This window comes from Cupressus sempervirens, chromosome 9, assembly GCF_028749045.1.
Source record: "Cupressus sempervirens isolate cs-2001-9-10 chromosome 9, ASM2874904v1, whole genome shotgun sequence".
Taxonomy (NCBI): domain Eukaryota; kingdom Viridiplantae; phylum Streptophyta; class Pinopsida; order Cupressales; family Cupressaceae; genus Cupressus; species Cupressus sempervirens.
Window position 1 is genome coordinate 190,839,835 of NC_143126.1, and position 72,089 is coordinate 190,911,923.

The following is a 72,089-nucleotide window of genomic DNA, read 5'->3' on the forward strand; positions in this document are numbered from 1 at the left end:
ATCTTATCTTCCTCATCATTATCAGATTCATCTTTCACAACAATGTAAATAATTTCATCTTCACTATAAAAAGAATCATTAGAATCTTTAGCCATGAAACATGTTTTCTTACCTTTGTCCTTGAATGATTTGAAATCTTTCTTTCCATTGCACTTGTAACCTTTCTTCTCATCCTTTTTTTTCTTGTTTGAACACCTAACAACAATATGACCAATTTCCTCACATGAAAAATAGATTAGAGGAACTTTGCCTTTGTATTTTCCTTTGCCTCTAGAATATTTTCTTTCTAGTAGAGCTTCAACCACCTCAAGATCACTGTCAGAACTCTGTTTTGATTCTTCTTCACTTTTTGAATGAGAATCCTTTATCTTCTTGCCCTTTTCTTTTAGTGAAAGCTTGGCTTCAAATTTTGATTCAATGTTCTTAGAAGCTGAAACATAGTTGTCATAGTTATCTAGCTCAAATGCAGTCAATCTTCATACTATGGCCTCTAAATTTATCTTATGATTTGCTTCATATCTTCTTTCTTGAATTGTAGAAACTCTAATTGCATATATGGGAAGTAATGTTCTAAGCACTTTACTTACAATTGGTTCCTCCTTGATATCTCCTCCAGAAGCCTTGATTGTATTGACGCTTGTTTTGACTCTTTCAACATACTTAGCAATGTTCGCATCCTCTCTCATCCTCATTTGATCAAACTATCCTCTTAAAAAAATTTCTTTGGCTCTCCTCACACTATCATCACCTCCATAGATATCTTTCAGCTTGTTCCACATAGAAAAGGTAGTTTTGTAGTCCTTGATATCATCAAATTCTTCATAGCTTAGGGCTAATGCAATGTCTATCATAATGGTGTTATGAGTCTTCTTCTCAGCAATGTCATTGATAGATAACGTACCAGTAGGAGCTGTATATTCTTCATCAAGATATTTCAATCCTGTATGTCCAATGGAAGCTAGATGGAGTCTCATAAGACCTTGCTATGCTGAAAAAATATCCCTATTAAGCCTTGGAATTTCCCTCTTGTAAGACATCCTGATCTTTAGCTTAGATCCTTGAAATCCTTCCTGCAAGCACCAAATGCTCTAATACCAATTGTTGGAAATATAGATGGAGTGATGAATGGGGGGGGGGGTGAATCAGTTACCACAAAAACAAATCTACAAATCCCTTAGATGTCTTATAAACTAGTTACTATTGTCACTCGGTAGCTATACAGAAAAATGTTGTAACTATGTAGATGCAATGTATGTTATCTTTAACAGAACTTAAACATTCACAATGATTAACATGCAACCATAAAGAAAATAACATGAACACATGAGACACCAAATTTAACGTGGAAGCTCAATATGGAAAAAACCACCAAGTAACTAGCTACTGATTTTCACTCTTTTGAAGTGAGCCCTATTAGGAGCCAACCTTGTTAAAGTTTACAAAACACACTATTAGGTGTGACCTTGTTAAAGGATTTAATCACCCTGCTAGGAATGGCCTTGCTAGAGGACTTTAGAATAATTCAATAGAGTTATCACCTTGTTAGAGGATTTACAAAATGGTTGTTAAACTAACTCTGTTAAGAGATTTAGGAATCACTGCTACAATGGTGAGAAAGTAACAATGAAGTGACCTGAATGAGATGCAACTGAATTGCTGATATAGATCTCTATTCTGCTTCACTAGATCCTCTCTAATTGAATAAGTCTTTGCTACTCCTCAAGGATATCTGATCCTTCTTCAAAATTTTCTCACACTTTCCTCTTCACATAATCAACACACTTGCATGCTCGCTCATTACCATTTAGAATTCAAAACTTGACCTTTTATTTATACCTTACAAGTTGTCAAGTTGGCTCATTTGCAAGTTACATTTACCAATAAATATTACATCAATCGGCTACAATCATTACATAAAATAATTAAACTTTATTTCCCAAAACAATGAAATCCTTCATTGGCCAACCCAGCTTAGTAAACACTACTCTAGAAATGATTTCCAATGTTAACCAACTGATGCTCGGTGAACACTATGAACTCTACAAAATCCTTTGGAGACTGAGTGAACTCGGTAAACACTAATTTTCCTTTGTTAACCTTGTGAGCTCGATAGAAACTAACTTCTGCCACAGAAACCTTCGACACCCAAGTGAGCTCAGTAGATACTGGAATTCTCTTTTTTGACCAACTGAGCTCAGTAGACTGTAATTTGCTTTGCTGACCAATTGAGCTTGGTAGACTCTATCTGATAACTACTATGGCATTTGTGTAACATCAAAGAAAACACATAATTGAACAATTGTATCCAACAATATTTTCCTTTCTTAATCATGCCTTCCACCCATTCATCCACGACTATCGCTATGACCTAGCTAAACTGAAGTTGGCTCAACAACTTCTTGATGTCAAGTGAAGAGGGATCAAAGTTTTAAGGAGCTTGAACTAGGGTTAGAGCACCACAAACAACCAAAGAGTTAATGTACTCTACCATCATGTTGATTTATTTTTTCAACTCCCTTTTGTCATTTGCATCTTTTTGGGATTGAGCCAACATACGTTGAGAAGATTGTTCCAACCAAGGATCTTTGGTTTCTTCATTCAATATGCTAGGCCCATCTTTTTGATTCCAAAGTCCTCAACACTCAAATCTGTGGAACCATCTTTGAGCTTATATAAAGAAACCTTAGCGATGGCCTCCCCTACTTTGGTATCCACAATTAACCAAGTTTCACACTTTATCCTTTTAGGCTTTGGGGTTTTAGAAATATACTTGCCATATCCTTCAAAGGTTTAAAAAAAAAAAAAAACTAGCACAAGGTTCCTCTTCTTTCTTATTGAGTTCGGGAGCCAATTTGGTAGCATGGAAGGAGAGTCAACCTTTCTTGTGTCCTTTATTAGTATATTCAAGGAGTCCATAACCTATGAAATGTTGTCTAGGGTCGAATGTAGGTGTTACTAATTATCCATTGAACCTGTGTTATGTTCCTTTCTAACATCAAGGTCTACTTGAACCTGTCCCTGAGATGCCATTTTGTTTTGTTTCTTGAACTTGGTTCTTGACCTTTTCCTCTACACAATAGGATGATTTTTAGTTGTTTTAGTGACCAATGCTTTTGAATTCTTCCTATTAGCTCCAGGACTAGAGGAAAAGACAATGTTAGCATTATAGGAGGAAGGAACTTCCTAAACTATGTCTTGAGATTGAACCTAAGGCATGTGTTCCTTCTTTTTATGGTGAAGCCACATTTTGGTGCGTTCAATAACATTTCTAGTTCTTCATACTATGTTATCTTGTTTTGGTTTTGACTAGTCAATGAGAGGTTGTGGTGCTTCTTGTTGTTTCAGGTACTCAAGTTCAACCACCTCCACATTTTCCTCTTAAACTACTATATGTTCAATTTGAACTAGAAAGTAGAGACTTGTGATAATAACATTCTAGAGTTGTCTCTCCATTGAACCTCTCTTTTGCTTAAGCAGTCTTCCAGTAATCTTCTAGGTGAGGCAAGGGTGTTAATTGATATTGGGCCTTCTATTGGTGTTTTAAAACATCATAGGTTTTAAATTACCCTGATGAGAATATGGTACATCTAGGGACAGCTAACTCCCATCTTTAACATATCAATTCGAACACTAGGCCAACTATAAGGCTTGACCCCTCTTCTACTTCAGGCTCTACAAAACCTAGGCGGGTGGGCCTCATATTCAATTCATATGGTACCAGTGCAAAAGATATTCCTAAATCTCACAAAGTAGATAAAAACCCCTATTTCTCCTAATGACCTATGTAGTAACAAATAAGTGTAGTAGCAAATTACAACTCTATGAAATGCACTAGCTAAGTGAGGGTTAGATTGTTCTAGCTCTTCAACATAAAATGTAAAGATGATTTGAATTTGATTTGATTTTATGTGGGTGGGGAAAGTGGATGAAAACTAGGTATGAACAACAAACTTATGATCCTGTAACAGATCAGTGACTCATCCATTGGGAAATTCATGAATCTCCCTCATGCATTTTGGATATCTAGAACACATATCTTATGCCAAGACTCCAAATTTATCCATTTACATTGTAAATTGGATATCAATGTTTGATCTAAATCTCATTCTTACCTGATATTCTCCTAAATAAACTTGCAACCCTATTGATTTCCCTTAAGCATTTACATAATTCCTTGAATTATAAGCAAAAATGAAGCAACATACAACCTTAAGGGACTACAACTATGATCTAGGCTCTTTGTTCAAAGATCATAAAACATCACAACTCACTGAGAAAGGAGACAAGATTTAAACTAAAACTCAACATTTGATGTTCTTTGTATTGATTTCCTTGAAATAATACATAAAAATGCATGAAATTAACTCATAAACAACCTAATAAACTAGACTATACAATGAACGAATGTTGTCATACAAGAGAGAAAATGGCAAGAATGAGAAACTACTAGTATGGGAAGGGGGTGTCACATCCAAAGCAAAAGCTTCATGGTTTGGAACCAGCACATCCCAGATCTTCCATTCAAACTTCATCAATTCCAAGGCCAATTCTACTAAATGTCTTCATTCTAGAGAAACTTTCCAATATTTTCCAACCCTTACCAAAAGAGAAGAAGAAAGCATAAATAGAAAGGAAGCAATTCGTGGATCTGCTATGCAATTGACAAGTGGCCACTCAAAATTCTTTCCCAAGAAGTTAAAAAGCCTCTCTCTACGTTCTCTCTGTAACTGCATATCAAATCCTCATCATTTTTTCTCTTAAAGGCATAAATAATCTTAGATATTTGGTAGAAAAGATAACTAATTTTGATGCCGAATTTGAAACTAAAGGCCAAAACAAAAATTAGTTATATGACCTCAATAGGCAAAATAAAATTTTTGGAATCGTTTTCCTCCATACCTAGGATTCAACAAGCTCTCAAATGTGCCTTCTAACCAATTTTGATACTCCATGATGAAAAACACCCATTTTGTTGAGAATCCCCTAGAATTTACAAATTCATTTATAGCATGAACTGGTGAATACCTATGCAAAAACTAACCTTAGAAATGGAAAATTCAGCTCGTTCCAATTCCAACGATATAATGGAGTGCCTATTTTGAATAAAAATTTCCCTTGTTATGCCCATTTGAAAATTGGGCTTCCACTCCATGGCCAAAGCAAATAAAAGAATAAAACTTAAAAATTTAAAATATTCTATAGTTTAAACTATAGAAATTTATTATTTGAAATCAAGTTTTTCAATTGCAAATTGAACGTGGGGGGGGGATATTATTTTATTTTTTAAAATCTCCTTATATCCTCTCACCCAATTGAGTAATGCCACTTGTCACACCTGGTAGGTCCTTTGGGCAAGCACCACTTGTCACATTCAGATTGGCTCTAATCTCAAGTGGGACCCACATGCACTCTGCCAATTTTTTGATTTTTCCAGCAAGTCACCATGTCGCTTGCCAAAAATTCTCCCACTTTCTGATGGTGACATGGCAACCACCAAATTTTGACAACTTTTTTGGCATCTCATCTATCCATGTCATTGCCACCTCATTGTGCCTGCTCATTGCCATGTCACTACCACTTCAATGGTCGCTATGTCGCTTTGCTTAACTGGTGAACAACTTTTCTTGGTGACATAGTGACAACCACACGATTGTCCACATGTCATAATCTGGGTGCTTGAATTCCATGTCAGCATCTTGCATCCACGTGGGTGCCTCAATCCGCATGCTTGTTCAAAATTTTACCTTGCCTCTAGCTGATTGGGACCCTCCACCATGCATTACATGCCTTCCTTGGCTTGTAAAAGCCAATTTCTTTAAGACATCATATTAGGTGTGTTGATTAGTATTTAAAAACATAAAATTCCCTCCACACGACAAATGTGGGATAAGTCCCTTAACTATCTCCTACATGGGCTTTCTTGCATCGTCTTTCCTTCTACGCGCAAGTTGCTCGAATCTTCTACTTCCAAGCTGTGGGATAGTTCTTGGACGTGGGGTGCTCAAAAATTTTATGTGGAGGTCTGCATTTGAATGCCATGTGGAGCTTCTTTGTTCCTATCCAGCACTTGCGTGGAGCTTGCTTTCTTTGGTTTGGAAACTTCAAAAGCTTCCCCCTTCATTGCATGTTCTCTTAACTTTCCAATTTCCTTGGGACTTACGAGGCTTTTGAATGATTTTGAAAAACACTATCATGTTCAACATGTGGAAGATTTTGAAAGGCAATGCCAGACAAATGAAGGTTTTGAAATCAGTAGAGAAAATGCTCATATCATTGGTACTTTTGGCATGGGCAGAGTAGGAAAAACAACTCTCGCTAAAGAGTTGTTCAACCGTAAGCACTCTCAATACAGGCGAGCCTATTTCCTATTCAATGTGAGGAAAGCCTGTGTAAATAATAGTTTCCCTTCTTTACAAATGAGATTCATCAGAGATCTTTCAAAACAAGATCATCTCAATTTCCAATGTGTAGAGGAAGGAAAAGTTCATATAGCAGATTACATTAAACAGAGCAACCAGTTGAGTTTTCTCATTGTTCTAGATGATATTGATCACATGCAAGAGACTTGTTCCTCTTTATGCTTGCTAGACTACCTGCCTTCTAGGATGACTCCCTCCTAATTCATGTGAAATTCCTTTTTCTTAAGATTTGCTCCTCTCAGTGGGTTTGCTTTGTAATATGCGCAGCTTTCTCCCTTATATAAAACATGTGCTTCTTGGCTTGATGTCATGGGTGTATTTGGCTCCCCTGTTCTATTTAAAAGACTATGAATTCTCATTTTTGCTTTTGGTAGCTCCCTTTGGATGCATGGGCTACCTTGGTATTTGGGCAGCCCAATTGTCAAAAATATGCAGATAATCCATGACTCAAAGAAGAACTTCACTCTCACTAGATGATAGTACTCCCTTTCTCATTGTATCCAAATAGTATATGCATTCCATTACATATGTGGAATGATCACAATTGAGGCAGATAGATTTAAACACCAGAAGGCTCTGCTGACACAAAGCATTGCTACATGTAGGAAATGGATCTCTTAGTCAATTTCTAGTAGGAATAAAGTGTTTCATAAATGTTCCATAAAACTTTGGCTTCTTAACCATGAGAAGATGTGTAATCTCATTCTTTATTATCTATTAAAAATTGTACACACTCATGACAAGATTGACTAATGAAGAACTCATCCCCATAATCCCTAAGCAATCTCATATGCACCTTTAGTCTTGAGTAATGATCTGCATGCTAAATGTTCAAATAACATAACCATTGTGTCCTATCAGGATATTTTCTTTTACTCTGTGAGTATTACTTCACCCTTTGATGAAATCAGTAGGGCCCCAAAGTGGGTCTGGCTAAAAAAAATTTCATTTCTGAACAATTGATATGCAAACTGATCCCTCGACCTTCTCAAACTGACTGGAATCAAAATTGAGCAATGAATTATCATTTAAAACTCATTTTTACCTTTTACTACCCACAATCATTTCAATGCTAGATGGTCCTTTGACTGGCCTTAAAAACTGATCAAATCACCTGATCGAGCTTTAGAATCTAACACAGTGATTCTTTGTTTTGCACACTTGCACCATGTCAAATCTCGTCTCATAACGAATTCTCAGTCAAAAGATATTCATTGTCAAAGTTGCGTTCTTAGAATTACCTGCAAGTAAACATTTCAGAAAACATAAATCATGTTTAGATCAGGCTTTGAAAGCTAGGCAAACTGACACTTGGGGAAATGAAAATTGGGGCATTGATTCACTGTCACAAGGAGAATATGGATCTATGATTTAGGCTCATGACAAATAAAAGAACACATTTGCTAAGTGGTCAAAGTAGGCTACTTAGATTTTGCATATTGGAAACAATGGCAGAAAACATTTTTGCAAATGAAATGGACTTGGGAAAGTGTGCAAACAAATTCATCAAAACTTGAAAATTGACACACTTAAAGTATTTTTGGAAAAGAACACAGTGGTACAATCCATTCAATCTTACTAGTCACGAGATCAAAGATATGACATCACGAACAAGGGTTCTGACAAATTTGCAAATGCTGACACCAGTAAAAAGCTAGAAATTGCATTTGGAATCGTGTTTGAAAACTGAACAAACAAATTCATCATAAGCTCAAACTTGAAACATAATAAGTCTCTAACCTCTAAAATACAATGGAAAAGGAAATTTAGCATTTTGGTCAACTGGGTCAAAGTTATAACATGTCAAATAGGGCTTCCCAGAATTCAAAATAAATTGCATTAGCATGATATTGATAAACAACCAACTTTGAGGGATTCAAAACCTAGTCGAACGGATTTGAAACGACTCAAAATCTGAAACATAGGCTCTCAGGTATGGACACTAGACACTCCCAAACCAAAAAATCATGAAACATTACTAGGTGCAAGATATTCACTTCCAAACACAACCTCCTATCGTTGTTTGACACCTAAGCAAAAAATGCAGATTTGACAATTGCTCAAAATAGGACTTCACAAAACAACTCGGAATGATAGTTTAACTTCATGGAACACACAAACGCATTAAATGAAAGGTTTTAGAAACATTAAACACCTCATAGGACTCAAAGGTATAGCCAGGTACATGTGCATTTAAAAGCTTTTATAGGGCTTGACATCTCGAAATTTTCAATGTGACTAAAAATTGACCATGCAATTTTTAGTCCCAACACCTTCAAAACTTTTTAAGTGAATTCTTTATCATCAAAACCATTTCTCGCATGATAAAAAATAAAATCAAAACCACACAATTCACTCCCAATATTAATGGAATCTTCTAAAAAAATTCATGAAAGTTTACCAAGTTTCATGGGAAATAAACTATCATACTTTATCTTTAGGTAGAAACTTCTTTGTTACAACAACAATTTGTTGACAAATCTCAGCTAACATAAAGTAGTCAATGGAAAATATCAGTAATCTTAGGGGTTCTTCATTGAAACCACCTATCCTAAGGTATGTGAACCTAGGAAATTGAATGAACAAACTACCATAAATTTGGGTCAATTGTAAGGCTTCCAATGAAACTCTTTGTTCTATTATTCTAGCCAGTTTGAAACATAACTTACCCAAGAAAAAATCATCAACCTTCCAATAGTTAGATAAGAATTGGTTCCTTTATAGTGAGAGGCAATAATTATATATAATGATATCCTGATCCCAAGGTGCATGGGGTAGAGGAGAGAGATCTTGAGTACAAGTCAGACAATAGATATGATAGGAAGACACAAAGAAATCCTTTTTGATGGTCTCGGTTGATTTCAATTATTCCCTCATTGAACTAGCTATGATCTCATCCCAGTCTAAATATTGCTTTCCTTATAATATAATCTCAATGAAATGAAACATCTAGTCTACAAATAGAAACACCTCTAGCAAACTCCTTACTCTGTGTAACAATACTACTAGATCATGGATGTAAGATTTCATGAGGTCTTTATTCAAACTCTTTGGGAGTTGTAAACCAACCTTATTGAACTTTTTAGTGTAGTGTCAAGCTATGATAGAGTGGTGTTTATCAAGGGTTTCACTAAATTTGGCATAGGACCGAGTTGGAGTAAAATCAATGAATATCTCATTGGGTATTTTAAACACAAACATCATTGTGTCCCTTGTAACTGAGAGTAAGATGCTTCTATCATTCTTTCTTATACATTAGGACCTGATATCATAATGGTTTATACATTCCTAAACTAATCCAAGGCTTAGGGTGACTTGGGGAAATGATGCGACTGTATGCGTGAAAATGCGGCCTATGCTAACACACACACTTCAACACGGTCATTGCATGCGGATTCATCTCGGAATGAACATTGGATTGTTCATCCAAAAATTGACCTGCAAAGCAACCTGTTGCCTTCTATCTAAAGGGATTTTGCCTATTAATATCCTCAAAATCAAGGTGCAGGCAACTAGACCCTCTAAGAACAAAGCATTTGACAATGAAATTAAGCTAAGAATGAGTATGCAGATTAATCTAAAATGAAAGATGCAATGTAATCTAAGAACAAATAAAGCAAACTAGATTAAGCATATGCATGATTAAACTAAAATAAGATTAAAATGAGAATGATAATATGTGTAAGAAATGTAAGCAAACGTGAGTATGAATTCCAGTAGCAATTCGATGCAAATTCTCAAAAATTCATCCTCCAAAATGAAGAGATGAGGGTCTCTTAAATAGACTTTCCTGGAATCCATCAACGGTTGAGATCGATTTGGATCAACGGTCAGGATTGAAGATGAGGTTTAGTCATAAAGGGAGATTCCCAAATTAAAGGGAGTTAACAGATTTGATTTTGAGTAAAATAAGGAGTTAACTATTTTAATTTGAGTAGAAAAAGGAGTTAACTCATTTAACTCATTTTTGATCAATAGTGAACTAGAAATTTCCCTTTTTGAACTGAAGAGAGATTTTATTGAGATATTTAATTTAATAAAATGAGATATGCTCTCATAATTACTTTTTCTATTTAATTAAATAATCTTTAATTAATTAGAGACACTTTTCTTATTTAATTAAATAACTTTATTTAATTAATTAGGAATGGCTTCCCGTTTAATTAAATAACTTTGTTTAATTAATTAGAAGTAAGTACTCCATTTAATTAAATAATTTCTTTTAATTAATTAGAAATACTTTTCCCATTTAATTAAATAATTACATTTAATTAATTAAGATAGGCATATTTATTAAATTAAATAAATTTAATTCCATAGTACACTAGCCTTAGGATATAATTTAATTTAATTAAAGTATAAATACTTAATAATTAAATTATAATTAAATCTAGTAGGTTTAATGCAACTAATATGAGTATGTACTATAGGAATTAAGTAAGAAATATGATGAATGCAGATTAGGGTTTTCTGCATCTGACAATTAAGTCAAGTAGCGAATAGCAGAATGAGAATTTCCTATTATAATAGGACTTTGAAATTATCAGAAATAGATCAAAATTGGTATAATGGCAATGAGCCAATTTTGGGGTATTACATTTTGCCCCTCTTTGAATGAATGTGCGAGCAGCACATTCAATTCAAAGATAATCAGAAAGCATGATGCGAACATGAGATTGGTTCCGAAGGTGATGATACGGAGACCAATTGATAAGCTTTTTAAGGACCATCTCTAGAATAGAGCTTAATCCTAAGGAATCCAAACAGAGCACTTAGATACCTAAGATCAATAGCATTTAAAAGACTACCTCCAGAACGAAGCGTAATCTTTAAGGATCCAGACAGAACATCTAGATACCTAAAATTGATAAGCATTTAAAAGATTTCTTCAGAATGAAGTTTAACCTTTAAGGATCCAGATAGAACACCTGGATACCCGAGAGTGATAAAGCATTTAGAAGACTATCTCCAGAATAGAGCTTAACCTTCAAGGATCCAGATAGAACACCTAGATACCAGAGATTGATAGCATTTAGAAGACTATCTCCAGAATGGAGCTTAACCTTCAAGGATCCAGATAGAACACCTAGATACCTAAGATTGATCAAAGATAACAAGGTCCAATCATGAGTCATAGAATCATCCCCAGAAGGAGGCTTGATCCTCAGGAGTCAGGGTTTATATTATCCCAATACCTGTCTATCGAACTCTGAGAAGAGTTGTTATAAAGTTGATCAATTGATGAAAATATAAGATAGATGGAAAAGATGCCAGATAGAAGGGAGCAAGATGCCCCAAGTGATAAGGACATAAGATGGGAACCAGATGCCCCAAGTAATAGGTATTCAATGATGTAATCATCCTGCCCCCTCGGGAGCAAAATCGAAAGATGACATACCAGAAATATGATTTGAAGCAATATATCATGTCAGCAAAATCTAGAAGAGATCAGAACGATCTAAAGATTGGGTTGATTTGAAATGATTGTGAAGTCGCAAAAAAAATGAGTTTGACCAAAAGTTGACCAGATTCGGCCACAATTGACTTAAGTTGACTATTTTCAAAATGAATTTTGAAAACATGAAGAATGTAAAGTTGAAAGGATTCCAAGAATCATAAAGTATCAGAAAGATTTGGGCTGCACAAGCATTCGATCATGTCGGTCCCCAAAATTTTAAAATGCATTTTTAAGGCTCTTAGGTGTGTCAGATTTCAAATTTGATCTCAAAAATGGATTCAAAATGGTCTAATTAGCTAGGGGTACGATTTTTGCGCAAATTCAAGCATTTTGAAAATTTTTGGTCAACACCTATATAAGGGCTCGAAGGATCATTTTCAATTCATTTGTGCTTTTGTCTTGAGTGATTTTGAGCTCTGATAGAGACATGGCGGTGAACATGAGATATCATCATTTTGAGTGCTCCAGACGACACAGCCGGCCAGAAGACTACGGACCATCGGTGAGTCATCGATTTCCCATCTTCGTACTTTCATTTTCACGCATTTCGAGTTCATTTACACACATTTTTAGCATGTTTTAGGTTTGTGAAATCTTTCTTCACGCGAGACCGATCTCTTCTCGTGCGAAGATCTTCTTTCTTCACGCAAAGAAACAACACAGAGCAATTTTGGTTTCGCACGAAAGTGGAGATTCTTCGCGTGAGGCAATTCGTGTTTTGCGCGAGAACCTCTTTTCTCGCGCGAGAAGATCTATCTTCACGCGAGGAGATCTTTTTTCGTGCAAATGCTAGATTCTTTGCGCGAAGAAAGAACTATTTCGCGCGAAGCTGTATGTCTTCGCACGAGATTTCACGAATCTCACACAAAATTCTGTGACAATTTTGTGATTTCGCATTTAGAAATTGCACTTCATTTCGTTTTGATGCATCATTTTGACTTGATACTGATCGTTTGTTTGTCATCTTTTTGTTGTGCGTGCAGGAGGTCTTTGGAGACGTGTCATTTAGATCTCATTATCCACTGTATGGAGAGTTATTGCAGAGTTTGGATGACGCAGATCGGGCACACATTGCTCGATTGGGTTTGTCTTCACTATGTCGGATTCCAGCCGTGATGGTGAATCACAGCTTACTGACTGCTTTGGTAGAGCATTTCCATTCAAAGACAAACACATTTCATTTTTTGATGGGTGAGATGATGATTACCCCAAAGGATATATGGAGGATACTGAGGATCCCATTTCACGATGCCCGAGCCATCTATAATACAGTGCCTCGATTAGGGACAGAGGCACTTTCCATTGTATTCGGGAGAGAGCTACCGAGAGGCAGAGCCATCAGCTGGGATGAGCTGATGCATACTTATGGACCCACACACAGGTTGGCATCTGTGCTGGGTATTTTCTTGAGCTGCTTCCTATGTCCTGATAGGGGACAGCATGGATTGGAGTGTGGATGGGGTGTCATGCTTTGTAGGATGGTTGAGGCACCCGAGATCTTTGGGTGGGGTCAGTGCATGTTGGCCCATCTTTTTCACGAGATGCATGAGGTCGTCTTCCACGAGAAGAAGACCATGGCAATGGGTGTTTATGTTCTACAGATCTGGGCCTGGGAGCATCTCCCTGTATGTAGGCCAATTTTTGAGGATTCTCGAGAGCCCATGGAGCCCTACATCTGCAGATATCGAGGGCATATTACCCAAGCCCACCTGGGTAAGACTGAGCACTGGTAGACACATCTCGATGACCTGGTGTCTGTTATATGGCAACCCTGGATAGAGATAGAGGACTGGGATGATGCCCCGAGAGAGCTACCTTGGATGTTTAGTTCTCGACTGCTGGTAGGCAGGACAACATCAGTCATAGAGAGATTTGTGATCTCACGAGTGTGGCAGCAGTACGGCTAACCACAGGACATTTTAGCTAAGTACTGTGCCTATGCCAGGGTGCAGAGGGATATTGAGTGGGGATGGCCTCCATGAATGGATCCAGGACGATCCATGATAGATATCCACAGTTTGGATGTTGTTCAGTGGGACTACCTACCAAAGGTAGTAGATGCAGGGATGACGCCTGTATATCAAACATTTTTGATGAGCCATCCATTCCCACGCTTCACAGATCCACTAGGGATGGCAGGGCAGGTACAGGGGCAACGACAGGTGCCCCAGCAGCAGTAGGCATAGCCATAGGTGCCACCATAGGTCCAGCACCGAGTATAGCAGATACCTATTCCTCCACGTCAGATGGGATCAGACCCAGGTGCTGGGGGTAGTGGGGCAGGACATAGTCGGCGGAGGAGGCAGAGGATAGAGGAGCAAGCCCCTCAGCAGGAGGTCCCACAGCAGCAGGTGCCTCTACATCCACAAGTACCTCCACTAGAGATGGTTGATGAGGATATGCCAAATCTTCTGGCAAGTGGGGTACAGAATGCGGTACGATGGTACCGAGAGTGGGTTTGTGTAGCCTCCCGACAGCTGGGAGAGTTGCAGATTGCATTGGCAGTCAGGGATGCGCAGTTGGTAGAGCGACAGTGAGAGACAGACTGTCAGAGAGAGCGTGTAGAGACTGCAAAGCGGAGGCTGGAGCTGGCACAGGATGAGATCCGCTTCCAGTCTGCTTGGGCTGCATATTATTATGCTGCATACACTAGTGCAGTACCTGATGAGACATCGTAGGTGTAGCGATTCTCTCAGTATGCATGAGAGTCTGGAGGTGCATGACCTCCTATCAGGCCGGATATACCACCACCGCCTCCACCACCTACTGCCCCTACTCCTCTTGCTCCTCCTAGAGGCGAGAGTTCGAGACAGAGTTAGACGCTTTGTGCCTAATTTTTTATTTTGATCCCTGGCTATGTATTGATTGGTGTGCCAGCACCACATGTATCATTTTTTATCGATTGCGCTCGAGTAGCGCCCATTTTTGTACTGACCCATTCTTTGATATATATATATACGAGATTTTGAGCTGAGTATTCCTGTGTACATGTCATTGTCTATTTTTGTTTTGCTTTGATGTACATGAGATGTATGTTGTACTTAGATAGAACACATATGTATGAACTGACATCTTACGTAGTGTTGCGTGTTTTTGTTTGACAGTCACAAGTATTCTATTGAGGAGCGTGAATCGACAAATCAAACACTTGTGCAGCCATGGAAGAATCTGATGCATGTGAAGTATGAATAGAATTACCATCGAATTGCATGCTAATGCAAATGGAGTATGTAATGCAAGACTTATGTTAAATGCAACCCTAGGTCTGGTTACCAATCCTTGACGATTTATCATCATTGGATATAAAATAAGGCTCGTATGTTATACAATTCCCACTAACATTGCAATCATGAAAATATGAATATAACATACGTTATTGGGATGTCGAGATTAAATGTAAGCATTTGAGGCACAAGAAGTCAGAATGACCAAAACATTTGTCCCTTTTAATGTAGCAAGTTAACATAAGCATCAAAGCATAAATGCTAGGATGACCTGAATGTTGTTTGCATGACAGGCACACCAAACACACGGGAGATTCCTCTTATGCTAAGTATTCAATATTCATTCTATTCACAATGACCCTTGTGTTCGTAACCTAAGACAAAAGTGTGCTAGATGTACTCGCAGTGACCTGTACATTCACTTAATAAGACGAGTATCAATATGTATTATAGCATGAAGAGTTCACTCCAACAAACAAGGAGAAGAACCAATGTCATTGACGTATCTGTATAAAAGGAGTCGAGGTACACAAGGCATTCCAATATGAGATGGAGGCTCTTATAGTGGACACCCCTCTTATAGGAATAGATCAACTTATTGGAACTAAACCGCAAACAGAAAGCAAAGAAAAAGATCATGCCCCCCAGTCATTACTTCTCTAGTCAAAGATGACATCATCAAGTTGCTCAAGGAGATATGATAAAGCAAAACAAAGCAAACAAAGAAAATGCTCAGCATATCCAAACAAGTATATCATCATTTTTTTTTTGAGTTCAATGTTTTTGGGATTGATGTCAAGTGTCAATGTCCAGAACATGTAAGAAAGAAATCTCTTCAGTAGGGTGACATCAGTAGGCAGACGCAGTCAGAATGACTGGCAACTGAGGTCAAAGAGGAATCTTCATGATGAAGAACCTAAGAAGGACTAAGTGACAGTAGACAGACACAGCTAGGACGACTGGTGACTGACGCAAAAAGAGATCTTCCATAAAGGAATCTTGAGTCATGACCTAAGCAACGGTAGGCAGACACAGCTGAAACAACTGGTGACCATTGCGAAAGAGATTCTATGAGGAGAATCTCAAAAAGAGTGACACTAGCGATAGTAGGCAGACGTAGTCAGAACGACTGGTGACTGTCACGAAGGATATTCTATGAGGAAAATCTTGAAAAGAGTGACACTAGCGATAGTAGGCAGACGCAGTCAGAATGACTGGTGACTGTCACGAAGGAGATTCTATGAGGAGAATCTCGAAAAGAGTGACACTAGCAACAGTAAGAAGACATAGTCAGAACAACTGGTGACTGTCACAAAGGAGATTCTATGAGGAGAATCTCGAAAAGAGTGACACTAACGACAGTAGGCAGACACAGTCAAAATGACTGGTGACTATCACGAAGGAGATTCTATGAGGAGAATCTCGAAAAGAGTGACACCAAAGGGGGAATGCCCCTGAGCTGTGACAAGACTCAATCCATGGATACATGAGCAGGAATTAGGAAAGCGAAGGCATGAAAGCGACTGTACATAATAGCTAGAAGATGCGCTGCAAGATGGAGCATTGAGAACAAGAGGCGCCTATTTACCAAGTTTTCACCTTCGTGACAAGTTTTTTTTTTTTTTTTTTTTTGTATTTTTCTCTTTTTGATTTTTTTGGTATTTTAGAGATTTTTCAATTTTTTTGGTGTTACGAAGGCGCCTATTGCTAGGTTTTCACTAGGGTAACAATTTTTTCAGGACTTTTTCTGATTTTTAGAATTTTTTTTTTAGGACATTTAGATATGTACAGAGAGCTTGCTGAGATTGAATCAACTATAAAATTGCTTTAGGTGGAGAGTGTTCATAGGCTCTTTAAGCACTTCTCCTTCGGTTGTGGAAAGTTGATAGGCGCCAGATCCATATACTGTAGTAATGATGTAAGGACCTAGCCAGTTTGGTTCAAACTTTCCCTTTTGCATTCGTTGTTGTTGATTCGTAGGATTCTCTCTCAGGACAAGATCACCCAGCTGGAAGTCACGTAGCCTAATTCTCCTATTGTAGCTTCGTGCCATTCTTTTTTGATATGCTCGTAGATGATCACAGGCCACTTGTCATCATTCATCCAACAATACAAGCTCTTGAAGCTGAGTTATCCTATAGTCATCATCAGTGATAAGGCCTTTCATAGAGATTCTCAAGGTAGGAATCTCGACCTCTATCGGAAGCACAACATCTGCCCCATATACCAACACAAAAGGAGTCATGCCCGTTGGAGTTCTAATGCTTGTTCTATATGCCCACAAGGTTGGATTGATCTGGAGATGCCAGTCTCTCCCTGACTTATTGACTGTGCGATGAAGAATTTTGAGGATCGCCTTATTGGATACCTCAGCTTGGCCATTACCCTGGGGGTAATAAATGGAAGACCAATGTTGTGTGATCTTGAATTTATTGCACAGTTCCTTAAGATCTTTATTTTTGAACTGTCCTCCATTGTCAGTAATGATTGAGGATGGTATACCATATCTACAGATGATGTAGTTTGTGATAAAAAGCACTACAGTTTTGCCATCAGCAATTTTGAGAGGGACTACCTCTACCCATTTTGTGAAATAATATGTAGCATTGATAATGAACTTATGTCCATTAGGAGAGGTTGGGTGAATTTGCCCCACCAAGTCAAAGGCCCATTGTTGAAATGGCCATGTTGTAGTAGAGGGAATCAGCTCTCTGGCTGGAGCGTGAATGAGGTTCCTGTGTAGCTAACACTGCTTGCAAGACCTAGCATATTTAATAGCTTCTTGCTCCATTTTAGGCCAGTAGTAACCAGCACGAAGGAGTTTGTGAGCTAGTGTTAGGCCATTGGAATGAGATCCGTAGATGCCTTTGTGAACATCAATTAGTGCGTTTTTGGACTCGTCGGGTTCTAAACACCTAAGGAGTGTTTCGTTGAGACCTCTCCTATATAGATCGTCAGCAATAATGACATAATGTGAAGTGTTACAGATTAGGTAATGTTTCTCATTCCGGGTCAGACCTTTCGAAATGGTTTGATTACGAAGGTAGGAATAGATGTGATGGTAGCGGGATGATTCTTGTCCTATAATAGAACAGATCATCTTGGAATCAGGTGTGTCATAGGATGGGTAGTGTAACGCTTCCACTAAGAACTCGTGTCGTAGATCATTTTCTGGCATTTGTAGAAGGGAGGCCAGAGTGGCCATGGCGTCAGCTACTTTATTATCTGCGCGTGCAACTTGTTGGAAGGTGATGTGTGCAAAATATTTTGTCAAGTCATAAACCATGCGTTTGTAAGGAATTAGTTTTTCATCCTTTGTTTGATACACATCATTTACTTGGTTGATGACAAGCTGAGAGTCACCGAAGATATCCAACTGATCTACTCTCTATTCAGCTAAAATTTTCATACCATTGATCAAAGCTTCATATTCAGCAATGTTATTTGTACAAGGAAACAAAATCTTGTATGCTTTGGGCAATGAGTATTTTTGTGGTGTGATGAAAAGTAATCCAGACCCTGATCCTTGTTGTGTGAAGGACCCATCAAAGAACATAACCCATGTATGATGAGTGAGTGTTAGAATTGACTCATTTGGAAAATCAATGTTTATTGGTAGAAGACTCTGTATGGGTGCCTCGGCTAGCTGGTCTGCAATTGCCTATCCCTTTATAACTTTGCTTTCAACATATTGGATGTCAAACTCACTTAGTATAATGACCCATTTGGCCAATCTTCCTGTGAGAGTTTCCTTACTAAGAAAATACTTTAATGGATCTATTTTAGCCACAAGCCATGTAGTGTGGGCAAGCATGTAGTGTCTCAACTTTTGGGAAGCAAAGACAACTACCAAGAAAGCTTTCTCAATAATGCTGTAGTTTTTCTCATAAGAGACCAATGTTCGGCTTAAGTAATAAATAGCTCTTTCTTTGTTGTCATTGTCTTCCTGAGCCAACAGGATTCCCAAAGATGTTTTAGTGGCTGAAATGTATAAAAGCAAAGCTTTCCCATGCATAGGAGGCATCAGGATTGGTGGATTGACAAGATATTGTTTAATTTGTGTTAAGCTTTGCTCACAATCCTGGCTCCAATTGAATTTCACACCCTTATGTAAGGTTTTTGTGAAGGGTTGTGATTTATCCGCCAATTGTGAAATAAATCTACAAATAGATTGAAGCCTTTCCTGTAGTCCTCTCATCTGACTGATGTTTCAAGGTGGAGGCATGTCCATTATTGCTTGTACTTTTTCTAGATCTACTTCAATTCCCTTTGCAGAAATAATATATCCTAACAGTTTTCTTGATGTGACACCAAATGCGCACTTCTTAGGATTGAGCCGAAGACTAAAATTTTCCATACGATCTAGGATTGGTCCCAAATCGTGCAAATGAGTATTGTGTTTAGTGCTTTTGACCAAGGTATCATCAACATAGTCCTCCATAGTTCTATGCATCATGTCATGGAAAATTGTAGTAACAGCCTGCTGATATGTAGCTCCAGCATTCTTTAAACCAAATGGCATTACATAAAGTTATTTTCTCTTGATCTTCTGGCACAATTTTTATCTGATTGTATCCAGAAAAACCATCCATAAGTGAGTACATCTCATAGCTAGCCGTCATGTCCATAATCATATCAATATTAGGGAGCGAAAAGTCGTCTTTAGGACATGCCAAGTTAAGATCACGAAAATCTGTACAAACTCTGATAGACTTATCGTGCTTGGACATAGGGACAATATTGGATATCCATTCAGCATAATCAATTGCATGGATGAAACCAACCTTCAGAAGTTTCTCCAATTCGGCTTTGACTAGCAATGCAACATGAGGATGCATTTTCTGAAGCTTCTATTTAACTGGTTTTATGCCTGGTGCTATGGACAAATGATGCATGATAAGATCAGGATCCAATCCTGGCATGTCAGAATATGTCCAGGAAAAATTTATTTTCTTTCCTTTGAAAAGGCAATGAATTGTTCCTTTTCTTCAGTTGACAATGACTGAGCTAGATGTATCACATGAGGATGTTCTTCTATGCCCAGGTTAATCGGCCGTGTTGGCTCTATTAACACTGATGATCTCTCCTGAAAGTGACTGGGAAGGACATCAAATATCTCATCCGCGGGCACCTCAGAGAGGTTTTCACCCTTGGATACGTCTTTTGTTTTTACTTTTTTTGGATCCGACACTGCCACAATGTGGTTTTCACCATCGGACCTCTTGCATTTTTTCCTTTTAATTATGTGACTGGGATATTTGATGTCGGCCTCAGTCATGTTGATGCTCTGCTCATTGGTGGAAGACGTTACAGGTTCGATAGTGTTTAGGTAACAGGCAAGAGCATAGTCATTCTGGAATGTGGGGACTTCTTTAGATGCATTGGGGTTCCAATCTATAAGCTCAAGATGTGCGAGTGAGAGAGTAGTGGTTGGTTCAATTGCGTTCATAGTATAGTCATTAAATGCGTGGACCAGCAATTCGAGACCTACAGCGACCTCACCCACAGGTGTATTCAAACGTCTCAGAGTACGAACGTTAGTAATTGACGACTCTAGGAAACTAGTTGGATCAGACCCCTGTGACCTATCCCTAGACGTTTCACTCATTTTGATTTGATTTTCATAGACATGCACTTGGTCAATGTATTTATTAGTAGTCACTTCTGAAAGATTGTCAAATTCGTATTCATGAGAATCAGTGCTACATGGTGAGAGACTATAGAACTCCCCAACAGTGATAGGGACATACTCTCCTTCAGCCTTTGGATTCTTACACAAATACTCAATATGGCATGACTGACTAGATTCTCCCTTTTCTGAATGATATTTGAGTTGCTCGGCATTGTCCTCAGAAGAATCACTAGTATCATCCACAATGCAAACATGTGGCACAAAGTCATCTGGCTCAACAAAGAATTTAGCAAGATCATAAGGAATAGGATGAGAGTAAGAATCCTCATCATCAGATTCTTCCTCTCGAGTACCTGACTCAGATTGTGATTCATTTTCAGATGAACTCTCAGGTACGAGTATGAATTTATTGGATCCCAAATGGAAAGGGACCTTCTTGAACCCTAGGCCAGTTGTGTCAATGTTGCTTCAAGTTGTTGCTTTGATAGGATCTATTAAACCATTGTTATTGCACCCAATAGGGCTAGTTCCCTTGTAGCCAAAACGCTTCATAAGCTTAAGACCAGGTCCATACTTCTTAGGAGTGATTTCTCGAGCTTGTTTTGTTAGGTCTACTGGAGACTCTTCTTTGTAAAGCCATGCAGCAATGGCTCTGTTTTCGCTTTCATCTTCTAAGGGAACTGAAGCTTTGACAAAAGAGCCATTAAACTTGGTCTGAGGTGTCAACACGAATGGCTTCTTTGCTACTGAGGGTCTCCCAAAATGTCGAGGGGACTCTGGAATAGATGTTAATGACAGCATTGGTTCCATGTGGTACTCTCCCATACCAGTTTCTTTCAATTTAAATGACTGCTCAATTTGTTTCAGCTTATTATTGTGACAATCAGTAGACTCACGGTTAGCAGGGATGAAAGAATCAACAGCTTTGAGCATATTGCAAGTGTAGCTAGTAGTAGCAGGAATAGTAACTTCGGAGCCATGAAACAGAAATTTAATGCATTGGTGGTATGTTTTGATGGCACAGCACACATCTCATGTATCCATGGCCGTCCCAACAAAATGTTGTAGGCTAAGGGAATGTCAAGTACCTGATAGGTGACATCCCTTTCAACAGGATCGACGCGAATTGGTAAAGTCACAAGACCTAGTGACTTTCATTCTACTTCATCGTACGCTTTAATAGTGATCTTTCATCGAGGATTAATAAAGTCCTCAGAATAATCCAATTGTCTAAGCAGAGCAGCAGAAACAATAATTAGGCCAGCGCCATTATCAATGAGTACTCGACAAACACGTGTTTGGTGGATCATAACCTCAATGTGTAGAGGCTGGTTGTGTGGGTGATTCAGTGAGTTGTCATCCTCCTCGGAGAAGGTCATAAGATGAGGTGAGTTTAGGTGACCTACCATGGATTGAAATCGCTCAAGATCAAGATCTTGAGGAACGTTTGCCTCAGTGAGGGCTTTGTCCAAAATTTGCCTGTGAGCAGGCAAGATTTTAAGCAGCTCAAATATGGAAATGTGAGCATTGGTTCGTTTCAACTGATCTAGAACACTATAACTGGTTGCAGTCAAGTTTGTCGTGTGTTTTGCACCTTTATCGAATGGACCAGCAAGGGCTTTGTCCTTGTGTTGTTGGGTATTTGAAATAGGAGTTGTAGGGCCTTTGAGCACCAACTTCGCATGAGAGCGAGTAACAACATTAGCACAATGTTGTGAAGACACATTATCCATGTTATTGGAAGTAGGGCCTCTCAAGACAAATGGTGTCTTGGGTTTATCATTATCTTGCTTGCCCTTTATGGTAATAACGTCGTAGTATTCAGAATCTACAGGTTCAACCATGTGAATGACATTGTCATCATTGGAATACGTATAGTTGACCTTATTGTAGGGTTCTGGTTTCGAAGTCTCTCCTTTTTCATAGGCTGGGAAAGGTTCTTTGAACGCCTTATGGTCCAAGTTTTTGTTATGTCCATCTACCACAAGTTCACGAGCATCAATCATGTCCTAGACTCTATGACGTAAGTTTATACAGTTGCTAGTTTTATGTCCCTTGTTTTGGTGATACTCACAAAATGAGGTCTCATTCCACCATGGTGGATGTGGTTGTGGATCATAGGGACGAGGGTTATCCATTGGTGAGATAAGCTTGTGTTGTAGAAATGTTTTGTAAACCACATCCAAAGGTTCTCCTAAAGGCGTATACTCTCACTTGGGTCATACTACCCATGAGTTTCTCGATTTGTTCCCAGATGTCTTATTGTTAGGAGGAGGCTTCTCAACACTTTTGGCCGCTTTGAAGCAGTCTGTGAGATTAAATGTTTCTTTAGCAGGTTTTGGTGTGACATTATCAACAACCCCATCATGTACAATTTCTCGATTCTTGTTGACATGTTTGGCTTTATCCCTGTTCGAAGTGGAACCTTGTTTTGAGTCTCTCTGAAGAGTGAGCTCACCTTTCTTGACCATAAATTCTTCGATACGGATAGCCTGTGTAATCATGTCTTCAAAGGTACGTGGACCTTGTAGTTGGACTCTATACTCGAAATCAGGTAAGAGGTTATCAGTGAAAATGTCGAGCTTCTCCGTTTCTGGGATTTTATGGGAGTACTTAGTATAAAGTTGTCTCCACTGTTGGAGGAAAGTGAGAAAAGGCTCACCAACCTTCTGTTTAAGGTTGCATAGATCTCAGATATTTATAGGATGTTGAATGTTATGAGAATATTGCTGAACAAATGAATTAGCAATTTCATCAAATGTCTTGATACCAGGAGGTAAATGTGAGAACCACTCAAAAGCCTGACGACCTAGGCTTCTAGGGAATAAACGCATGAGGTACGTTTGATTGTGTATAAACTCCATAAATAAAGCACCAAATTCCTGCAAGTGATCTTGGGGATTAGTAGTACCAAAGTACTTATCATATTTGGGTAGTTCTATGCCTCTTGGGAAAGGCGGCATGTTTATACTTTTGTCAAATGGAAATGAACAAAGAGCATCCAATGTGTATGTCTTTTTAGGTTTCTCTTTCTCATGCATCATCTGAGCCAATTGGTCTTGCATAATTTTCAGTTGTTTTTGGAGTTTAGTGGTCTCAGTTTCTTCTTCACATGTGATAATGGTCTCCACATTGAAATGTGTGGGTAGTTTAGCTCCCTCTTGGGCGAGTTTGAGAAAGTACTTTTCTTTTTCTTCGTGGAGTAAGATTCCCATGACCTTCTGAAAGTTTTTGTCTTTTCGACATTTTGCTATGTGTTCAGGAAGGATTTCCACCTCTTCTTGTTCTTCATCAGTGTCATCTTCTTTCTCTTTCTCCTTGTCATCCCTAGGTTGTTCTTGATATCGACTATGACTACCCCGTTGAAGTTCACGATTAGTCATTATAGGAATTTGTTCAATTTCCGTATGTTGTGTTTCAAAAGGGTCCGTGGAGAAAGGATCATACATTGTGTTTGAGAATGCAGGACTCCTACCTATCTCAGTATCCTTTTGGTAAAAAGGATTCCTAATTTGTTGCAAATTGGAAAATGTTCGTTGAACTTGAGATGACCTTGCAGGTGAGGAAGATCGTGAAGATACCTCACTAGCCAAACAAGATATAGATTGCGTAGCAAAAAGTAAGCTACCTCTGCCGTGATTACGACCCCTAGCGTGACCATGTCTAATGTTATCAGGATAAAACACGTTGTCGCTTCTGGTTGTGACAGTCATAGGCAAGGACAAGAAGCTAGAACCTAGACAAGGACTATACTAAGACTGAGTCTCAAAAAGGACAAGATAGTAGCAAGAATGTTGTTCACTAAGGCAAAAATGGTCTGATTTAAAGGCTAGAACAGCCAGAGATTATGACCACTGTGGCACAAAGTATGACAAGCATTAAGACAAGGACCAAGATTACGTATGAGACGAGACTAGTCAAGGTATAATACACAAGTTTTCAGTTAAGCAAAGTGTCGCTGTTTCAGGACTGTTTGCAAATAGAGAGCGATAAACGGACGCAGAAAGGACAGCGTGCAGGCCGCAAATAGCTAGAAAAAACCTAGATTGTAAATGTTGATACAAAGTCTTGCACGAAAAACCTTTACGAGTCACGCGAAGAAGTTTTACGGGCCGCGCGAAGATGTTTCTATCTCGCGCGAAGGTCAGTAACAGTTTTTAGTTTCATGCGAGAATGTTTACTAGTTCGCATGAAGATGAACAACATAAATTTAATTTCGCATGAGGACAAAATTTCTTCGCACAAGACTCAAATGATTTCGTGTGAAAGGACAGAACAGTTTCACAACAGAGATTGATTTTAACAAAAAAAATTATCGTTCCAATAACCAGGCAGATAAATAGGCATGTAGAATAGCAAGCAAGTGATTTCAAGTATGTCTGAAAACAACAAGCAAGGGCAAAAGCAACCTTGCGCATGAACAATCAAGTGACTTAGTTTGTGCTAATCCCTAAGAGAGCTATTTGTGTACGTTTTCAAAGAGTTTTGCAATCATTGCACACATTCCTAGAAAATAAAAGTTGGCTTCTCTAAGGTATTTAGTAATGGTTTGACTCTGCAACTTTTACGACTCACAGGGGTGACCTCCAATCCCGGCGCACCAAAGTTTTGACACAGTCTAAGAACTTAATCTTCAAGAGCTGCTAGGGAGATCTGACAACCCACAATGAACCACACCTGTGGAGATTTCTTCCACAAGGACATTTATATAGTGGTTGTCACTACCATGGCGAAAATGGCTATTACCGCTCGAGGTTCCTTCAATGCAGTTTTCCCTGTAGAGGGATTGTCTGCTATGGTTACCCCTCTCTAAAGGTGACCGACTCAGAATAGTGTACCGCGAAGGGACTTAGCTTCCAAATTCAAGGTTTTGACACCTTTTCACCTTTAGCCCAATCAAAACAGACAGATTAATCCGACACGCTAAACTAAGATTATCTCTTAAATATCTATGATATCATCTCCCCGTGATCTATCAACCTCTCCAGAGAAAGGATGCCTTAATCAACAAGTCGAAGATTCATCTATCTATAAGATGCTCAAAGTATCCTCCCCACCCATAAGGAATCTGTCTTAGAGAGGAGTTTCACTAGGAACCCACTCCCTCAAGATCCATGAATAGTGTTCATGGGGGCTCAATTACTATGTGTGTACAGATGTTAATTCCTGAAAACAAATCTATCTAAAAGTAATCAAAAAGCACAAGGTGGTACACTTAACGCTTTAACTAATGTGAGGTGAGTCCAAAGATGTGGAACATTTAACCCCTCACACAAGCCAAAACAAGTCCACAACTCAAAAATTAGTGAGTTCTAGAAAGCACAAAAGGGTTTCCTTGTGGAGCCTTTAACGCTTATGTCCTGTAGACCCCTCCCCTATTTAACGTGGTGTTGAGCTTGCAACCACAGGGTGGAACGAGGGGCTGGCAGATTAGCGAGTCCAATAACCCAAAATAGCTAATTAGATCTATCACTAAAGACTAAGCCTGCTAAATGAATACTAACAGAGATCACACCCTAGTATCAATTTATGCATGTGTTGTAAAATGAAAATACAGAAGGAAACACACAAGCTCAACACGAAAGATGTTTGTTTTAGATCCAAATGAAGCGTTATCAACTGAGGAAGATTACCTGGTGATCCTCGCAGCGCACTTAGTAGATTTTTACCTATTTCTGGAAACTTTAGCACACTTTTCCCATTGTCCCACAAATTGCTGCTATGCTATTCAAAAAAATTAGAAAACACAGAAACACTAAAAACCATGAACAATCAGTAGAAAAATAAAAAACACGCAAATCAATGCAAAAAATTTGCCTCTGTCAACAAAGTTTCGTGCAAAATTCCTGACAGTCCGCGCAAAGAAGTTTTACGGCCCGCGCGAAGTTTCGCGCGCCAAAGAACTTTCTTGTGCGATGCAAAAAGAATCTTCGCGCAAAGATTCCAGATCCTCGCGCGAAAATGAATAGTTTCGAGCGAAGATTCCCGAATCTGTAAGGAACAGTACAAATAGAGAACAAAAAAATGATTAAAAAAATATAGAAAGACGCCAAAAAAATTGATTTTCATGCCCCACGGTGGGCGCCAGAAATGTATGTGTGAAAATGTGGCCTATGCTAACACACACACTTCAACACGGTCATTGCATGCGGATTCATCTCGGAATGAACATTGGATTGTTCATCTGAAAATCGACTTGCAAAGCAACCTGTTGCCTTCTATCTAAAGGGATTTTGCTTGTTAATATCCTCAGAATCAAGGTGCAGGCAACCAGACCCTCTAAGAACGAAGGATTTGATAATGAAATTAAGCTAAGAATGAGTATGCAGATTAATCTAAAATGACAGATGCAATGTAATCTAAGAACAAATAAAGAAAACTAGATTAAGCATATGCATGATTAAACTAAAATGAGATTAAACTAAGAATGAGAATATGTGCAAGAAATGTAAGCAAATGTGAGTATGAATTCCAGCAGCAATTTGATGCAAATTCTCCAAAATTCATCCTCCAAAATGAAGAGATGAGGGTCTCTTAAATAGACTTTCCTGGAATCCATCAACGATTGAGATCGATTCGGATCAACGGTCAGGATTGAAGATGACGTTCAGTCATAAAGGGAGATTCCCAAATTAAAGGGAGTTAACAAATTTGATTTTGAGTAAAATAAGGAGTTAACTGTTTTAATTTGAGTAGAAAAAGGAGCTAACTGATTTAACTCATTTTTTATCAATAATGAACTAGAAATTTCCCTTTTTGAATTGAAGAGAGATTTTGTTGAGATATTTAATTTAATAAAATGAGATATGCTCTCATAATTACTTTTTCTATTTAATTAAATAATCTTTAATTAATTAGAGACACTTTTCTTATTTAATTAAATAACTTTATTTAATTAATTAGGAATGGCTTCCCGTTTAATTAAATAACTTTGTTTAATTAATTAGAAGTAAGTACTCCATTTAATTAAATAATTTCTTTTAATTAATTAGAAATACCTTTCCCATTTAATTAATTAAGATAGGCGTATTTATTAAATTAAATAAATTTAATTCCATAGTACATTAGCCTTAGGATATAATTTAATTTAATTTAAGTATAAATACTTAATAATTAAATTATAATTAAATCAAGTAGGTTTAATGCGACTAATATGAGTACGTACTATAGGAATTAAGTAAGAAATATGATGAATGCAGATTAGGGTTTTTTGCATCTGACAATTAAGTCAAGTAGCGAATAGCAGAATGAGAATTTCCTATTAGAATAGGACTTTGAAATTATCAGAAATAGACCAGAATTGGTATAATGGCAATGAGCCAATTTTGGGGTATTACAGCGACTAGTAATAAACCAGTATCTAGGATTTCACCCATGAATTAACCCTCTGCATTTTCTTTCATTTTATCACAAATAACATCTACCTTAACTCCCTTTAAATCTATATCAGTCAGTAAGGGACCTGTACAAATCATATTGACACTATTTCTTAAAAAAATGAAGAGAATACCTCATATTTTGTTAACCCCAAATAAAAATCGCAAATCTAGACCAAGCTCATAGAGGACTTGTTGAGAATTGAAAATTATATGAATGAATTATCAAAATTTCACCTTGAACAAGCAATAACAAGCCTTATTGAACCTTCTAATCCTCTTACTTTGCATTCTCCACAACTAACAATTAGAGCAATAATTAACTTACCATCTTGAGAGCAAGCTTTTAAAATGCCAAATCTTATGAGTAAATAATGGTGGTAGGATTGGAAAGATTTGGTCACTTGAGAGTAAAATACAAAAAGACCACTTAAGATAATTGCCATGAATGGATGTCTTTTCACTTTTTGCCCCATACATAATCATCATTACTCTCACACATGGTTGTCTTCCTTAGATTTTTGTGCCTTCTGTCGCATACTTGTCTATACCAAATTAACATTTAATGATTTTGTACAAGTTGCACTTTCTCATGATTACCTTATTCATTATCATATCACCTTTTCACTGCTTACAATATTAAAGGACGTGTCAAGTGCCCACTTTGATGTTCATCATATCTAACTTTAGATGTTATCACCACTTGCTCCTTTCGGTTCCCACCACATTTCCTAGAAGAAATGCTTTTGCAATGTTGAACTGATTTGAACCAAGTTATAAGTGGTTCAGATGGTTCAAAGTAGTTCAAAAGTTCAAACAGGTTCAAGGGTAGAGAGGTTTGAGATCTGTTAAAATATAAAGCTTTGATCGACCAAAAATTGGCTAAAGGTCATGACTGACTCGAGGCAACTTTTTGAGATATATACTTGGAGGATTTCACAGTGAGGAAGAGTCAAAGCCAATGGTTCAAAATTAATTTGAAATCTAAACACAAGGAGAATATGAAAAACAATCAAACTAACACTAGGTTTAAAGTATGGTTAACTAGGGTTAAAAGTAATTTTGACTATGTTTGAAGTATGGCTAATTATGTTAATTAAGTTTGACTAAGTTAACTAAGGTTAACTAGGTTAACTATGATTTGCTAGGTCAACTAGGTTAGCTACAATTAACTAGGTCAACTAGGTTTCAAGTATGTTAACCAAGGGTAACTAAGTCTAACGAAGCTAACTAATGTCAACTAAGTTAACTATGTTAACTAAGGTTAATCATATTAATTGGATTTTATAAGTTAAGTACGTATCATTTAAAGAAAGAATATTACATTAAAAAGAATGCTAATTAATTTTAACAATCTAACATGACTAAGTTATCATAAAAATATAAAAACAAATCAATACATGCATATAGTAACCTAAAAATTTGGAAAACAATATTTAAAAAAAATCCTACTAGGTCTGACCTAAGATCTTCAAATTGCTCTACAAATCTTGGAAGCCATTGAAGTGCAAGTGTGTTGTTTGCTACTTATTTGGGCTATATATAATTAATGATAGTTTCAGTTGAATCAAGTTCAGCCAAAACCACCTTGCTACATCAACATCAAGTGACACCTTGTATACACCACATATATTCATTTGTACCATATTCAACTAAAATTAGTCCAACCAAAACTACTTTTAGTTGAAATAGGTTGGTTGTCCTCTATTGGAACACAACTCTATACTTTTACCTAGCAAAGGCATCAAAGATGATATTTTTGTGGAAACACCATGCTCCATTATGGTGAAAATAATGAGAATAAAAACTAATGCTATCATTATCATACATATATTTAATGATTAAAAATAGTCAATCTTACCTTAACAAAATATGTATGACCATGATTTAATTGGAAAAAGTTGATGTTGAAGGCCCAATATTGATGTATTCAATATCTTATGTGATTTATAAAATTACCATTAATATAAGGTTATACTATTCATATTTGTTATATTTATTAATTATTTACTAGTTAAATACTTGTGAACTTGACATCATTTGTTAAAAATGTTTAGAATAATTGAGAGGGGGTGAATCAGTTACTCAAGGTCCATAATTTGAACAATTAAACACATAACACTCATTGTTTTGCTTATCCTGTTGTTGCTCAGTCTCTATTTTATTGATAAACAAAATTACTATCCCAAACATAACATACTTTGCTGAATATAAACTTTATCAAATGTAAAACATATAAAACATTACTAGGATTTTATGTGGAAACCCAATTCAAGAAAAACCACTAGAAACATGTCACCACTTTTTCACTCTTTCAAAGTGAGCTCTCTTAGGAGCTAACCTTGTTAAAGTTTACAATACACACTATTAAATGTGACCTAGTTAGAGGATTTAATCACCATGTTCGAAATGACCTTATGAGAGGACTTTGATCATTCTATTTAGAATGTCACCTTGTTTAAAGGATTTATATAGACTGTTAAGTCCTTCAAATGACTGTTAGGTCAACCTCTGTTAAAAGGATTTCAATACAAATTGTTTACAATGATTAAAAAGAAAATAATAGGTTTTGATCTGTATGATTACAACTCACTTTGCCAGTTTAGATCATTGTTCGGGTCATGTGTTGATTCACTAATAAGTTCTCCATTGTCATCTTTGTTCTTTACTCACTTGGCAAGCCTTCAAGCAATCAATCTTCTCCTTACAACAAAAATTAAGCCATCTACTCATATTCACTTATCAATATCAGCAGCATTTGCACAAGAAATCTCTTTTAGCTTTGTATTCAGTCTCACACACTTGTGTGTCTCTGATCCACCTTTTTTCTGTACGCGCCTCTCTCACACTCTTCAAGTTTGGCTCTATACCTCTTTAAATAGGTAATTCTTGCTTTGTTATTTTCCATGATCACCATTGATCTTAGGGTTTACAATTAGGTTCAACATGATTCATTGTATCTGTCCCTCTTCTTGATCATTCTTTAGAAACTTCTTTGGAATCTATCTATTAGGTCTTTACCTAATTCTCACCTTGAATTTAATGATCCAACTCATTAATCTTATCTTCAACACGGTTTACATCTCTGAAGAAATCAACTGAGTCAGCTAGAATTTACGATTTCCTCAAATTCATTCTCAACATTGTTACTAGACAATCACTAAGTTTTGACACTCGATCATCGCTTAATCACTCGGTCATTATAAAACTTTTGGCTCATCATCGACTACCTTGCCCACTTGATATTGATGCTTAGTCAACACTAGATTTGATCAACACTAACTGTGGCTTAGTTGGCACTAGCATCACTTGACATTTCTTAACTTTTTTGCTCTATTGCTTGACTTAGCTTAACTTTCTTGATATAAAAAATCACTTTGTCTTATCAAAGTTTAACTAATCAAATGTTCATTGTAGCTTCCTTTTCATAACTCAACCTTTCCTCTAGGTGCTATTATTATGAGCAATTTCTCAAATCCTCTTCATTAATCAAATAGATAGGACATTTAGATTAGGTAGCAATATGTCTTATCAATAGATTTGACATCAATGACAAAACAACAATTGTTCCAATTGTAAATTTCCAACAATCATTATGGAATTTGGAGGTGGAGGGATGTCAAGTGCAAGATGAACACTAAAATCCCAAAAAAATATTATAATGAAGCTCATAATTTAGTTCTAAACTTACATTGCAAAGTGAAATATAATAAATTCAATTTTACCTTTTCCAAACTTTACCCATTTATCAATGCTTTGATTTGACAACTCTTCTAGTGTGCTAATTTGGTCCAATATAGATATATCCTCTTGCTATTCATGTACATCTTGATGATCCTTGAACCCATAAACACAAATAGATCCACAATTTCAACTCAATTGAGATGAATGTCAAGACTCATAAGAATCATCTACATCACCTAGTGTTAGAGGTCTAGTATATTATAAAGGGGTTTGATTGAGTGAGGTAATGGACTATAGGGTATCAAGCTCAACATCCTTCTTCACAATAGAAGGGATGGTGACAAGCTAAAACTCTAATCCAACAAGAGGTCTTGATAAAAAATTTCCCCAATTTGTCTTGTGCAAAGCCCTACTTCTACCTTTGAACTCTTAAATGCAAAAGTAATTCAAAATCTCAACGAGGAAAAAACCATAATAATATTTCATTAAAAAACACTATAGGACCTCATTGTTATTGCATGGAGGTTGGTAAAAAAAAATCCATAAACATCCCAATAACTTCATGGAAGCACCATGTATGGATGTATTTATTTATGGGTTAGTGAATAATGCACATAAGTTATGTTTCAATTTGTTTACAAGATACTTTGTGTGTGAAACTTGCTTTGCTCTTCTTGTAGGGGAGGATGATCATCAAGAAGACTCTTTGACCCATCCTTTGATCATTCCTATTACATGCTCAACTATGATTGCATAACAAAACCACACACAAAGATAAGGGTTTTTATACCCTTGTGGTCTTAACATTAGCCCTAAGATCAACCAACACATTTAATTAACTTAGAATGATAATCAAATCTTGATCTAATGAGAATAAATGCAATCCATCTCCAACTTGATCTCATGGGACCCCAATAGCATAACCTATAGGTTCATTGAATTGGGGAAGGGTCCAAACTATAACACACATTCTCTAAGAAGGGAGTCTATAACCAACTTGACTTCAAGGCCAACTCAGCCTCCCACCTTAGTTATTGTGCAAATGTGATTGACTTGTAATGCTCCACTAAGGATGAGGCTATGAAGCATTTTGAAGATATTGAATAAAACAATTAGTAATAGGAATCTCCAACCGTATATGTGATCTCTACATTCATGACTTGATGCTTACCTCAATAGGTTCAATTCAAGTCACAAACAATTTAGTCAGAATCAACTCTTTATCCACCTAATGTGATCATATATCACAAACACTTTTGTCAAGTGTCTTACACCACCAAATACATAAGAAAAGCCCCTAGCTTATACCTATTGGTTGTGTCCTAAGTTTTTCTACTAAAATTTAGTTCTATTAGAGCTAGCTTAACATCCTTTAAAGAATTTTCATGTGAATCAATATTGCATTTTATATCTATGGTCCAACTAGTCTTTATCGAGTGCTAAGTTTGTTATACTTTTGGAATATGCATCTTGTTGGACCTTGTTATGGTGTAGGCCTCTATTTTTTTCATTAATTCCACTTTAGAGGCTTGGGAGGCATTAGTGCCAAGTTGAAGCATCCTCTCAGTAGGGGTTGGGATCCCTACATCTAGGTTTCTATTTAGAGTAGACATGGCTATGTACATACTTGCAAGTCTTTGTGGCCTTCCCCAAATCTCCTCATATATGAATGCCTCTTCCATTACAACTCAAAAGTCCTTGGAAATGGTTCTATGAATAAGACTAGTAATCATAATTACAAGGTTGATCTCATCACCACAAATATGACATAGGGTGGGTAAATGGTTAAATCAAGGTGGACAATAATTTAATGAGGGTAGGTGTATGGCTAAATACAATAAATACAAGGATGTAGATATATATATTGGGATATATGAATAACATAGACATTAAATATATATGTGAAAATATGCATACACAAAAATAAACCAAAAGACAAGCATGTGCCCAACTTTATACAAATATTCTCCTAAAATAGACTCAAAAATATATGAAAAATGACATAGATATACAAATTTCACATTAAATTTTTAAATAAAAATACTTGGATTTGAAGTCATCCACACCACTCCTTTTTTTCAGTTGTACTTTTTATTTTAGTCTACAACCTGAAAAAGCACGCCATCTTTCTATATACTTCATCCCCACTAGAAATTGAAACTAATATATTTATTATTTTTATATATTTAAAGATTTTCTGTAAACGTTAACTAAATATCAATTATTGCACTATATGTATAAAAAAGAGGGGATGATTGTCCTATTTTGAATCAAATAGTCAAATAGCCTATTGGGCTTTTATCTTGAAAAATTATCTTGAATTTGTTGCCGAAACCAGCCATCTTTGACAACAGCAGACGTGGGCGAACAACAGCAGACGTGGGCGAATCGTTCACATGTGTTTTCTGGGAACTTTCCTAAATTGCTTGTGAAACCTATCCAGACAAAAATTGCCAGCAAGGAAGCGAAATAAAAAAATTCAAAATCGATGGACTCATTCTTGCTTTTTTCGCACAAGGGGGCCAATGCCATGGGCGATTCAGACCCCACAATGATTCAGCTCGAGAAAATCTCTCGTTTGTTGGAAGTTTACATTGAAAGAAATAAAAGCCATTTATAGGAGATTCTCTTCACAGCATAGCAGCACGGATACACTAATGGCTAGCCCCCTACTCTTGTTTCTACTGGTAACAGCCACCGCCTTTTCTTTCAGCAGTGCTGAGCAGAAGACCAGTTTCATCTTCAACCAGTTCGATGCCACAAACCCAATACAATACATTGAAGATGCCTCAATGCAATCCAAGGTGATTCGCCTCACAAATCACTCTGAGCGAGCCATTGGCCGCGCTTATTATGAGAAGCTTGTCCCCATGAAAAGAAACGGCTCTGTTATCTCATTCAGCACAAGCTTTGTATTCGCCATTGTTCCGCACCCTCGCTCGGGCGGGGGTGACGGGCTCTGCTTCGTCATGACGCCCACCACAGCTCTCAATGGCGCGATTGCCACTCAGTACTTTGGTCTCGTTAATACGTCCAGTGACGGTAAAGACTACAACCATCTTTTTGCTGTGGAGTTTGATACGATTCAGAGCATAGGCGTGGAGGACAAGGACAGTAATCATGTGGGCATCGATCTTAACAGCGTCAAATCGGTGGTGGCACAATTTGCCGGTTACAGGAAAGGAAACACATTGATGCCCATTAATCTTAAGAGTGGGCGTAATATAAGAGCCTGGATTGATTATGATGGTGCTTCTAAACAGCTCGACATAAGCATCGCAGCAATTGGACTGGCGAAGCCCGAGAAAGCCCTATTGTCCCGGAAAAATCTGAATCTGGATGATATTTTAGAAGACCACATGTACGTTGGGTTTTCCGCGTCTACAGGTGATGTTTTCACTTGTTTGTTTAGCGACTTGAGTCAGCTCCTATTTTCACTGGAGGATTAATCTCCTGGATTTTTTTTTCGTAAAGTTGAGACTTCAATTTTTTGGTATGCTGATTTTTCAGTCTGTTTGGAAGCGGCTGAAACCTTGCTCTAACTGCTAAGAATTTTACCAATTACAGCGACTACTTGATATATTTTTGAGGAACATTATGTTTGTGTTATTGGTGTATATTCTTCGGGTATTATTTTACAACTCCTTAGTTATGAAATCTAAGGGACAATTTAACTGGTTTAGCTCTTAATTTTCCTCAAGAGCACTGGCTTAGAGATAACCTTGTCTTCATGCTCGATTTCTCTGATTTTTAAACAATATCATGTCTGTTGGATTTCACCCGTATGTTTCATCTCAAATGGCCTGTGTAAGCTATTATTACAGGGTTATGTTTATTAATTTATCTTTACAGACTTACGGCTATCTAGCAAGCACTTTATGTACAGAATATATGATTAAGAGTAGGGTTCCCTGCAACCAAGTTAATTTATTTTAGGCCCTTCAACAGTTCAACTATACAGGGCAAGGAGGTTGAGTTTTGATGGCGACATCATTTCTGTTCTACAAACGACAGGTAGACCACATGGTGATCTCTCTATTCAAGCCCCTAAAGGCCCGGTGCTATTTATTGTACAAAGCATCCAAGAAATGAAATTTGGTTGGAAGAATAAAAACTTATGCAAGACTTTATGCCTTCCTGGCCTGTCAACTGAATTGCTACGACAAGAATTGGGATTTTATGTTTCAAAATTGTCAAGCATATACAAAATTGTTCGAGGAATTCACTATTTAATACAACCAAAATTTGAAAGGAATTTTGAATCGTACAGACCTCAGGTCAAATTTCTGTAAATCTTCTTTAGAGTTTTCAAATTGATATGCAAACTAGAGACAAGGTCTGAGACATTCTTCCATATAAAAACTGTGACAAATGGCACCATTTCGTTGATAGACATACCCGTAAGAAATGGTTTATAAGCCAAACTGTTTGAACAAAGGAATTGAACCGTCTATTTATGGTCATCTCTCCCCATGATCTGCCTGCCTCTCTTTTTGAATTAGCTCTCTTTACAAGTTGACTGTTAACTTTGAGGTGGTAGAATCCTTTTTTTAAGTTTCTTTTCCTTTAGCAGAGAACATTTGGGTTGTTGTGTGATGCAGAGAAAAGTAGAACATTCTTTGTATGGTCCTCAAGGACCGGATTAAGATTTTCTTGGGTTCTGAAATTGGCACTCTAATCTTTTTCAAAGTGACAACGAAAAGAAGTTAATGTAGTTACTGTTCTGATTCTCTGTTATTTTATTGTCTAGTTTAACTCATTATTATCAGTTAGGTTTCACATTTAAGTTCTTTATATGCAGTAACAGAGCAGTCTTCCTTGAAGCCACAGAGGTTTCCACATCAGACCATCTAAAGATGATAGGAGTAGAGAATTTTTGCTGTTATAAATACAAAAGTTGCAGATGACTCAGATGAGAGTTGTGGTTGTGGCCATGCATGCAGAAAGTAGAGATAAATAGAGTCATGTTATTTGTTGATTTCTATTTGAACTAAGCTTATTTAACCTGCAGCGGCAGAGGTTGTCTGCATCAATCCTGTCTGTGATGGCCTAGAGGGGAGTCCACATGAACTGGGGAAGAAGGGGTAGAAGAAATATAGACCCTTGAAGAAGTATTGATGAATGGCCTAGGAGATTAGAATTTCTTGAGGCTAGATTACCGCTGGATGCGTCCAAGGAAGAAAAGGAGAACATGGTAAATGCTAGGGCAGAAAAACCTATGGAGAGGCTCAATGAATTCATGACTAGAGAAATGTACAAGGTTTAAGTTGAAATATCTGACTTTAAAAGTGAACTCAACTTAGATTTGTTCCCTGAGCCAGAAAGATGGAAAAGTATTTTTGAGATGGAAGACATTGATGAGGATGGTATTAAAACGATGAGATTGCAGCGTCCAAATTGAAGTCGCAGCTCTATGGTGAGAGAATGTGTAGAGTTAAAGAAGAAGATAAGGAAAGTAAAAACAGACTATGGCCCAAGCTGTTGAAACATCTGAGAGTTTAATTCTTGCCTTCTGAGTACCAACAAAACACATTTAAAGAATATTCAGAACTTAAAATAAAGAAATTAGTCAGTGCAAGCTTATATGACCAATATATGAGGCTACAAACTTGTACAAATATATAGGAGAGTGAAGGGCAAGCTGCAATGCAATATGTAAGTGGCCTTAAGTTTCAACTTTAAGATGAGCTCGACTTGTTAGAAGTACCTTCTGTGGACAAGGCATGTGAATCTGGCTTAAAGGCAGAAGAGAAACTAAACGTGTAAGCAAAACAATGAGTAAAATAGACTAGATCAACTAGAATAGATGAAAAGATGATTCCTTAGGATCTACCATGAGTGAAGAGCTAGAAGCAGGCAAGAATGTAAAAGCTGACTCCCAAGGAAGCGGAGGCATTGGAGGTAACAAGGATAACAATGTTTGGGAGATCAGAAGCCCTTGAGACGTTTCATTTGATACAAAGCCTATACAGCCATAGACTGCCCACAAGAGTCCAAAAGGGAAATGGTAACCTAGGAAGAAAAATAATCCTTGACAAAGGATGTTGAAGTAGAGATGGTACAAAACTTGATGCTATGAAGAGCCTTGATATCTAGGAACAAAGAGGCCTCAGATGTTGATTGGAGGAGAGAGCGTCTTTTGAACAAAATGCATATGCTAGAAAAAAGTTTGCAAGGTGATTGTAAATTGTTAATTTACTGGCAATATGGCGAGTACAAAAGTAATTAACATATTACAGCTTGTTTGTATTCCAAAAGGTAACATTACAAGATTTCTTGGTTGAAGAAGGATCATAGTGTACTTGTGGATAAAGCTTGTCCTTTTACTTTCAAAATTGGTCCTTGTGTGGATGAAGTGTTATGTAATGTGATGCCCATGGACGTGTGTTGTTTGCTATTGGTAAGATCCTTGCAATCTGATTAGAAAGCAATCCATAATGGTTGGGAGAACTTTTGTGATGCACAACACAAAGGAAGGAAACATCTCGTAACATTATGGAAAGAGGAAGGAGCATTTGAAATGACAACTTTGTCTCTTCCATTCAAAGCCATATTTGAGCTTGTAGAGAAGAGCATAATTCAATATAAGACAAGAAGGGAGTTAGAGACATGCTCAGGAGCCAAATGTGGCACGGTACAAACAAAAAAATGATGAGAAAGAAGTGGATCTGCATTGATACTCCACTATCGAGGTTAAAGGTGTGCTTCAAGAGATAGATGAGGTTTCAGTTGATCGTTTCTGTCATTTGAAGAAAACATTGGAAGAACCTACTAGTATGTCTCATGGGATCGAAAGGTTTGGTGAGCTGTAGGAGTATGAGCAAGATCTTTGAAATTCTTCAAAAATGTTATCAAGAATCTGGTCAAAGGTGATAGCCTAACAAGTCCGAGATCAGCGATCTGAAGCCTGATTGGGGCAAAGCAAGGAGTTTCAATTGGTGGGTAGTAGCAATAGAGATTATTTTTCAGATCTAGAATAGTGACTGCACATGGTTTTGAGCTTGACAGCCCAAACTGATGGTAGTACCTGCACTGGCTTGCTCGACCTTGGTAGGGCAAGGGTTGGAAGGACAATTCATGTTTTATATCAAGCCAGGTATTTGCTAGAGAATACTTCGAATATAAAACTATTGGAAGGTGCTTGTATTCACGAATTTCAAGATGAGGCTTATCAAATCTGGTTGTTCTGAACCCAGAGGCTCAGAAATCTTAAAAGATGGGGAGGATGATGTAATTTACCATTTATAGCAGCCTTCTCTCTGAAGCCATCTGTCTGTTTTTTGGGCCCTGCAACGTTTAGAGGTTGAGTGCTTACTGTCGGGTAGTGGGTTCCTTTTTTTAAGTGTTTATTTTTCTTTTTAAGCAAAGTGTGTATCTTTGAGGTGCGGAGGAAAAGAAGAGCATTATTATCATGGTCTTCAAGTGCTGGAATAATTTTTATGATTTTGGGATTTTCAGATGTAACCTTTTTCGAATTGAGAATAAGAAGAAAATGTAGCTGCTGTTATGATTCTTTGTTTTTTAATTTTCTAGTTTAATTTTCTATCAGCTAGTTGTTGCTTTTTTTGTATCTGTCAGTAGAGAACAATTTGCAACCATACTGGTGACTGCATCACTGTTGTAGTCAGAGACATTAATTTGAAAGTTTTAAGGTACTTTGTTAAGCAAAAGCACCGACCATCTATGGCTAGCCTTACATGTGTCTAGTCTGTCTCAGTTAACTTGTCTAATTGGATGATATGCATAGAAAACTACCATTGATAATTTCACCACCAGGTATAGTAATCCATGGTACCTAGAAGGGAGCCTCCTGGAATGAAATGAATTTCACTGTTGGACCCAGGTCAGCTTTTACTTTAGGGTGGCCTTCAAATTCAAAGGTGCATCCATCAGGTGGTATGAGACCCAAAATTTGAAAATTCTCCACCCTCTCATGCTGTTGTATTTTTAATTTTTTCCTCTCGCTAAAGATAAGTGAGTCTAACTGTGCACCTGTGAGTGCTCATTTTTCTTAGGTCTACAGAATTCTGACAAAAAATTCAATTAAGGCCTAAATAAATCCAACAGCGGTAGAATTCTGAGAATTTCCTATTGAATTATTTTGTTTACAAATTTGGCATGGCTTGTGTGTGTTCCCATATTTAGCATCCAACCACATTTAAGGCTTTTGAAACTACAACTTCCTTTAGAGACGGGCTATCTATTATTTACTTGGTTGGTTTCCATATCCTATGCCTGCTCCAAGGCTTTTCGTTTGCCACACTGAAAAAGGATGCTTAACGTTTTTCCATTGAACTTTGCTAATTCGGTTTGTTAAAAGTCTCTCATGTTATACTGGCGGGCCTATTTGTTGGAAGAAGCAGATATTTGCTATTAAAAAAGAAAACACAATGTTAGAGCATACTTCTTAGAAGATTTTTTTTTAAAATTATGCTTAAGACGTTTCTGATGCAATTGTTTCTAGATCTGCGTATTACCTTTTTGATTTCGATTGAGAAAGAATGTGAAGTTATATCTTGAAAAGAATTTCAACTTTACAAGCCTCTCTCAGTTTTTTTTCAGTTTGGGAGGATACTGATTTATATTGCATCATCAGGTAGTTCTCCACTAGTTGAGGATCATTATATTCTTGCATGGAGCTTCACCACCGGCAGCAGCAAGGCTCTGGACCTAGATACCTCACTTCTTCCTTCATTTTACATTAAAATCCCCAAGTTCTATGATTCTGCTAAGTTCAAAGCCACCGCTATACTATGCTCTGTAGCTTTCATCCTGGGACTCGTTCTTGGCACATTTTACTGGCTTAGAAGGATTGACTACATAGAATTCTACGAGAAATGGGAACTGCAGTATTGGCCACACAGATTTAGTTATCGAGAACTCAAGCTTGCCACAAAGGTAGATATGAAAGATGGACTAACCTATGACATCCACAAGTTTTCAGCAGCCTGGCTTCCATTTTCCTGCAGATAATCCAAGCACATTTTTTGAAGTTATAAATGTCCTTTTATATCTACTCACATGTTCTGTGGGCAAACTCAACAAGCTACATGGGCTATTTGAACTTTCAAGATAATGAGGGCTTGCCATTTTGTAACTTTATTTTTTATTTCAAGTTCTAATCTAATTGTTGAAGCAATGCTCAAGTTTGAAAAGCCATTATTAATAGGCCTTACATATCTGACCGTTGTGGTCTGAAGTAAATGTTTCTTTCTCATGCGTTTATTTTCTTTGATGCGAAACAGCTTACTGAAAAACAGATTTACCACTGTGTTATTGCAGGGTTTTAGGGATGACAATCTTCTGGGCACTGGGGGCTTTGGACGAGTATACAGGGGCACTCTGGCCTCTGGTGAAGAAGTTGCTGTCAAAAGCATCACTAAAGACTGCACAGAGGGAATGAAAGAATTCATCGCAGAAATCTCCAGCCTTGGGCGACTGCAGCACCGGAACCTGGTACCTCTCAGGGGCTGGTGCAGGAAGAACAAACGCCTCTTCATCGTCTATGACTACATGTCCAATGGAAGTCTTGAAAAAAATTTGTTCTCTCTAGAATTGAATCTTAGATGGGATCAGAGATACAATATTCTCACAGGAGTGGCTGCAGGGCTGTTATACTTACATGAGCAGTGGGAGAAAAGAGTGGTGCATAGGGACATTAAATCCAGCAATGTGTTACTGGATCATGATCTGAATGGTCGAGTGGGGGACTTTGGGTTGGCAAGGTTATATGATCACAGTGAAAAACCCCAAACTACTCATGTTGTGGGCACGCTGGGCTACATTGCACCTGAGCTTATACATTCTGGTAAGGCCTCTTCTTACACAGATGTCTTTAGCTTTGGGGCTCTTATGCTGGAGGTTGCATGTGGAAGGAAGCCTGTAGATCCTTGTGCTACGCAAGGTGTGATTTTGGTCCAGTGGGTTTGGGATTTGTATGCAAATAATAGATTACTAGATGCTGTTGATGAGAGGCTTGGGGATGATTATGATAAGAGGGAGGCTGAGATGGTGCTAGCATTGGGACTTTTTTGTACAAACCCTAATCCACAGGAGAGGCCTAGTATGAGACAAATTCTGCAGATACTGTGTGGCGAGGCTGCTTTGCCCTTGGATCTTCATGTGCCCTTGGCTGTGAAAAATTTATACATTGATATGGGAGACTCAAATTCAACTACTCCTCTACTTCATTGCAGCTCACAGAATGATGCTGTTAGGGAAATTTCATCTGTGAAGGATATGTGATCAAATGAATGAATCAGCAAATGTTGGAAATTAGACTTCTCCATTGTATAATAGCTTGGGACTGCAGTTTTTATCACTGTAAATACCATCTTATCAGTTAAAACATCAATTTTTGAAGAATCACAGATTTTGATGTTGGTGGGCCAAACTATTCATCAACATTCATTTTGTTGGTTTTAATTTTTTACATTTTGTTCCAATACGATGCAATAAATAGTTGTCTTGCTTTTATTGACCAGCCTGTTTTTAAGAGGAAGTTTTTCAACACGGCAATGAAGAAAGCTGGAAAACTGCCTGAAACCTTGCAGCAGTTACCCAGAGTTGAAGACCACCCTTAAGCTAGTTCTCTGCAGAGAAGACACTAAGAAGGACGTACAGATAGCTTTGGAACACTTTTTCCAGCCGACCGCCCTTTATAATAGTAGGCCCCGAGCCGGTCGAGCGAAAGTAACCTGACACATTTGGATCGAATGAATCTCCTCCAGATCCACGCTTCCCTTTCTTTCTATTCTTGCTACTGGCGCGAGATAGCGGTCTAAGTTGTGGTGACCCAGCATCAGAATTGACCATCCCTATGACTTGACACACACAACTTCATTCTTTGAGAATTCAAAAATGCATCTACACATCCAGTTGGGATTTGCAGGACACACACATCTGGACAATAACAGATTCGTTGTACTTCTCGCAGTCCAGCTAAATAACCAATCTTGACCATTTCCTATCTGGCTAGAACTATTCTACAAGTTCTGTCATCTATTATGAGGCATGTCAAATATTAGTGCATCTCTCTGGCTCCTCTGTGTCAGTTTCCTTAGACAACTAAGATTGATTTCTTTTTTCTTCAAATGCCATGGATGCTATCAGCTGAAAGGAACTTTTTTCTAAGTCTCGTTTTGGTCTGACTCTTCAACTGTTGCAACTCTTTCACATCCTTCTTCAAATTCTCTTTCTTGCTGCATGGTGAGTTTCAATTCTTTTTTGTGGTCCCACCTTTTAATGATCCCTGGTCTTTTGTATCTTGAACATGATAAAAATGCCATTTGCTGCTTGATGACTATTTTGATCCAATTGACACCATTGCACAAGATTTCTTCAAGGCCCAATTGGAGTCGAAAATTACTATATTGTCATCAATACCACAAGTTTGAAATGCCATTCTCCTATTTTTTGTGCAATGCAAAATTTAATTTTGTAGATTGATCATTCTTTAGATAGTCAATGCTTATGTTCTGCTGTCAATGCTTCTATTACATTAACACCATCTTTATGGCTTATGAGTTTTCTCTCTCTCATTTCTATAGATATTCAAATACTTAATCAAATCTCATACCATCCACCTACATTGTAGATTCCGTTAAGGTCTGTTTCTTAGAAATCACGCTTGTTAGCTGTTAAATAAATATCTACCTTTTCAAGTCATAGCTTAGAGGAATACGTCATTCTTTTTTCTAGTTTTTTCTCACATTTCTCTAGTTCTTTACCGGATTTTACCTCTTCTTTGCTCCAATATTTTTGTCTTGGATTCCAATATGCTTTGCATGAGAAGCAATGTTTTTATCTTCTAAGCTTATTTTTTATATCCTCATTTTTCACAACTAGAAGTTTATTGTAATGGAAATTATTTCTAGGTACCGACTAGACCCCTAGTGTTGTAGATTCAAATGATGGCTTCTTGAGGCTTTGGTTTAATACCATTCTTTTTTGCAAGGAATCAATTCACACTCCTCAAGAGCTTCTTTCAATTTATATTTTTCATTTTCCTTTCTTGACCTCCTTATGTAGTTATACAAGCCTCTTTCATTTGGGTTTCATTTGGGTTCCTATCTCTGTACAAGTTCAAGCAATTATCAAAGGAGAATGGAATTTTGATAATATCAGGCATGTGCTGATACTCCTCAAATATTCGAAGAGCTGCAAGTTTATATCCTTATTTTGTATTTTTATATTCTCCCTTTGAAGAGGATTTATATCTTCTTTGAGTGAGCCTCCGTTCTTATTATTATTGGCCTGTAAATAACTCGTTCTACCATATGAAAATGTAAAGAATGATCCCAGGATTCACAGCTTGATTAGAAAACCAGTTTTGATGCCACTGTAATATATTGGACTAAATATCAATGAAACATATTCTTTAATACCTTGACAAAGTTTGTTTAAATTCTTGAATTTAATCCAGTTCTACAAAAACGACAAATTTCCTTTATATTCTCATTAACCTTATACTCAAATTCACAAATGAGATTACAAATGGAAGGTAACTTCAGATTAATACGTTTTAATCAGATTTGGTAAAAACTCAGATCTCTTTAATGTATACACAACAAACCAAATTTAATTATTATGACTAGCTCTTACAAACCCAGTAAATAGAATTTTGGATTTATGTGTTTTACCCAGGTTTGGTCAAGACGATAAATCTATCAACATCAACACTAATAGCTCAACCTTCTTCACATTTCACAATTCACTAATGCCCAAACTATCAATCAAAGACGCAAAGATTCAAGATAAATAACATGGCATTTCCAATTTTGCTGTTCTGAATACGTAACACTGCAAAATTATAACACATTGACAAATAGTATGCTTACTCCCTTGACAGCTAGAATGTATATGACCTTGGAACTCTTGCACAACTATCCCTGTGCTTGAGTAACCAAAGGGTTTTAATTCTTTGATCTCTACAAAGATGAGATTTTCATCATTGGATTTGATTATTCAAACACTAATGCTTAGAACAATGTTGGCTAGGGTTTCATCTTCGAAAGTGGCCTATAAAACCAAAGTATTGAGATTCTTAAGGATGCATACAAATGTCATGGGGAGTAAATTCATTCATGGTTGTTGGCCCTTGCTGTGAGTATTAATGAAATCTATTGATCAATGGGTGCAAGGTATAAAAGAGCTTGTGAAAAATTATATGTGAGTTCACACCATTTAAGCTCAAACAATGTTTCTAGGTGGAAAACCCCTTTTAGAGAAGTTGCATGGTCAAATCTAGCATTATTGGTGCTTTTGTGTCATATCAGAAGGCAATTGAAATGAAAAACATAAATTGGCATGTGTTAGAGCTTGGGGATCGAGGATATTACATGGCACATGCCATAGTTTGCGAGTTGAGAATCAAGGGAAGGTACATCGAAGTCTGAAGCTTCAATAAGGGGAAATGAAAGGGTGTGTTGAGATAATGGGTGTTGCACACATTGCATAATATTGTTATATTATATTATTCTATTTTATTATGTAATGTTTCACCTAGATGGACATGCAACATTTAAAGATTCTCATGAGATATACTTGATGAGTTGTATTGTAACATTGTGATAATATTTCATGTAATTATTTAATATTGGGAAAAAGAATTAAATTTCTAATATTAAATGTGGGGTCAATGGGTTAGGTAACACATGGTTTATGTAATACCACTTGGTGGTTTTGTGAGACTTGTTACTATATAAGCAGCCACAAGGGTAGTTGTTGGTGTGAGAAAAGTGAGAAGACAAAAGACAAAAAGGGAAAGAGTCGAGCGGGACAAGGCTTGACAAGTTAGCCAAAAGAGCATTTGTGAAGGTTGGAAGCATGGGATGGGATGTGTGGATTCATGCTTGTTCTTGTAGTGCCTGCCCCTAAGTCGCATTTTAGTCTTCATTGCCAAACTCTTTTAGGCCAGTTTTATACTTGATGTTTAGTAGCATTACTTTGAGATTATCAGATTTTGTTTTACACTCAATTTATTATATGATGAGATGACTTGGTACTCTATATTTCATGCATGTATGATGATTATTCAATGTTTTCAATTATCAATGATGATTAGTTATATGGTTTATTATCACACGTGCTTTCTTATGGATACTTACCCCATACTGCATGTGTATGGTGTGCGTGTTTGTTTTCTTTATGTATGGTGTTTCTGATGTGGTTAAGGAAGGGAGTCGTAGTCACCTGCTAGTCGGGATCTACACGATGCACCACTTCCTGCCATTTTCTGTTTAGCTTAGAATATTGTGTCTGTACATGCGTGAATTGTATGCAGGTTGCAGGTATCGGGTATCGACTTCCCTGAATTGCCAGGATGAGCGTACCCTATCGCATTATCTCAATGGTAAGAGAGGGGAGATAAACTCTTAAGTCCAAATCCTAAACCCTTTAGCCAATTGTCCTAATTGATAATTAAGACAAGTATCTGAGTTAAGTACCCTCCGAATGCATCAAATGATGTTATTTCATGATTATAACCCTTTTGTTTGATTTGGTATGTGTTTTACTATGTTGAGTTTTCGTATGTTGCTTTATGAGTCCTTGGTGTATTTTCTATTAATTAAGTCTAATTAAAAAGGTTAATTAATGATTTAATTTAATAGAGAATTAATATGATATCTTTAATATTTAATTAATTAAGAAATTAATTAAATAAAAGAATTAAATTTGGAAATTAAAGTTCAAAGATAAATTTAGAACAGGATAATATTTATTTAATTTAATAATAATATATTTGGAGTTCATTTTTAAATAAATGCTAAATATTACTGTTATTTAAATTAATTAAATATGTTATCAATTAAGTTCTAAAATAAATTAAAAGTTGAAAGATATTAAATTATTAAGAATTCTAGATCACATGATCTAAGCATGAGTTTAAATATGAGAATTAAATTAAAAGATTAAATAATAGAAATTAATAACGTTATTTTAATTTCATAAAGTGCACATGAGATTAAAGTAATAAATTAATTTAAAATAGAAGTCAAGTGGTATATTAAATAAAGTTATTTAATAATTCAACTTAATGTGCATGAAAGTTGAATGCAAAATAAAAGAAGAAATAATAAAAGTTGATTTGGAGTTAACTCAGTTGTGCAAAGAGTCTTCTCGGGTGAACGCACAATTAAGTGCCCTAGTTTGAGGAGAAAACTTCTTATCACAACTTTGGGGGTTCATTTTTTGTGACACACAAATTTGGACGGAAATTTTTGGGAGACAACTTTTGGAAGCGAATTTCAGAAGGCTGATACCAAGAAAGATTTCCAGAGGAAAGTTATTGAAGGGGAGCGAATTCTCTCATAGTTTTTCAAGGATTTCGTATTAGCATCAGGATCAGGTAGGGTCTTGTGTTTGATCGCTGATCATTTACGCAATTTTCTTATTTCTTGTCTTCTTCGTGTCTGTGGATTGTAGATCTGAATTCTCTACGATGAATGTTTAAACATTACAATATTGGAATTATCAGATGCTTGTCAATAAACTTCTGTATACATGAGATTTAAATGGGAAAGGGTTGAATCTAATACCAAAATTCTAGATTAGAAGTTCGTATGGTTGATTATATTTCTATACCAATATAAAAAAAGAGAGGCAATTCTTTAATATATTTATATTAATATATTAAAGAGGAATTGAGTTAGTATATATATATATATATATATATATATATATTTAAAACGAAATTAAATTTCTTTAAATTTTTTTTTATTTTATAGAAAACGATTTAAAAACAAATCGCTTTTTAAAAAAAAAGAAATATACATTAAAAAAAATATATATATAATTATTGTTTTAAGTGGGGGGGAGGGAATCACCTGTACCCACCCCCACTGCCGACGGTCGACAGTACCTACGTCGCAGGTACTGCGACGGCAGGTACGTTGTACCTGCCGTCGCAGGCCCTGCGACCATAGGCCTGCGGCAGAGCCGACGGGCTTTAAACGTATATGAAAGGGTGTTAATTAATTCGATTTTTGTTTTATTATTTATTAAAAAAAAATAAAAATAAAACAAACAAAATTTTATTATTATTTTAAAATTTTTAATTAATAAAATTTTAATATATATATATATTAATTAATAGATATTTACTTATTAAATATTTTTATCTTTATTAATATTTAATAATTAAATATTAATACATTTAACATAGTTTGTTAATATAAATTTATTAATAATTTTGGTTAAATTTTAATAAATTAACAATTAATAAATAGATTTAAAATAAGTAAGTAGAACAAGCAATTATTGATTAATTTAATTAAAATCAGTTTAATTAAGTTAATTAATAATGAATATTATTTGACTAAATTATAGATTTGGATTATTGATTTAATGGAAGTTATTATAGAAATGGGTTAATTGTAAGGGGTAGTTATGAAAACTTAGTTACTTAAAATTCGACATTAAACTGAAACATAAATCTTACCTTAGCTCAATAATATACTTTCAAATCCAATCTCTGAGACTTTGATGTTTTCTTTGTGCTTTGAGTGTTATGGGGTTGGTTTAGCGTTGACCAGTTTAGGTTGTTACCAGAGGCTCGGGGTGGTGAATGTGATGTCATGATGATTTGGTCTCGATCTTTCTTAACCTGACCATGGTAATGTGATGAAGTGCTCTATGACATGATTGTATTTACTGTTTGTTATTGCTTTCCAGTTTCCTTGTGTGGAGCTGAGAGGTATGTATTTAAGATACCTAACTTAACCATTTTTGAGTCTCGATCAGTTATATTTGATAACCATTTTTGAGTCTCGATCAATTATACTTGGATTGCTTTTCGATCGCTTGAGAGGACTGAAGTGGTGGTTATGTTCTTGATGATGTCATGTTTTGACTTGACCATTTTGGAGTCTTCAATCAGTATTGAAATTTGCTATTGGGATACTTTCTGGTTGCTCATTGGAGAACTATTGGATTTTGTGATTTATCATTGATGCCTTCAGTTGCTGATAGAGAACTGTCGTGGTCATATGATTATTATTTGGTGCTTATCTGTTGCTCATGAAGAACTAATGTAAGTTTTGTGGCTTATCTTTTATGATGTCTTTTCAGTTGCTTGTATAGGATTGAGGTGGTTTTATTATGATTCTTTGATTTATGATTTCATGAGCCTAGGGTAGGTTATCTATGTGTAGTGTTGGGAAGTGGCTTGCAATGGGGATCGGGGCCCTAAGAGGCTGCCTGGAGTAACCCATTGTAAGTTGTTTTAATAAGTGAAAACATTTACACTAAATAAGGGAAAATGAACCTAATAAGATAATTGTATGTTCTCTCCCATGCCTTGAGTGCTAGTACAGACTAGGATGGGGTAGAGAGAACGCTTGGTTACGACCTTGCATTCCATAGTATGCCTCGTCAGTACAAGAGGATACTAGTGGCCGTAGGGATCAGTAGGGACCCGAGATTCCTAAGGGATTTCTCGGGTAACTTCTACGTGATTTTTGCGATGACACTTTCTCGCTTGCATATTAGGTTTCCTACGTGTCTTTATGGTGCCTCTGGGTCTAGATGTCTATCTATGTTGGAACCCTTGAGTTAGTATACTTTTAGGATTTTCAGACTTAGAGAGTACTTGTGTTTTGTGTTTTGATACCTTGTTTGGGACTTGAGACTATCTCCTCAGCGTGGTGGGAGTGGACCATTTAGGTTCCACGCGGTCGGGTGGTAGTGCTTTTTACTCTTACCATTGAGATCCGTTCCATGGTCACCGTGGCTGGAGTGTTCGTGATTGGCATTTACCTTCACTATGTTCTTGGATTATTATGATGGATGGGTAGATTTTATGATAGATGTTTTATCTTTATGGATGTATTGATGTATCATGTATGGTGGATGATTTCATTTATTTTACTATACTTTGTATCATGAATTTGAGGATGATGTATCTTTATCTTTACATATGTATATTCTTTTAAGCCTTTCATACCCTGTGACTTGTACAGTGGATGATTGAGCATTTCGAATTAATTTTCCAAGAGGCATTTGGAACAAATGTATTATATTGACATGGGTCTTCTAATTATTCTTTCTTATGTATGTGATAGTTGTTAGACTTAGAATTAATTAAATTTAAACGTGACTCAACATCTTGGGATCTTTAAGAAATGTAACTTGCAATGTATGTTTGTCGATGATTACATGTTATTGCTTCCGCTACTATGTGTTTGATGTGTATGTTATACATTCTTACTTTAAAAAAAAAAAATGTTTAGCAAACTTAGTGAAACTTTAGGTTAATTCTTTTGGATCCCTTGGCGGGGCGTTACAGTTCTCATAGAGTGCTCGGTGGTGGCTATGGTTTTGAAGACTTACATGGTTGTATTGCAATGGTTTTTTTGTTGAATAATACATGGTGATGGATGCTTTTGGACGCTATATTTTTTTCCCTCAATGAGGGTTTCCCAAGGTATATCTTGCGTCACAATTTTTATGGGTATGTTGTCTATTCTCTTGTATGTGGATTTCAATTGCATATTTATTTTAGATCTATTATGGGTTATGTGAAAACAGTTATATTATTCTTTCTTGCAAGTTTTCTTACAAGTGGTATTAGAGTTATGGTTTTATTATTGTAACCCTAGATTGAATCTATGAAAATGCATGAGAGGATCAAAGAAAGGGCAAGATATATGAGTTGTTTATTACAGATTTAAGGGTTTTGGGTTTGCTGTTATGATGGATGTTGGTAGATTTTGGGCATGTGAAATTGTTAAACAAAAGGGTTTTCAAATGTTTCATTTAAATAAGGATTTTAAGGGGTAGCCTACAGAAATGACCTCTTGGGTAAAAACATACCTCGCCATTGGATTTGGGTTGACATTTCTATAAATTTTGATATATAATATGCCCTAGTTTAGCCATGTTTAGAGAAAATGAAAGAGTTTTTTAGTTTCAGCCCATGATGGCTGTTAAATTTAATCCTGTCGAAATTTTTGTAAAAAAAAAATTGCAATGAAAATGGTAAAAAGACTGTCTTAGTAAAATGACCATAACTTTCTCTTAGGATATTGGATTTTAGACCTCTTATAAGCATTAGAAAGCTGATTCAAAGCACTACAACATGGTGTAGGTTTGGTTCTATGATTTTGACATTTTGTCAAGTTTTAAGAGCCCAAAAGTCAAATGTTGTTTATTTTGAGCACAGATTAAGGCATAACTTGGGCATATGGAGTCGGATTTTGGACTTTGAGTAGTCAATGAAAAGCTCTTGGAGAGCTCTACACATTGGTTTAAATTTGGTGTAGGTTTGACATAGTTTATTTAGTGATATATTAATCTAAACAGTCTATGATATATATTGACTATGGTAACATTATGAGTTTATGACATTGTATGTTTAGAGATTTGGATTTGATGTCATTGTATACTCAAATCATATTTCAGATTGGTCTCATGATGATAAGGTTATCAGTGTTTGATTTGGATATGTATGATGACTTGTTGGGTCTATAAGTTGTGTAGTGTTGTAAGTGATCTATACTTACATGTTGTATTTATGACTTGGTTATGAGTTGTCTTTGCGCATTGATCTTTCATTATTGATGCATATTGAGATTGGTGGCTTAGATTTGGATTGACCATGCCCTAAGTCACATGATTTGCTAATTTTTTCTCCAAGTAGAAGGGATGAGATGTTGTTACCAAGTACAATCATAATGGAGGATTATAGTTGACTATTTTATGCTGATAGGTAAGACATATTGTGTGTCAGATGCTTAGTTCATGGTGCCATGGAATTTGGCATGACATGATTGGATATACAGGTACATCCTTGATGTTCATTGGTTTAGATTCCTAATTTGATTATGGTGGCATATCTTCTTGGTTGAGGATCATGGTTATTTGGTTTATTTTAAAGAGCTCATGATGTGCACTTTGAGCTCTTTGATGGTTTGATGCCTTGGTTGATTCTCATGGTTAGAGGATGGTTTTTCATCATGATGTCATGGATAGTTTGGATACATAGTTTGGTGGAATCTTGTTATTGTGATGAGGTGACAATGTAGAATTAGTTCTTGATTTGGTTTGTATCTTCTTAGTTTGAAGATCTTGGTTTCACTTGGTATTGATACTTTGGTTACGTGTGTGTAGACTTGGAGGATCTTCATGTAGGAGATGGGTTTTTTGATGCCTTGGTACGATAGTTGAGTGGGAGTTTTTTGACATTGATATATTTATTGAGTGTTTGCAGATGTTGGAGGTTTGTCTTAGATCCTGTTGTTGCAGAAGCATTTTTGATAGTTGCATGGCACACTTGGTTATCTTCATTTTGTGTGGAGATGGGTGCATCTTGAGGACTTATGGGGTTCTTGGTAAAGGTGTGGTTTATGCTTTCATTTGGCATGCTATCCTTGATGTGAGGATGGTTTCATTTTTATGTCATGTTATACTCTTGATACACATTTAGAGTTGTGACATGTTATAGTATGTTCATATAGAGCATGTTATCTCTTTTAGTTGAGATGGTAAGATCATGTTGTCATGTTTATGTTCTTGAGGCCATGGTTGGAATTTTGACATTGATCTTGGTTTAGTTTCTTGGTATTGAGTACATTGATCATAAGCTGGATACGTTATGATATTGCTATGTTTTGATTAAATAAAAATAGGTTTTGAAAAAACTCAAAACCTTTTAACAAAAGACAAGAAAGATATATCAATGAGGATCTTAATACGGCTATGGAAAACCACTCAACACAATAGAGGGACACACCAAAGTTCCCAACAAGAGGACAAATAGCCCAAGAAGCCACAGACCATCAAGATTTACATTTTGGTCTAGTCTTTTGAGAACATAAAGACATATCAAATGAAGGAATGAAAGATTTTTCTTTTTTTTCTTTGACTAATGTCCAACCATCCTCTACCTTCCTAGCAACTTTCTGCTAATCGCTACTGACCCCCCAAAACCCCTCATCAATAGTGTTCTAGATAGAGTCAGTAGCGGTATGACCCAAAGTCGACAAAGAGACAATAGTCGAATCAATAGAAACAACAACAAGCGATGAGTCAAAAATAACATTCTGATTCAAATTTGTCGTAGGGATAACATTCAAATCATCAAAAAAACAACAAAATCCTTAGCCAAAGAGAGATCAATATGTGAAGAGCTAACCAAACCATCCAACTCCGTAGATACTTTATTAACCGTATCATGATGATCTGAAACTCCCAACCACCAAGAAGGTGATTTCTTCGATATAGCCTTATCAAAGGAGTAATGCGCAGCAAGATGGCCGGTCTTATGGCATTTCTTGCATCTAAAAGGAATACCCTCATAATCAAACAACTAAATCCAAGAACCATTTGGAGAAGCCAACTTCGACATTGTTGGGAGCCCCTTGGAGGTATCCATCTCTACCAGAATGTGAGCATACGTTGTCCTAAAGACATTAGAAGAAACCGAATCAACCAATATGAAGTATCCAAGGGCATCCCCTATAGCCTCCAAGATTGAATCCTACCAGAAATGAAAGGGAAGATTCAACAACCTCACCCAAAGAGGAATCTTATTAAAAGTTTTAGTAGTCTAATTAAATGCCACATACCAAGGTTTGGCCATCAAGGGAAAGCTTTCCTCCCAAGAGAAACCATGACCTAGAATGGCATTTTTGTTATCAGCATTAGCAAATTTTACAATAAAAAAAATCCCTTGCCATAGGGTAAATCGACACTACATCCAAAATGATTGGTTTCTAATATTTGGAATTCCAAGTATGCAAATCTGAAAAAGAGGGCCAAAAGCCCCTAAAACAAAAAATGGCAGTTGTATTGGAGTAATCCACCACATATGAGTTGATCTCATCAAAATATTGTTCAAAATGAAGCACAAGAAGATTACTAACCGAGACAGGCACAATCGAACGATTGACAAAAAGTGCAACCGAATGGAGCCCCTTCCTCATAGGATTTGAAATATCTGCCTCATAAGTGGTCACATCTGCATAAGAAAGGGCAAATCAATCAATAGAACCCTCCACAACTGGAATAACATGAGCTCCGGGAACAGGACCAACCCTACCCACAACAGTTATCATAGGAGGAGTCTTACTAGCGCCATGGGTAGGTAGAGTTGTCACAAAAGCTGACATAGTAGCCCCAAAAGCCAAAGTGGGAGAAATCACAGGATGAGCAAGAGAAATCGCATGAGCGAGAGTGGGAGTTTTCTTCATTTTGAATTCAGATTGTTGGATCATTAATATCTCCTCATGATATTGCTATGTTGCATTTGGAGTTGGCATGGATTGATTGGTTACAAGTGTTCATGGATACTTAAAGACAATGGTGATGTTGATTTTCTCTTGGATTAGAGAAGTATTTGTTGGGACAATTGATGGTTTCAATATGAAGTCTGAAGGGCATTCACCTGATATGGACTTGAGAGGAGATTGTTTTTAGATGAGTCTTGGTTGGAGACTTGGATATCTTGATGAGCATTCTCATTTCTCACTCTTGATCACTCAACAGTTTTTCTACTTGAGAGATATAGCCCATTGTTTCTCTTAGGTGCATTATGTTTATGCTTGTCTTTCATGGATATGGATTTTAAACTATGGTACATGAATTAGTTCTGGAGGGTTCATTTGAGAGATGGTTTAGCATTAGTTATCTCCATTTGCATATGTTGCTATATTGGTTAAGTTTGGGTGATGGTTTTATATTGGGCATATTCCTTGGTTTAGGAATTGTTATTCCTTGGATTAGGAATGGTTATTCCTTTGTTTAGAAATGGTTTATGAGTTTGATTTTCTTGTGAGAGGCTTACATCCATGATTAGTTATATGGTATAGTTTGGGTGTTGTTGAGGCATCTTGTTGGAGTTTTATGGAAGAGATCATATTTGCACAATTTACATCAAAAGGTGTGTGTAGAAGGACATGATACAGGTTATGATTTGCATAGTTTCTCTTGGTCTTGGTTTTCTTTCTGCATGTTCAGTTTCACTTATGTTGGATATGAGATTGGTTAGAGATTGTGATCATTGGTTTGTGCTCATATATGTCATGTGAGAGATGACATGGTTTTTTCTTTATCTCTTTCCTTTGTTGGTTTTGGAGAGCTTGGGAGACTATTGGAGATTTTTTATGAGATTTGTTCTTGCAGATTATTGGTTTATATGTGTTGTGGATGTCCTTGAGACTACATGGTCTCACTTCTTTAAGATATTGTGAGTGGATTGGTTATAGATTTGACATTATCTTTTGTAGTGGGAGCTTCTTGATATATATGTGGAAGGTATTGCTCTTGAGGCTTGTGATTGTAGGTTACAGATTAGATATGTCAGTGTTGTGAGATTCACTTGGTATACCTTTGGAGCTATGGATATTTTGATAACTATGGATACATGTGATTACCTTTGGATCAAGTTTTTGTGCTTGGTTTTTTAGTTGGTACAGGATTTGATAATCTTCTAATGTGACAAGTTGGGTGGCTTTCTCCTTAGATGGCTTCTATGTATGTTTGGTGGCAGTGGCATAATAGGAGGTGAGATCATTCATATTTGAGATGCTGGATACTTTGATTTTGTTGCGGGTACTAGGATGAAGCACTCAGTGTATTTTGATCCATAATGGTGGATGTGCTAGGAGAGATTGTTCCCTTGTTCATTTATGTGGCTATAGATTGACCCTATGTAATGTATAAAATGAGTGGGAGATTGTTGAGATAATGGGTGTTGCACACATTGAATAATATTGTTATATTATATTATATTATTTTATTATGTAATATTCCACCTAGATGGATGTGCAACATGTAAAATTTTCATGGGATATACTTGATGAGTTGTATTGTAACATTGTGATAATATTTCATGTAATTATTTAATATTAGGAAAAAGAATTAAATTTCTAATATTAAATGTGGGGTCAATGAGTTAGGTAGGACATGGTTTATGTAATACCACTTTGTGGTTTTGTGAGACTTGCTACTATATAAAAAGCCACAAGGGTAATTGTTGGTGTGAGAAAAGTGAGAAGATAGAAGACAAAAAGGGAAAAAGTCGAGCAGAACAAGGCTTGATAGGTTAGCCAAGGGAGCATTTGTGAAGGTTGGAAGTATGGCATGGGATATGTGGATTCATGCTTGTTCACATAGATTGCTCGGTGGTGACTATGGCTTTGAAGGCTTCCATGGTTGTATTGTAATGGTGGTTTTTTTTGAATAATACATGGTGATGGATGCTTTTGGAGGCTAGGCTTTTTTCCCTCAATGAGGGTTTCCCAAGGTATATCTTGTGTCACAATTTTTGTGGGTATGTTTTCTATTCTCTTCCATGTGTATTTCAATTGCATATTTATTTCAGATCTATTATGGGTTACGTAGAAATAGTTATATTATTTTTTCTTGCAAGTTTCTTTACTGGGTGTGCTTTGATGAATGAACCAATGAAGGATTTTGATGACATCTACAAGATGATTAGTCTAAGGGACCAAAAAATCACAACCTTTGTTGGAAATATAGATGAAGTAACTGAGAAGGGGGGTGAATTAGTTACCACAAAAATAAATCTTCAGATCCCTTAGATGTCTTATAAAACTAGTTACTACTGTCACTCGATAGCCACGCAGAAAAATGATATAACTTGGTAGATGTACTGTGTATTAACTTATTACTAATCTTTAAGCATTCACAAAAATTTAACATGCATGTATGAAAGAAATAACATCAACACAAGAGACACCAGATTTAACATGGAAACCTAATATGGGAAAACCACCAAGTAACTAGCTACTAATTTTTACTCTTCTGAAGTGAGCTCTATGAGGAGCCAACCCTGTTAAAGGTTACAAAACACACTATTAGGTGTGACTTTGTTAGAGGATTTAATCACCCTACTAGGAGTGGCCTTGCTAGAGGACTTTAGAACAATTCAATAGAACTGTCCACCTTGTTAGAGGATTTACAAAAATGGCTGTTAAACCAACTTTGTTAGGAAATTTAGAAATCACTGCTACAATTGTGAGAAAGTAACAATGAGTGACCTGAATGAGATGCAACTAAATTTTGTTTATACTGATGTCTATTCCACTTCACTAGATCCTCTCTGATTGAATACAACTTTGTAGCTCCTCAAGGATATCTGCTCCTTCTTCAAAATTTGCTCACACTTTCCTCTTCACATAATCAATTCACTTGCATGCTCACTCATTCCTCCTTAGAATTCAAAACTTGACTTTTTAAATATACCTTACAAATTGTCAAGTTGACTCATTTACAAGTTACAATTACTAGTAATCATTACATTAGTTAGCTACAAACATTACATGAAATAATTAAACTTTATTTTCCAAAATAATGAAATTCTTCATTGGCCGACCCTGCTCGGTAAACACTGCTCCAGAAATGATTTCCAATGTCAACCAACTAAAGCTCGATAAACATTGCGAACTCTGCAAAATTTTTTTAAGACTGAGTGAACTCGGTAAACACTGACTTTCCTTTGATGACCTTGTGAGCTCAGTAGAAACTGACTTTTACTAAAAAATTCTTCGATGCCCAAGTGAGCTCGGTAGAAACTGTTTCCATAGAGTAACATTCAAGAATGCTCCGTAGACTCTGTAATTCACTTTGCTGACCAACCGAGCTTAGTGGAATCTATCTAATAACTGATATGACATTTGTGTAACATCAAAGAGAACACATAATTGAACAATTGTATCCAACAATCTCCCTCTTTGGAATTGATGGGAACACAACATGTCATAGTAGATAAAATTTGAAAAGAAGTCTTTTTTCTGACAGAACATTTCTCCCTCTTAGGTTTTATTCCACAAACTTTTTAAATACAGTAATCTCCCTCTATGGAAAAATTACATAGCTTCTTTTCAAACAGAAAACTCTCCATAATCAAATTCAAATTTTAGAAAGATATGACAATATACTCTCCCTCTTTGACAACACATGTCAAAGACAACACAAACCAAATGAGTAACAATGTACCTTAAGTATTGATTCATATGCAATGTTTCCATTACTATGCTACATCAATTGAAAGATCTTCAACTTGGTACCTATTGATGCAACACTAAAACTTCATTTTAGTTACCTCTTAGATACTAGAATGAATCCTCAGGTAATGGCTTGATAAATATGTCAGCAATTTGTTCTTTTGTATGGACATATTCCTATTTGATCTCCTTATCCTGCACTAATTCTCTAACAAAATGATATTTTATTGCAATGTTCTTGGTTTTTGAATGCATCACTGGATTTTTAGATATGTCGATTGCACTTGTATTGTCACAAAACATAGCAACTGGTTCTTTGGTTTCCATCTTCATACTTTCCAATAACTACTTAAACCAAACAATATTAGAATAGTTTACTGCGACAACAACATACTCTACTTCCGCTATAGATTGGGATGTACAATTTTGCTTCTTGCTTGTCCAAAAAACCAACCTCTTTTTGAGAAAGAATGCTCCTCCACTTGTACTCTTTCTGCCATCAATGTTTCCTGCCCAATCTGCATTAGTAAACACTTTCAAGTCTAGATTATCTCCAAATTTGTACCATAATCCATAATCTTCAGTGCCTTTTAGGTATCTCATGATCCTTTTGATTGCCATCATGTGATTTTGTCTTGGTTTTGCTGAAAATCTTGCAACTATACCAACTACAAGAGCAATATCAGGCCTCGTATGGACTACATACTGTAACTTTCCAATCATTAATCTATATAATGTCTGATCTACCTCCTTTGATTCATCATCCTTAGTAAGTTTTAGTCTAGTACACATGGGAGTCCCAACTAGTTTACAATCTTCCATGCCAAACTTTTTGAGTATGTCCTTGATGTATTTAGACCGAGTGATGTAGATACCATTCTTACTTTGCTGAATTTGAAGACCAATAAAGAATTTTATCTCACCAAACATTGACATCTCAAATTCCTTGTTCATTTGTTTTGAAAATTCTTTATACAGATCATCATTTCTGGTAAACAAAGTATCATCCACAAATATTTATACCAAAACAATCTTGTTATCTAGTCCTTCCTTGATATACAAGCTAATGTTATCATTAGTTCTTTGAAAACCAATTTAAATAAGGTAGTTATGCAATCTTTCATAACATGCTCTAGGGGCTTGTTTTAGACCATTTAATGCTTTGTGTAATTTGCAGACCATGTCCTTCTTGTTTGGATCAACAAAACCTTCAGGATGCTCAATGTAGACTTCTTCATCCAATATACCATTGAGAAATATTGATTTGACATCCATCTGATAAACCTTAAATCCTTTGTTTGCAACATATGCAAGTAGGGTCCTGACACCTTCCAGTCTTGCAATAGGAGCAAAAGTCTCTCCATAGTCTATTCCTTCTTCTTAAGAGTATCCTTTACATACCAATCTAGCTTTGTTTCTTGATACTTTACTATCTTCATTCAAATTATTCCTAAATACTCACTTAGTTCCAATCACATTTTTATCTGTTGGCCTAGGTACAAGAGTCCAAGTTTTGTTCTCCTCTATCTGCTCTATCTCTTCATTCATAGCCTCAATCCAACTTTCATTTTCTAATGCATCTTTGACATTTCTAGGTTCAAAATTAGCAAATAGACATTAACTTACTTCTTGTCATAGTACCTTCAAATTTGTCTCATATAATCTGATTTGGTGCATGATGTCTCCTGATATACTTAGCTAATATAGGTTCCTTGCCTTTTGAAAAAATTACATTGTTATCCTCTTGCACTTCAACTTCAGGTTCTGGTTGTTCTGGCTTGGGTCCTTTAGACTCGATAGGCATTGGCTTGGTAGCATCTGAATGTGACTTGGGTTCCTATAGCTCGGTTTGAACTTCTTGCAACTCAGTGACTAAAGACTCGGAGTAGAAATTTCTTGATTGACAGATGTATCTAACACCATATCAGGTTCAATGAAAATAAATCTCCTATAACCTTCTAGTTCCTTTTTTCTTTTCTCTTCAGTCCTTTCTGCAAACTCATCAACTTTCACATGTGCATTTTATATGACTTTGTGAGTAGACAAATTCAAACATCTATATGCCTTACTCTTGCAAGAATGTCTCAAAAATATGCCTTCATCACCCTTTACATCAAATTTACCTTTTCTAGATTCTTTCAGAATATAAAATTTACTTCCAAATACTTTTAGGTAACTTACATTAGATTTATAGCCATACCATAACTCATTAGGGGTTTTGAACGAGTCCTTCTTCAGCTGTACTCAGTTCAAGGTATGAACAGTAGTGTTAATAGCTTCCTTCTAGTATTTGATAGCAATGTTCATTTCAATCATTAAAGTTCTTGCATAGTCCATGATAGATCTGTTCCTTCTTTCAACTATTCCATTTTGCTCGAGAGTTCTATGTGTTGATACCTATCTTTTAATTTCTCTTTCAATGCAAAAGTTATTGAATTCATGGGAGATGAATTCACCACCTCTATCTGACCTCAAACATTTCAATCTTTTCCCTGTTTCCTTCTCTACTATGGCCAAATACCATTTGAACTTCTCAAATGCTTCCGATTTCTCTTTTAAATACATGACAGTCATCATTCTAGAGTAATCATCAACAAAAATAATGAACTTTTCTCTAGTATAGCTCTCAATTCCAATAGGTCCACACAAATTACTATGCACAATTTTTAGAATTTCTTCAGACTGATAGTTCTTACTTTTAAAACTAGTCTTTCCCATCTTAACAATCTAAAAATTCTTGCATAGACCAACATCAGGTTTCTTTATACTAGGAATGCCTTTTACTTTTTTGAATTTTCTTATTTTCACCAGGTTATCAAAATTCACATAACATAACCTTCTATGCCATAACCAAATTTCTTTAACTTGAGCAATAAAACATGAACATTCACCAAGTTTAAGATAGAATAAGTTACCTTTTGTTTGTATACCTGATCCAATTAGTTTTCCTTTTTCATCCAACAGTCTTGCTTTTCCATGCATGAATTCCACTTTGAATCCAATATTGATTAGCTATGCCACACTCAACAGATTGTGTTTTAGTCCTTGAACTCAATAGGCATTATCACATACAAGCTCTTTAGTTAGTAAGATTCTTCCTCTTCCTTTTATGCAACAAGGTTCATTGTTACCAAACCTCACACTACCACCATCATTGTCTTCAAAATATTTAAACTTTATTTTTTCACCAGTCATATGATGAGAATAACCATTTTCTATGATCCATGTATCATTTTTACTCACATGAGAGATAAGTGTCATTTTATCTTCCTCATCATTGTTAGATTCATCTTTCATAGCAATGTAAACAATTTCATCTTCACCATTATCAGAATCATTAGAATCCTTAGCCATGAAACATGTTTTCTTACCTTTGTCCTTGACTGATTTGAAATCTTTCTCGCCATTGCACTTGTGACCTTTCTTCTCATCCTTATTTTGCTTGTTTGGGAACCTAGCAGCAATATGACCAATTTCCTCACATGAATAATAGATTAAAGGAACCTTACCTTTGTATTTTCCTTTGCCTTTAGAATCTTTCCTTGCTAGTAGAGCTTCAACCACTTCAAGATCATTGTCAGAACTCTATTATGATTCTTCTTCACTTTTTGACTATGAATCTTTTATCTTCTTGCCCTTCTCTTTGAGTGAAAGCTTGGCTTCAAATGCTGATTCAATGTTCTTGGAAGCTGGAACATAGATGTCATAGTTATCTAGCTCAAATGCAGTCAATCTTCCTTCTATGGCCTCTAAATTTATCTTCTGATTTTTTTCACATCTTCTTTTTTCAATTGCAGAAACTCTAATTGCATAAATGGGAAGTAATGTTCTAAGAACTTTACTTACAACTGTTTCCTCCTCAGTATCTCCTTTAGAAGCCTTGATTGCATTGATGAATACTTTGACTTTTTCAACATATTTGGCAATGTTTTCATCCTCTCTCATCCTCATATGATCAAATGGTCCTCTTAAACTTTTTTCTTTGGCTCTTCTCAAATTATTATCACCTCCATAGATATCCTTCAGCTTGTTCCATATTTCAAAGGCAACTTTGTAATCCTTGACATCATTAAATTCTTCATAGCTTAGGGCAGATGCAATGTCTTTCATCATGGTGTTATGAGTCTTCTTCTCAGCAATGTCATTGATTGATAGTGTACCAGAAGGATTTACATATGCTTCATCAAGATATTTCAATCCTATATCTCCAATGGAAGCTAGATGGAGTCTCATGAGACCTTTCCATGCTAAAAAGTTATCCTTGTTAAGCCTTGGAATTTCCCTCTTGTCAGACATCCTGATCTTTAGCTTAGATCTTTGAAATCTTTCCTACAAGCACCAAAAGATTTGATACCAATTATTGGAAATATATATGGAGTAACTAAGAGGGGGGGTGAATTAGTTACCACAAAAAAAAATCCACAGATCTCTTAGATGTGTTATAAAACTAGTTATTGTTGTCACTCGGTAGTCACACAGAAAAATGATATAACTCGATAGATGTACTATGTATTAACTTATTACTGATCTTTAAGCATTCACAAAGATTTAACATGCATGTATGAAAGAAATAACATCAACACAAGAGGCACCAGATTTAACGTGGAAACCCAATATGGAAAAAACCACTAAGTAACTAGCTACTAATTTTCACTCTTTTGAAGTGAGCCCTGTTAGGAGCTAACCCTATTAAAGGTTATAAAACACGCTGTCAAGTGTGACCTTGTTAAAGGATTTAATCACCTTGCTAGGAGTGGCCTTGCTAGAGGACTTTAGAACAATTCAATAGAACTGTCCACCTTGTTAGAGGGTTTACAAAAATGGTTGTTAAACCAACTCTATTATGATATTTAGAAATCACTACTACAATTGTAAGAAAGTAACAATGAGTGAACTGAATGAGATGCAACTAATATTTGCTAATATAGATCTCTGTTCTACTTCATTAGATCCTCTCTGATCGAATACAACCTTGCAGATCCTCAAGGATATCTGATCCTTCTTCAAAATTCGCTCACACTTTCCTCTTCACACAATCAATTCACTTGCATGCTTGCTCATTCCTCCTTAGAATTCACAACTTGACCTTTTATATATACCTTACAAATTATCAAGTCAGCTCATTTACAAGTTACAATTACTAGTAATTATTACATCAATTGGCTACAATTATTACATGAAATAATTAAACTTTATTTCCCAAAACAATGAAATCTTTCATTGGCCAACCATGCTCGATAAACACTGCTTCAAAAATGATTTCCAGTGCTAACCAACTGAAGCTCAGTAACCATTGCAAACTTTGTAAAATCTTTTGGAGACCAAGTGAACTCAATAAACACTGAATTTCCTTCGTTGACCTTGTGATCTCGGTAGAAATTGACTTATGCCAAAAAATCCTTCGACGCCTGAGTGAGCTCAGTAGAAACTATTTCCACATAGTAACATTTAGGAATGCTTGGTAGACTCTATAATTCATTTTGTTGACCAACTGAGCTTAGTAGACTCTGTCTGATAATTGATATAAAATTTGTGTAATATCAAAGACAACACACAATTGAACAATTGTATCCAAAAAACTTAAGCTAACTCCATTTTCCTTTCTATGGTTGACCTCTTGCAGGATCTTGACAATCAAACTAGCAATTTGGTTGATCCTATCCTCCTCAAATAAACTAGGCATGTTGTTGGCCTTCAAGATGATTTTTTACTAAGCCTGGATGTTTGCATCTATTGTGTACTCTATGAGAAAGTTCTATTTAGTCTCAATCACACTCATTTTGCAAAAAATGCAAGTCATCTATTCCCATTCCTCTTTGGACATTTTCCATCTACCCATCTCAAATATGAGATGTTGCAAACCTGTCCTCAATTATGTCACTAATATCCTAGCTTTTCCTTTAATAGCTTCCCCTAGGTAAGTTTTATCACCATGTTCTTGGGTTGGGTTGAACACTTTAATGTGGTGAGACTTTTTCCAACCCATGTGATCAGTCCACATGGCAGTCTATTCCATGATAAACTTTTTTACATTGGTATTAGGACACACTCGTAACTTGGTGTTCCACAAACTCAATTAATTTATATTTTGTTTCTCCAAGTTTTCTTTCTATAGACCAAAGCCACTTTCATTACAATTTTGGGCCATCATTAGTTATCCATATTTTCAAGTTTTTTAAACTAGCTTTTTAACCAAGTTATTGCTATCGCCTCTAGTTGGAAAATACAAGCTTTTGCTAATATAATTTTATATGGCATCACCGTCTTGACTTTGAGAATGCTTGTAATTAGATATTTCTGAATCCTCTCTATCTCTATCCATATTTTTTCATGTTCCCTCTCCAAAATCTGCAACCACAAAGAACAATTGGCATGACTAGCAAACCAAAAAGAGATTTCTTGTTTTTCTAGTCCCAAACTTCAACATGCATTAGTTTTGAAGTAGATATGATGCTTTCCACCCCCCTATATCTTTTTTTCTCTACAAAGGATTATTTTGAAGTGGCATGTACATGTGAGTTCATAACCCTTTCAAGTTTAAAACATTTCTAGGTTGAAAAACCCTATTGGAGAAGTTGCATGGTCAAACCTAGTATTATTGGTGCCTTTTCCTTGTATTAGGAGTTAGGTTAAGTGAACAATGTAAATTTTCATGGATATTAGAGCTTGGGGGTCAAAAATATTGCATGAAGCATGCTAGGGGTTAGGAGTTGGGAGATGAGGGAAGCCATTCTTGTATGTAGAAGTCTACAACTATGATAAGGGGAAAGAAAAGAGTTGGGCTCGGTAGAAAGGTATGTTATGATGGACATTTCTAAAACCCCACCAATATGGTAAAGTATAGAAGTCCAATGGGAACTATGAAGAAGTTAAAATTAGATAGAAATGCACGTCAATATGATGAACTTCATAAATTCTAGCAACCTGCACACACTCAAAAAAAGGCCATAAACACCCCACAGTTCAAATTTTTAAGACCTTTACCCCTTCCAACACATTCAAAGGCATCTAGAAAATAATGATGAATCAAAATTAGGCCTTAGCATGGTTCCATATAACTAGGAGGGACCTTTGTTTTGGACAAACATAAATTGATTTAAAATGGGACATTACAAACTCATAAATATTTATTTGCTTAGTTAAAGTGTAACATCCCAATTTTTTGCCCAATTTAAATAATCATGTAGCCATTATATAATTCATGTGAATTTTAGTTGGCTATTAAATGAGTTAAATATTATGATCATGTGAAATGGAAATATGGTTGCCATTTTTAACTTATGTGAAGATGATATGTTAGTTTTTCATTACAATTTTTAACAGAAAATGAAGATTTATTATATTGAAAAAGTTAATTGCTTAGTTGAAATGGTGGTTAGTTGTTATGATGATTATAAAAATAATTTTTTATTATAACCACCTTGATTTATATTAAGGAATATGTTATTATCGTGGAAATTATTCTTAGTTCCAGGAAGTATTGCCAAAATGGGAGCTAGGGTTGGGGCACTAAAAGTCCACTAATAGGCCATTAGGTATGAATTCTAACCATCTTGCTAAGGATTTAATGATTAGGCAAGCAAGAGTATACCTTGGATGACCATGAGCTAACCAATTAGTTCATAACACTTATCAAGAAAAACATTAAGCATTTAAATACAAATATAAATTGTTAGCTTTTCTATTTGAGATCATTATTGAGCCTTTGTTCTATTTCATATATTGACACCATATATCATGACAAATATACTTGCACATACATGTATATATATGTGCATAAATTAATAACTTTCCATTAGGCATTTTATTTTTCAAAGGTTTTTTTCATATATTATAATTGATGGAGTTTATTTATTGTTGATGAGTCGATGGGAATGCAATTCTTTGTGGAACTGATGCCTAGCTATGTGTCCACCACCTCAATCTTTCTTGTAACTTAGCATACACAAGTAAACTCTTATATATATATATATATATATCACCATAACCTATGAGCATTCTTCTTCTTTCAATTTTTGGAGAGCACAATAGTTAGTAATGTGTACAAGCTCCATATTCTTTAGGAGCGCAACACTATCATTTCAGACTCATCGAGTCCTTCCTAGCATCCATTCTTTTTTGTCTACTAGACTAGGATAGAAATCTCTACTAGCACAAAGAAACACTCATCCTTCTAATAGGTTATGCATTATATTATCCCTTCATTTATATTATAGTAGAAGGATCAAATGATGATATCATACATGTGATCTACTTATGTTGTCAATACATTTCTGCAAGTAATTTGCGAGGCATATTTACAAAATTATGTTTATGATATGATGTTTTAAAGCACCAAGTACTTACTATGAATATTGATAAAATATGTTGACTTATACAGAGGTGTTGACAATATGCCTCTAAGATAAGTACATCATTTGATGCCATGATAAAAATTATGTACAATAATTTGGATTTAGAAATGCAAATTGACACCAGAATTGAATCTACTCAAGGGATCTCCTAGGAAGCACCCATAAGGACTAGAATGGTCAAGATAAAGGATAGGAGGAAAGAATATCCCAACAAAAATAGGATAAGATTAGTAATGAACATATATAACTATATATTTATATAACAACATTAAACAACTGAGTCAATCACTAGAGGTCGGAGTTCTAGCTGATAGAGGGTAGTTTGATGGGGGATATCCACAACCTTGTCTATTGTCTAGTTTGTTAGAGTAATTAGATATTTCCTAATTAACTCTAGTTGCTTAAGATAAAATTTAGAGATCTAATAATTAATTATTTTATTAATTATTTTTATGCAACCTAGGTTAGACCTTTTTAGGGTTTTGATCTCCTTTATAAGGACAATCTCTCATTGTAAACATTCACTTGAGATAATTCACTTTTGATTATAGCAATTTCTCTTTTTGCTCATCAAGAATGTTTCATCTATGGATATGGCAATTCTAGCTTCCATAGCTTTTTGCTTCTCTCTTCTGTGACAAGTGTTTGCATGCAGGTGATTCTTTGGAGCTATGGGGTTGATCTTTCATCAACTTCAATTTGGTATCAAAGCTTCAGATCTTCATGGCCCTATTATGTTTGTGAGAGATATGACATCAGTTTTTAGATATGAGATTTTAGAGGATTTTGTATTAGATTTGGAGGGACATATTTTTAGAGCACTATGAGCCAAAATGGACATCACCATTGAGCTCAAAATGCTCAAAAACCCCCATTTCCATATAAAATATGTCTAATTTAGATGTTGTTGAAATCTAAGGTAATTTTTTTTTTATCGAGGTCAAAACAACCTAGGCACACAAACCAAGATGAAGTATTTTTTGACATTTTGCAAATTTCATTTTTTGCAAAAGGGCATGCAAAAGTGTTTGGATGAGTATGATAGCTAGTGTATATTGGCAACTCTCTTTATTGAATGACTTTTTTTGGGAGGCGTTGATTTTAATGTAGAAAAGTAGAGATTTTGGGTACGAATCTGATCTCCTTGGCCCTGGTCTACAGTTTTTGCAAAATTCTTATCTCCACAATGCTTTGTCAAAGGTTTGATTGGTGGACCTTCACCACATGCATATTCAGTACCTTTATTAGAGGCTCCATTTTTTATGGGTGAATCTTGTTTTTACTGCCTGCAATTTGTTTTTGGCATGATTTGGGCAACACATATTTTAGAGTTTGGCAGCATTTTTTGATGGCGTGTTTAAGGCACCTTTAAAGGCTCATATCCATGTTTTAACCATGTGTTTTTAGGAGTGTGTCACCTCTATCCATGCATGGTGGGCATGATTCAAGGGTGGATTTTGAGGTCAATGCTATGGTGGAAGGCGAGGAGCAGATTGTCGACTATGATGGATAGGCTATAATTTCTATGGACTCCTTGCCACCTGTTGCCGCATGTACATGTCTCCAACACTAATTTGGCACTTGTTCTCTGCAAATTTTATGTCTCCTCATGTGCTAGTTTTGTCCTCTTCCCGCTTACATCTATAAAACCCAAGTGGGGTTTAGGGATGGTAGAGAATAAAGGGTGGTGTCACCTGCTGGAGTCATCTATACCAAATGTGGACCCTTGATCAGTGACCATTATCTATGATCTCAATTTTTACGTGTGCTTTGCCTCCCAACTACCATCATTTATGGCTAGTGTCCAAGTTTGAATTGTTTTCTTTGTCCATGCTTTGATATTGATCCACTTCAGCAGAGTCAACTTGTTGTCCTCTTTCCTCATGCAATTAGGGCAGTTGTTTTGGTAGCATTTTTTTTGGAGATCACCGATTGTTTGGAGTGACTCCATTGCATCGACCTTCTCTCCACTATTTTTTGACACCCTTGTCAACAACTTTTTGGCAAGATTGGCACCTCTTTTTGAAGGTGCCACCACATATTTGTGTTTGATTGGGCACACAATTAGTGGAGGAAGCATTTCATCTAGGTTGGATATTGATTGTGTGAGAAGGTTATTGTAGAGGCATGGAAATCCACATGTGATTTTCCCTCATCTACAATCCCCTTAATGGCATGATTTTTGGGTTTTGATGGGTGTCATGCCTGGCTTCATCCATGTACTCTGCAAACATATGTGAAGTTTGGTATTTTATCTTCACGAGTCTATATTTTTTGGCGATTAATGCTTGGGCCTCTAACATGCACATGTTTTGCATAGATTTTTTTTCCTTAGAGATGCTCTTTCTCTTACACCACCCATTCCCTTTCTCAGTCCCATGCACTACCCACAACCCTTTATGTGGATCTTGTGTAACATCTTCCAGCTTGACCTTTGCCATGCAAACCCACCATGTCACCTATGGCAATTTCATCGAGTTGTGCATGCTTTATTGAGCATTCGATGGTTTTATTTTAACCATCGTCATTTTTCAAGATACATTCAGTGGTTTCTTCTAATGGTGTTTTTCAAACCTTGCTTGGCGGTATTGCATTCATTACATGCAAATTTGGTGTTTATTTTTAAACACATACCTTATTATTTTGGCCTTGGGTGGTGAATTTTTTTTCTATTCACATAAGTTTTGGCCATCAATTTTTAATCTTAGGGGTCATATATGGCATCTTATTTTGCCTTAACAATTATTTGATCGTCAAATTTGGGCTCATTGCTTGCTAATGTCAGCATCGCATCACCACTTCCTGTCACCTCCTCGGGCTTTGTTTGAACCTATCTTCACATTTTTTCTCATATCTCGGGCATACAGACTTTGTATTTTGCAAACAAGATATCACCGAAAAGCTAGTTCTGAGCTTGTCATAGTGATACAATTAGTTTTTAGTTTTGATGCATTTTTTATGGCATTTTCTATTGTTTAAGTTAAGAGTTCTATATTGAACTCTTGGAGACATATCTTGAGCCTTTGATCTCCCATTTGAGAATTCTTGATATCATTGAAAAGGTCTTTTTGAGCTATTTCTAGTGATGCTATTTTTTTTTTTTTCCAAATTCTACTCTAGGCACTTTCTATTCAATTTTTTTCATTTTTGCATTCTAGTGAATATCTTGGTTGTTTTAGGTTCGGAGATCAATTTTGTTGTTTTAGATGATTCATCATGACTTGTACTATCTACTGTCTTAGTCTTATGTCTCTTCTAGTCTATTTAGACATCATTTGTATGCATTCTTGCAAACACACTAAGATAAAGTGCTATATTGCATTTGCTTTTTTGTTTCAATTTTTTTGCTTTGTTTTGCCTTCTAATTTGAGTAGTGTCATCTAAGGACACTCATGTAGATTATTGTATTCTTGGGATCTACCATGTCTTGTGCTCGATTGTACATACACTGCTCATGATTAAAGTGCCATGGGGGGTTGATGTTTTACCTTTGTTTGTCATCCTCCTTTGTCTAGTGAGTGTCCCTTTCATGAAATTAGCCTCATGATATGTCTAAGATTGATCACCTTAGTACACACATGTGTACTCTTTTATGCATCTTGATCATGGTTCCTTGACATGCAATTCTTTTGGCCCACTTCTCCAATTTCCTATCACCTCATCTTTGTCTGCATTAGGGGGGTTCTTCTGTTGTTTCTGCTTCCTTGGTTTGATTGATCAACTCTTCAGACTTAGGTGTTTCATGTCATTTGTATCTTCAAATTCAATTGTTTGCCTTTGTGTGCCTCTTGATTTGATGCAGATTACAATCTTCTCTACTTGGTTAGGTTCTATTTTAGTGGAGGTTCTTCAGATTAGTAGTTACTTTTGACAGAGCTTTGCAACTTCTACATGCTTAGTGGTGTTCTTCATGATCATCTTTTGTTCCTATCTTTTGGGACAATCTGTAGTTTGGAGGCTTCTTTAGTCCTTCATTAATTTCTTTTAGCATGTTTTCCATCTCTTTTTGGAGTAGAGTTTTTCCCATGTGGTTTTATCTATTCCTCCTATTTGTAGATATTTGGTTGTGCTTGGGTACCTCATCAGGCTTTGTTGTCAGGACCCAAATCTACTTTTAGTACTCCCTAAGTTTATCTTAAGGGGGGGTGCTAGAGTAATTAGATATTTCCTAATTAACTCTAGTTGCTTAAGCTAAACTTCAGGCATCTAATAATTAATTATTTTATTAATTATTTTGATGCAACCTAGGTTAGACCATTTTAGGGTTTTGATCTCCTTTATAAGGATGATCTCTCATTGTAAACATTCACTTGAAATAATTCACTTTTGATTATAGAAATTTCTCTTTTCGCTCATCAAGAATCTCTAATCTATGCATCTGGCAATTCCAACCTCCACAACTTTTTGCTTCTCTCTTCTATGATAGGTGTTTGAATGCAAGTGATTCTTGGGAGCTATGAGGTTGATATTTCATCAAATTCAACTTAGTCATCACTCTAACATTGGGATGCATAGGCGGAAGGACCATGGTGCCCCAAGCCTAACCCTAGGGTAGGGAGGGCCTTTCTCAGATGAGATTGTGTAGGGATAAACATAAGGTTCATGGTTGGGAGGTTAAGCCCATGGAAATTCTTCTCCTCCCCACCAGATGTTAAGGCTTTCTCAACACAGTAATTGTTATCTACTTCATATCTGGTACTTGATTCTTTTGTACTTTCATTTGTCATTAGCATATTATTATGAAATCATGTTAGTTAGGTTGTTATTTCTATATGTTATCATTTGAAAGATTTTGTTAGGTATGTAAAGGAAATAGATATGGAAGTTATAACTACATTTCATGTGAATTACATTAATTCATCATTGATTCCTTAAATTATGAATGGTAATATCTAAATAATGATTTGATTTTGATTCTAGATTTGATTGTGTATTTTTTTTTATCATTAATATTTTGGATCACACTCTATGATCCATCATCAGGATGAAAGAAGGATGTAAGATCACAGAGTGTGATTCGAAATGTTGGTGAATAAAAAAAATACACAATCAAATCTAGAAGCAAAATCAAATCATTAGTAATGGATTGTGGAAACTTGATATTATTAATATCTAAATAAGTTTTCTAAATTCTCCTTTCATATGAAATAGTTGTTATAACAATCACTTTGCCATTCTATTATGAATATAGATGTATCTTGAATTATAGTTTTAAAGAGGCTTTGAGAAAATGGCATGTTACATATAACTTTAATTCTTTCCCCTTCCTTTCTCATTTCTTATTTTACCATTTTAGAAGATAGTTTTTAAGCATAGTAGCTACTACCTATTGCCTATTCTTAATGCGTGGCAGATGATGCTACTTATTATATTTTAAATATTTTGTAGATTTTTGAGATGGAATAATTATTATGAGAATAAAATATTCATGGTTCATATCTAAATAATTTGAATGCTTCAAAAAATTACTTCACATTATTAATTACTTGTTTAAATTTGACATTCATTAACATAGTACTTTACTTCACATCAAAGTGAGGCAAAATGGAACAGTAGAACTTGCATACCCATGCTCTATTTCCTTATGTTTGAGCCCTATTTGACTAGTGATATATATGCACTAGTAATTCTACAAGTGGCATTTTTTTTTTCTTTTTTTGTGTTAAATTCAACTCATAACATTATTGTAGCCTAACCCCATTATCACACATCTTTAACATTTGATTTTGGTTCATAGACTTCCTGTTTCCTACCTTGGTTTAGATTTTTGGGTGTTGAATTGACCTAGGTCACTTCCACCCATATGAATTTAAAACTCAATTTTAAATTGAACTCTCCTAGTTATTGTGAGCCAACTTAGAATGCATTTTTATGTTAGATGTTGTACTAAGGACATTCATTATCTACTTGAATTCAAGTGAGATACTGTAATCCATTTATGCATAATTGAACATCCTTATTGAATTATCCATTTA

At 36.1% G+C, this 72,089-nt stretch overlaps 1 protein-coding gene across 1 annotated transcript; it reads left to right on the plus strand.

The window, feature by feature from the left end:
• Nucleotides 1–34,142: 34,142 nt before the first annotated feature.
• On the plus strand, nt 34,143–42,158 carry LOC149538129 (L-type lectin-domain containing receptor kinase IV.2-like). Its single transcript, XM_089799506.1, has 3 exons — nt 34,143–35,180; nt 40,390–40,691; nt 41,076–42,158. Exons 1-3 carry the CDS (start codon nt 34,451–34,453, stop codon nt 42,036–42,038), a joined length of 1,995 nt encoding a protein of 664 aa, XP_089655632.1. The 5' UTR covers nt 34,143–34,450; the 3' UTR covers nt 42,039–42,158.
• The last annotated feature ends 29,931 nt before the right edge of the window (nt 42,159–72,089 follow it).

What these genes read in the sequence shown, in the direction of transcription:
- LOC149538129 (XM_089799506.1), top strand. Translation starts at nt 34,451, where the DNA reads ATGGCTAGCCCCCTACTCTTGTTTCTACTGGTAACAGCCACCGCCTTT. An exon ending in TGGGTTTTCCGCGTCTACAG is followed by an intron (nt 35,181 to 40,389) that starts GTGATGTTTTCA and finishes TTGCATCATCAG; the next exon opens with GTAGTTCTCCACTAGTTGAG. An exon ending in AACTCAAGCTTGCCACAAAG is followed by an intron (nt 40,692 to 41,075) that starts GTAGATATGAAA and finishes GTGTTATTGCAG; the next exon opens with GGTTTTAGGGATGACAATCT.